This window comes from Mesoplodon mirus (genome assembly GCF_964341445.2).
Source record: "Mesoplodon mirus genome assembly, chromosome: 16".
NCBI lineage: Eukaryota > Metazoa > Chordata > Mammalia > Artiodactyla > Ziphiidae > Mesoplodon > Mesoplodon mirus.
Window position 1 is genome coordinate 12499610 of NC_138992.1, and position 72089 is coordinate 12571698.

The following is a 72089-nucleotide window of genomic DNA, read 5'->3' on the forward strand; positions in this document are numbered from 1 at the left end:
ACTCATGACAGTGCTCTGGCACTCTTGTTTGCATGTCACCTTTCCTTCTAGACTGTGGATCATATCTTAACCTCACTTGTTTCTGAATCCCCGTTCACACAATACACTTTTTGGTTGAGCAAATGAATGAATAATCTCTGATATTTGCAAGGGATTTTACTCATTTCACATTTTTTCCCCCCAATTTTCTAACATCATTCTTCTCAACAAGCCTGGGGGGTGAGATTATTTCCTGCATTTTGGACATGAGAACACTAAAGGTCAGAGAAGTGATGCTCTAAAATGGCAGACTGGTGGCCAGCATACAGTTCCTAAGTCTTAATGAATTGAGATCGGAACAGAACTCTGCTGATTAAACATGCGATGACTCTTCTTATCGTAATACCACGCTGATTGAAGTGGTTGAGCTCTTTGGGTGACTTTGAATGATGCTTATGTAGAGCAGAGTTTTGTACTTTAGGTTATTTGGATACGTCTCCATTGCCTGTAGAAAAAAGTTCAAACTCCTCTGCAAGGTTTCAAGATTCTGGCTTCAATCAAGAATTTCACTTCTATCTTGAGCTACTCAAGTGACCAGAGCACAACGCTCCTTTACTGTAAACCAGAAGTTGGCAAAGCTTTTCTGTAAAAGGCTACATAATTAATATTTTAGGCTTTATGGGCCAGATGGTCTTTGTTGCCACATTTCTGCTACTGTAGGGTGAAAGCATCCATAGACTTGACTTAAATGAGTGGGCGTGGCTATGTTCTAATAAAACTTTATTTATAAAAACAGGCAGTGGTCTGGATTTCGCTTGTGGGCTATAGCTTGCTGATCCCTGTTATAAACCTTTTCTGAAAATGCCATATATTATTTCTTTTTCACCTTCTCTTCAGAGTCCTTCCCTGATTTATGTTCCTCACTCCTACCTCCTTTCCTTCCCTCATGAAGATAACTACAACCATTTCAGCTAACACTGAGTTTTGTCTTATTTCTAAGAAGTTAGTACACAAAGGCCTAGAGACTAGTACATTTATCTCTTGTCTATATTCTGTTGTGTGGGCTATTTCATTGAGTTAGATTCAGATAGACTTGGGTTTAAGGCCTTGCTCTCTAATTGTGTAGCTGTGTGGTCTCAGACAAGTTATTTAATTTCTCTAAGACTGTATTTCCTCACTGGTAAAATTAGACTAATAATTTTTCTATTACCTAACATAAAGTCTCCTTTCAGTTCTCACTCATTATCTGATGTGATTACTGTTTGTCTGTCTTTCTTTTAACATCAGTAGGCAATAGTTGATAAGAGACCAGTGAGTTTGCCTAGTATGTTCGCCGCTATACACCCGGTGCCTAGAAGATCTCATTGAGTATTTGGTGAATGAAAGATAGTAAATTGCTTATGGGTGGGTTGTGGGTTGAATGACTACCCAGTACTTGGCCACCAGTGAGCTTTCAATAAAGGTGAATTTCCATAGCACAATCTTTGCCACGGATTTCTACCACTACCATTGCTATTGCTAGTAAATAAAGCAGACATAACACTCTCCACTCTAAGGCAATAATGCTTGTTGGGAAAAGAAAACCCATCCACAGAGGAGCCAACCTTGGAGCTGAGAGAATGCACCATGTGCATCTTTGAGTGAATACAAATGTTAATAAACTAAAGTGAGCACCAACAAACGGTGTGGCTAAACAGCATCCAGAAGCATAAGGAGAGTCAGAGAGGTCATGATTTCATTCACTTGATTCCCTGCCTTCTTGTTTCTCTGGTCTTCATCATTCTGGAACCAAATGACCATTTGGATCTAAACCTGAATGTACTGCTCAGCTCAATGACTGAGAGATCCTCCTCTTATCCTGTCAGTTGATACCATCTTCTTTTCCTCTTGATTTATCACTTTGTAGCAATGGATTAGTGCAGCTAAAAGTACATGTTGGAAATTACTTTCATGTCCTTATTGGGTCACCACTGACACATTAACCAACTAATCCCCCCAACTTTTCATCATTTAAATTTGACTTGAGTTATATGAGATAGACAACATACTCCCACTGTCTAGATGGGTCCTGAATACTTCAAGCTTCAGATCTAGGCTTCTTTCACTTCCTCACAGTTTCTTTCCAGCCAGATTTTTGTCTGGGACTTACCATTTTCCACAAACATTTATTGAGTGTCTACAACACAGCAGGCAGTATGGTAAGTGTGAGGAGAAAACAGAGAAGAATTAGACATCATGCCTTCCCGTTTGACTTTCCAGACCAGTGAGGGAGACAGACAAGAACACATATTATTTCAATGGAATGTGATGTGTGCTATACCAATGAGGCATATAAAGTGCTGTGGTTGCAAAGTGGAGGGAGTGGCTTCCTGATGGCTGAAAGGACAAGTTGAAGAAATTATCATAGATGAACTGTGATTGAACATTGAGTATGGAAGATGGATAGGAGTTTGTCAGGTGGAGGAAGTGGGAGAGGCATACCAAAGAGTGGAAACTGGGATCATGTGCAAGCCCAGGTACATGGTGAGTGATGTGTTGAGAGGCTTCTATTGGTGGAACATGGAGAAGGAGGAAGAAGGTAAAGAAAGATTTCTCAGGTGGACAGGGACCAGGACAAAGAAAGCCTGTATGTCATGATGAGGGTGTGGACTTTATCCCTTAGGATCAAGGCAAACTAGACTTCATTCTGTTTCCCATTTCCACTGGTAGCCTCATCCAAAGAGGAATCTTGCCCAACTGGTCCTTGTGACTGCTGTAGTTCATCCTATGGAAATGCTTGGCCAAATTGGCCATAACAGGTCTTTATTCCACCATGGCATGGTGTTTCTCTGCACCACTGACCTCCTGGGAGAGCCCACTGCAGGCGTGGGCTGTGTACATACATATATGTCACATACTCAGATATCTTCTGCTGTTCAGGAGCTTAATGTCTTAGTTGTCTATGAGTCAAGATGACAAATAGAAGGGGCCCTGGGAGTCGGGGAACATAACCCCAGGTAGGAGCCAAAATACCTCCGAGCCATCCACAAAGGGCCGCTCTATTCTTGGTCATCTATTCTATGTCTAATTCATTTACTGAACCTGATGGAACTGACAGCCCTCACAGTTTCACTTCCTTTACTTGTTGGGATGGTGGTGTTTTAACTTCAAAGCTGCTTTCCACCTGAGAACTGAATGGAGCAATCCTTGGGGAAACCTTTCAGCCTGTGGCTTCCTTTCTCTTGCCCCTGGCTGGGTTATCCTTGAGCCAATAGAAATTTTACTGTCTTTGTGTGGAAACGTTTCTCCCGACTGCTGTTTGCTTTGGAGTGCATCATGAGTTCTCTGTGACTACCTCAGTGTAAGTCTTTCAAAGGACACTCTTTTTTTTATTTTTAATGGCAATGTGGTAGAGTTAAAAGAGCCCAGGATTAGAAATCAGGAAAAGAAAAAAAAGTAAAAGAAAAAGGAAAAAGATAAATCTAATCCTTGTTTCAGGCCTACTGTTCCCCTCACAAGCTGTGTATCACAGAGCAAGTCCCAACCACTTACTTGTTCTCGGTGAAAGTGAGTTAGTCCTGATGACACCGAATTCACAGGATTTTGATGAATATGAAAGGATATTACATAGTGAGAACGACTTCTCAGTTGTAAAGCATTTTTCAAATTTTATCAACTTTCACTCTTACTTTAATTTTTATGGAAATCACACAAATCATAATGGCTTTTTTTTCTTCTCCAGAAAGTGGATCTCAACCACCCCAGTCCTCATGGTATATTCTTTTTCTGGGCTGATGAAAAGATAAACCTCTACCCTTTTTGAACTTAGAAATAATGCTTCTTTTGTTATTTCTGTATTTGTGTCATGCTTAAGATGAGGTCCTGGCAGGTATCTGGTATGTCTTTATTTTCCTTTCTGCTTAGCACAGCACTGACCATAAAGTAGACATTCATATTATTGAGTTACACTGAATTTCCATTTATGCCCTTATTTGAACTAATAAAGAGTATATAGCTCTGAGAAAATTCATTAATTGGGGTCATGTTTATTCTACTATTATCAACTAACATAATACATTTGTTTAAACTGAGGGCTCAGTAGTTTATGTTGGTCATTAATGTGTCTCAGTGAGATATGGTTGTTTACAGCACTTTGCAAGAATATGTGGGTTTTCCATTCTAAGGGAACCACAGGATGATAATCAAGCAAGAGGAAGTTTTTCCAGAGCCATGGATCAATGGCATGGACTGGTAGTTCCCACTCTTAGCTGTGGACTTCTTCATATCTTCCAGCTTCCCTTGCATGGGAGGGCAGCCATGTAACAAGTTCTGGCCAAAAGGTGTATGGCCCCAGAAATGTTCTACACAATGTCTAGGCCTGGCTATAAAACCTCTTGGGTGATCTTTCTTACTTTCTCTTATCAGTCATTGGTTGATTGAAGGGAATTCAGTAGAAGATGCCAAGGAGAACTTTTTTTCTGTAAAAAGACAGTGAGTAAACATTTTAGGCTTTGCTGGCCATATGGTATCTGTAGCCATTACTCAACACTACCATTGTATGTGAAATCAGCCATGGATGCTATGTAAACAAATGAATGTGACTATGTTCCAATAAAACTTTATTTATAAAACAGGCAGTGGCTGGATTGGGTCCATAGGCTGTAGTTTGCTGACCTCTGACCTAGAGGATGATGGCATCACAGGATGCAAGGGCTTGGGATCCCCAAGTTACTACATCTAAGTCTTCTGGCCAAACACCTGATTGGACTATGATGTGAGTGAGACATAACCTTGACTTTGTTAAGCTGCTGAGATATCTGGAATGTTTGTTAAAGCTGCTGTTGTGAACTATCGCGACTAATGTTGGATCATTCTAGGATTCTCCATTCTTTTTTCTTTTTTGTCCTAGTTTAATCAATCACCAATCCTGACAATTTTGTCTTCAAACTCTTTTCCATATCTTCATCTATATCCCTACCCTCAGTGGTCAAGTGCAGAGCCATGTCACTTATCACCAACATGACTGCAGTAGCCTCTGGACTGCTGTGTCCCCTCTCCAGCTCATCTTCGATAGCACAGAGAGAGGAAGGCTAGAGAGATGTTCCCACAGACGTTAAGACCAGTCCTCTCTCTCAGTCTCAGCTCAATCATCCTATCCTTTGAAACGTCCTCTCCTTGAGGCGTGATGTCAGACAGGTTAAAACACAGCTTTGGGTGACAAAAGCTTGATGTACATACTGATGCTGCCGTATCCAACTGTAACTTGGCTTTGCTCCTGTTTCTTTATCTGTTCATTCAGGATAATTGTTTTTTCCTGACCCAGCTGCTGTGGGGATGGGGGTTGTGGGTGTGTGGGGGGTGCTGTTCTCTTGGGTTGTTCTTTGCTATTGTGACATCTTGCACTTCTTTCTCAGGTGGTGGGAGCGGGGGCCTATTTTGCCCCCCAGGGTACATTTGGCAATGTCTGGGGACAATTTTGATTGTCGCAGTTATGGGGGTGTTTATGGCATTTGGTGCATAAAGGCCAGGAATGTTGCTAAACGTCCTACAAGAAACAGCCTCTTGTAACAAAGAATTATCTGGCCCCAAATGACAGCAGGGCCCAGGCTGAGAAACGCTGTTCTAAGGAGATCTGTGTGAGGCTATGAAAATTCACCACCCAAATGGTGTTTATTTGCCAGTCATGAATTTTTAAATATTTCTGACATTGAGGACCTTTAAAAAGGTGTTCACTCTCTGGTTTTTCATAGGTCCTCCCAACTTCTTAGTTACAATTTATATTATTGTAACTGGAGACCCTGAAGGCATTTGAATTTGTTACTCCTTCTGGACTTTCATTCCCCCAGTAGACTGTAACTTACTTAAGGGCGGAGACTTTTTTTTTTTTAATTTTTTTGCAAAATTAGTGTTGGTTTAACTGAAGCGACTGTGACTCCTTAAGAGGTCATTTCCTACCCATGAATGTCAATGTGTTGGCTCAGAGTCTGCTGCCTTCCCAGTGTTCTCAGTGGAACTCAACCTTCTCTGACTTTCTTTGGGTTTAACTTCTGAATATCTCCACTCTGTCCAGTTATACACAGGAGAACTCAGACTTGCAAACACTTGGCTTAAGAGCATCCTCATCTACGGATGGTGTTGAGCTGTATTGGGAGTCCTAGAGTGGGTAATGCAGCTTTTAAGGTATCTGGTTTCATTCTTGATGCATCTTAGGACTTTGCTGATCCTAAGGGTCCATGGCTGTCATTCTTTTGGGTTCCTAGGATCTCTGTGTTTCTTTATCAACTGCCTGATGCTTGGTGAGCCTATATGAGGATGATTAGGAGGACAAAATGTTCCCCTAAAGACCTTTTGGTCTCTCCAACACTGAAATCTAAAATTTCCCTAAAGATCTGGAATTAGCTCACTCTTCCAAGTCTTCACCCCTTGAGCTGCATCCAATAGCAATCCTAACCCCATCATGGGCCTCCTGGCACCTAATCATGGGTTCAGTAAGCCAGCACCTTGACTAAGAATCCCAAGAGAGGCAGGGAATACAGGTAAAAACCCAATTAGGTTGGCATTATTATTTTAGTTTTTCAAGTTAGGTAAGTGAAGCTTAAAGAAGTAGTGTCATTGCCCAAGGTCTTAAATCTAGCAAGCGAAGTTGCTATAACTAGAGCTTCCATCTGTCTGACTCCAATCCCAGCTTTCAGTCCACTGCAGTCCATGTCCTGAAAGGGACAATCTGAAAGTTCAAGTCCATGGAACCAAGTCAGGAATGAGCCTGGGAATGCTTCAGATATTAGATACAGGCTGGCTACCATTTTGGGTGGACAGCTTTTGGGTAGGTGGGTTTGTCTTTTAATGGCTCTGGGTCATATCTTTCCAGAAGAGTTAAAGGACTCCCAATCAAGGCAGAACAAGTGGATGAAGAACAGGAAATGCATCAGAAGGAAGGGGAAAAATATCAAAGAAAAATCTCTTTCAGATAAGGGTAGAAGACAAGTCAATGTATTCATTTTGGGTGTGTGGGCTAATGTAGGCTAGTTTCAAACAAGTGTTCTGCACACGGAATTTTATCTCCCAGCCTGCTGTACTGAAAATTACTATGGACAATCTTATTTCTAACCAATGCTTAGCGCTTTTACAACCTGACGATTTCCAGCATAACTGCAAAACTGAAAAAGATCCCAGGAAACAAAATCGATTGTCACTTCTCATGAACTTGGGAAAGTTACTTCCCACCTCTGTTCTTCTCTCTTCACCTCTCAGCTTTTATTTATACATTGGGTGATTATATTTTATTGTGCAAGCCTAGACACTTTTGACAGTAAGATAGGGAACTCTTAATGATTATTCCAGGACATTTCGTCTGCCTTTGATAAACAATTCTCATAAACACCCCTATCTAGTGTCTAAGCACTATCAGATTAGAAGCGAAGCAGCACAGTTGGAGGTAAGGAACCAGTTTTGAGAGGCAGGTGCATGGAGCCTTGGGAGAAGTGACAGTGGACAGACTAATAGTGTGAAAAATGACAGAAACGCTGAAACAGCAGATGTAAGCACACAGCCAGTGCGGGCCTTTGAGAGAGGATAATCTTGCACCGTATTTAAATATAGTGAAAAATTAATGTTTTTAATGATGCATCACTAAGATAAAGTAAAATCATGACCACATCTTCTCCTTAAGACGGCAAGGATGGGACTTCCCTGGCGGTCCAGTGGTTAAGACTTCTCCTTCCAGTTCAGGGGGTGTGGGTTCCATCCCTGGTTGGGGAGCTGGGATCCCACATGCCTCCCAGCCAAAAAACCAAAACATAAAACAAGCAATATTGTAACAAATTCAAAAGAGGCTTTAAAAATGGTTCACATTAAAAAAATCTTTAAAAAAAAGATGGCAAGGAAGTGTTTTGTACAATTGAGAAGGATTTTTAAATGTTTAAGAATACAATTAACTTTACACCTTAAAGATTTGGTAAAAGAACAAAATCCAAGCCAGGGAAGTTACTTACTCCAAGTGTATAACTAGCTTTCAGCATAATGCAGGGAACTGAATTAATGGCTGTTCACTAATGAATCAATTAATATAACCAGGGCTATAATTTATGATTTAGTCTTTTCAGTAGCCAAGATTAGCGAGATTTGTTTTGTCATCCACCCTGACAAGTTTAGTCTTTTAACATTGTAAACTAGCTTCTGCTGACAAAAACAGACACTTTAGGAGACTAAGCTAGATCTGAGATAGATGGGGCTTAGAGCAAGAGGACGCATGTGGTGTTTGCCTAAGTAAAATTGTCCTTTTAGAACCTGATTCTTCTCTTTGTAATTTTGGCATCCTCACCAATGTTCTGGGACATGCTGTAAGGGTTTGATGAAAAGGTTGCAGCTGTCACTTTTTCTGCCATGCTCCATCAGACCTTACATGACTGAAGGGATCAGACCCCATTCTGTGAATCACAGCCCTTTGTTCCTATCTCCAGGATAACACTCATCACTTCTCATTTTTTGTCTCTCTTGGTTTTCCCTGTTGGAACCCGAGTTCCGCAAGGAATCCTTCCTACTGATGACCAGGTTCGAACCCTTGTCTTTGACTCCTCCAATATCTGAAACACCCAATCCTTATGAATTCTACTTCCGCATTGCCCTGTTGATCCATCAGCTTATTTCCATTCACAATGGCCCTCCCCTGGTCCAGCCTCGTTACCACACAGCTGTGGGAGTCATTAGTCTCTTTATTGGTCTCCGTGTGCTCAGATTGCTCCTCGTAGTATATCCTGCTATTTCCAGTGGCAGAACTAAGAGCTTTTTCTATTCTGCAATGCCGTCAACATGGTTAGAATATAACTACAGTGATGATAACACTGACCACCACCTCTATAAAACTTCTTATGTACCAGGTACTGTTCAAAGCATTTATCGCATCAGCATCAAACTCTATAAGGTAGGCATTTCTATTTCTTCTACTTCCTCTATTTTAGAAGCGATGATCGAGGCACAGAGAACTTAAGAGACTTGTCCAGAATTGTAGAATCAGTGGCGAGACTGGGATTCAGAATCACTTCTTTAAGAAGTTTTTCTTCACTATTTGATGATCTGGGATAAGGAGGACGTTACACTCAGTAATAGATTAAAGCACAGTAGCTATGGGATGTTGACTTTCATGTAAGCTTGAGCTTTGTCCTTTCATTCATTCACTTAGGAATACATTAAATAAATACGGATTGACATTGCCAAGCAATGTAGTAGGTTCTGGGGATAGAGCTTTAAATGACGATGTCAAGGTTTTTGATCTCTTATGAGTTTTGTTTTCTTATGGAGGGAGACAGGCAATATAAAATGATACATTTAAAAGCTAGTAATAAATATCATACAGAGAATGGAACTGGCTGATGTGATAGAGAGTGACTGGATGGTCAGGGAAAACCTATTTGTAGCAGAAAGCTTAGTAAGAGCCAAATAAGAGAAGATCGAGGGATGGGAGGTAGGGTGGGGAGCCTTTTTGGCACTGGAGTCATCAGTGCAAAGTCCCTGAGGTAGAAAGGAACTGGGTATGTTTGCAACCAATGTGGCTGAAGCACAGCAAACGAGGTGAGTGGCTCAAGAGGACGTCAGGGAGGCAGGGCAAGTCATGTAGTCCTTGGAAGAGAGTTTCGATTTTGTTCCCAGGAAGCCATTGAGATATTTTAACATAGAAGAGTGACGTGATTATCTCCTGCCTGTTTCTGTAAGTGCACTCTGACTGCTGGTGGATGATGGACTATAGGGACAAGGGTGAGAGCCGAAGTGCAGGAGAAAGGTGGGGAACACTGGCACCTTAGACCCGAATACTAAGCATGGATATGGAGAAAAGCAGGACTATACATTTGAGGTGCGAGGGCCAACATTTACTGAAAAGAAGCCAAAGAAGATTCATAGATTTTCATTAGGGCAAAGTGGCAAAAGGGGTGGTCCAGAGAAATCATGCTCCTTTTCTGTACATTGTCATTTCTGTGGATGCTAACCCAGTCCTAAGAATGGCTGTTTTCAGTTACAGAAGTTCAGACTGTAAAGTGCTGGCACAAAGTCATGTTAATAAACCAGAGCAAGGCATGTGGAAGAGATGGGAGTAGGAGGCTCCAGACCATTATTTCAAAGGCAAGCATTGTTCCGTGCACTGATGGAGTCTACAACATTCCATCACTTTTAAAATCTCTGCAAGTCACTATGAAATAATCACCCTGAGTATATCTGCATGTCTCTATCTTCTCATTCATCCACGCTCAGCCCCATCTTCCTATCCTCTTTGGCCCCATGGAAGACGTATTGGGGATTTCAGATATGTGTTTATTTATATAATATGGTAGCAAATTGAAGAGGCTGGTGATGGAGACACAAAGTGACTGTACGAGGAGCTTCTAGGTCTTTGCTTTCCTTTAGATTCTGGTTACACGTAATACATAATCATGGCTGTGGGGTTTTGTGGGCATGCAGCTCTTGTCATATTCCTGACAGTGCCCTCCCTCCGGACATGGGTCTCTGGAATGATCTGCACTGAAGAGGCAAATGGAGCTTTCAGCAAGTGTGTTGTGCCTCTTGGGGAGCAGGGGGATGGAGAAGGCAAGCACATGTTCATAACATGGCTGGAAAGTAGGTGCTAGGACTAAGCATCTACTCTAAAGGCAGGAAGTGGGGCAGCTCACGGCTCAGATCCATCTCTCTGCTACTCATGTGCTTTACGTCTGTTTTGAACTTGATTCTTGGGTGGTTTGGTGAAGACTCTGAAACATTCAGCTGAAGACTCACAACCTGGCAGGGGAGACAGGCATGGAAAACAATCATACACTGGGTTCTTCCAGGATCTTATGGATGTTCCAAGAATTATGGGACCAGGAGCAGAGAATGACTGGGTTTACCTCGGTAACACCACACCATGAGTGCTGTGAAGCTATCACAGAAGAGACAGCATTTGAGTTGGGAGATGGGGAGGATTTTGTTGGGAAGAAAAGATTCTGTGACACAAAAGAGGAGTTTGGAAGGAATACTGGGGTATTTATTGTACTCCTGCTGGGTTCACTTCTATTATCCTATGGGTCTAATACATATACTTGCAGGTTTGTGCTGGAAGCAGCAGACCTGACGTTGACATCATTTCTTATTCCATTATTTAGGAGAGACCACTCTACAGGTAGGGACCTGGGGCTGGGGAAGGTGAAATACAGAGTGGGGGCAGAGCTGGCTGCAAGTTTCTGATTTTGTGCTCCTGCCCTCAAATGTAGCTGCCTCTTGTTGCCTGTATTCTCTTGCCAGATGTAGTCTTGGAGTTTCCTGCAGGCGCAGAGAGGATTTCCTTTTGGATGATGTTCCAGTGGGTCAGGCATGTTGCTTCCTTATCTACTGCTGTTGCTGAAAAGAAGCCAGCTGGGCCCTTGGGTTTCCAAGACACATCTGAACAGCAAGAGAAGACCTAGGAGACCTAGTCTCTCCTAATAATAATCTCTCTGTTTCTCTCTCTCTGGTTTACGTTAAGATTAGACAATCCTAGACTGAGACCAGAGCCTTAGTATATGGTCAAAGAGATAGGAAATGAGGAGGTTCAGGATGGCTATAACAGGGAACTGTGCCTTCTGATCAGCTGTTTATCAGGGTCACGTTTGTCCTCTCCCCAAATACACACCTTGCATCACACACTCATGTGCATAGGCACAAACGTATGCTGCATCTGGGTTTGGTCCAGGGCTGTTCTTGGGGAGTTAATATGCAAATTAAAATGCAAATTGAACTGTGCAAACAGATATGAAAATAAGACAGTAAGAAATAATTTAGCCTAGCACACCTCACCTCCCTGACTTTGCAGAGGTGTCATATTACACAAAGTAGACTGAGCAAAGTCCTTTGATTCTTATCAGACTCCAAAAGAGAATCTTATTTTTGACTCTTTCCTTATAACATCGCTGCCCTCTCCCCTCCTCTAGGAATAGGGCAATGAGAGAAAGCCTTCATTAGCTGAGCACTTGCTAATTGTCAGTTCCTATTCTAGGCGTTTGACAATTCTTGTCTAATTGAGCACTCACTGCAACACTATGAGGAGTATATAACTACCTCTGTTGTACAGACAAGGAAACAAAAGCTCAGAGAAATTAATGGCCATTTCCAAGCTCACTCAGCCATTAAAATGCAGATAGGGAATTTGTATTTGACTTGATTTTAGGCTAAACTGATATGATCAATATCCCATTTCTCTTTCCATTTTTTGGTTTTGCCTCCATGGCACGTGGGCTCTTCTCCTCTCCTCCACTCGCTATTTCCAAGACCTCTGTTAGCTCTGGAGGTTCCAGCTGTCCATCCTCACATCCAGTAGGAAGCAGAAAATTTGCCAGGGAAGGTGAAGGTCACTTCTGTTCCCCAGAAGCTCTGACAAATATCTCATTCATTCTAATCGGCTCATACAATTATTAGCTAAAGCCTGTAATTAAAAAATTAGAAAGGGTGATGGTCCCACTTGGAAATCAGGATCCTGTTAAAATGAGGAAGGGAGGAATGCCTGCTGGGTAGGCAACCACAGGTGTCTGATACGGAGTTTTTGAAAGATACCAACAGTGGGGATACATTTGGGGAAATAAATTGAAAAGCAGAGGCTGATAGAGTATTTAACTTTCTATAGTGACACCATATTTAAACTAATGTGAACAAATTAACCTCTTTTTACTAATGTATCAATATTAGGTTTTTCAGGTTACAAAATATTTTTATAATGCTTACTTTGAGTCTCACAGTATCACTTTGATGCAGGTTTTGTTATCTCCACTTCATATGATATGGAAAAAAGACCTTAATAGGTAAAGTCAGGAAGCAAGGTGGTAGAAACTCAAATTGAGATTTTGACTCCTTCTTACCTGGTCTTTACGCTAACACACTTGACTCCCAAGTTTAAATACTACAACTGTTTCCAGTCAGTCCAGAGCCATGATGACTGGCTGATCATAAAACAATCCAGTTTAAAAGCAGTCTGCACCTCCTCTTCCTGAGAATGTTCAGGATATATTGGAAGTCATGTGCCAGTCAAAGCACAGACTCTGGATTCAAAGCACCCTGGGTCCTGACTCCAACACATGTTGTCTGTGTGACTTGGGACATGTGATTTTGATCACTCCGAACTGGGTTTCCTCATCTTGTGAAGTGGAAATAATCATACCTACCCCACAGATTTTTTGGAATGAATAAGAAGAATATAAGAACTCAGCAAAGTGTCTGGCACAATATAGCCATTCAGTGAAATGTGGAGATTAGGGTGACTAACTGTCTCAGTTTGCTTGGGGCTGAAAAGCTTCCTGGGAACTTTCAGGGTTAAAAGATGGAAAGTCTTAGACAAACTGTAACTAGTTGGTCACTTGAGTGATAACAGTAACTGTAATTCTGAGAATGAGATGCTGGGGAAAAGAAATACTCCAATTCTTTGGTTAAATGATTTGGTTTAAAGTAAAAAAACATAAGCCTGGACACTCCGAGGTTAGCCATCTAGACTGCTGGGCTTGAGGAGATTGGCCCCGAAGACTTGAATTTGACATCTTAGATGAGCATAGTTCCATTGGAGGGGGTTTGCATAATTGGAAGTTTCTTTGCACACTTTTGTGTGAAAGATTCCTGACCTGGGAGCAGACCTCTAGATGGTAGTCAGGCTGCTGACTTGAAGAGTCCTTTCCCCTCCTCTGGGTCCCTCTTCCTTTTTAGAAAGAAAGGGGTGAAACTGGGTACCAATAACAAGATCCATTTCTGTAGTTCTTTACAGTTCACAGCTACCTTTTTTGCATCTCATGCGATCTCCAATATAATTCAGTGAGGAAAGTAGCATATTACCCTTAACTTTTGCTGTCCCCAATTTACAGATGTGGAAAATGAGGCTCAAAGGAGACAGAGCATCTTGCCCAAAGCCACACAGCCAGGCAGTGATCATGATAGAACTCAAGCCTAGAACTGCTGACTCCAGAGCCCATCTCTTTTTCATGATACCTCTCTGCCTAGATGAACACAACATTCTCTTCTTGCTTCACAATCTGATGACATTGAGACTCAAATGCTGTGGTTTTAATCAGAGGAATGAAGAACCACAAAGTCAACCTCTTGAGCTTAGGTTCCTTGGCTAAACATCTTTTATTTGAGCGCTCTCTTTCTTCTGTCTGTTCTTTCCAGGCACAAGAGAAAATTGACAAACGTTCCTTCTGCCATCAGAATAAAAAAAAAAAAAACCTTCTCTGTGGAATAAGAAAGCAAGATGGTTTTATGGTCAGCGGTGGCTTTGAGCATACGTTAGCAGAATGGAAACAGATTGTCTAAGTGCAGATTGTAACTTCAGCAAACTTTTAATTTAGCAGAAATCCAATTTCTCATGTATGCATGGTACACTTTCTCTTTCTTCCTCAGCATGTGCATTTGTGTGTATGTGAGTGTGTGTGTCTGTGTGTGTACACACACAGAACAGAAGCAGAGGAAGCTAACTATGATGCAAAGAATCCTCTGGAAAGGATAGTTAATTCATTCTAAAAATACCTCCATCAACAAAAGCCGTGACACACTTGTCCAAGTTTCTGAGAAGTCAGCAGGAAGCCTTGCCCATGAATTCTCATTTGCAAAGTAAACCTTTCTTTCAGTACAACATGCTTTATAGTGCCATAAAAGAGAGTCAATAGCTCTATCTAATATCAGTGGACCCGAGAAAATACTGATTCTATATTGTTTGAAGGGCAAGAGAATATATTCATATATCCATACTTACCCTTGATAAGGTACTTGAAAATCTTAGTGCTTTTACTCAAGAAAATTGAGGTGGCTATACTGAAGCATATAATGACTGATTACTTCCTCCAGTAACGCCTGATTACTACCCTGGGAACCAAGACAAAATTCTTTGTTGAGTTTTGAAGTGACTTGTTTCTCCAATTCTTCTCAACTACCAAATCTTTGAGCTTCATTAATTAAACAAGTATTTATTTGTTCAAGAATGTTTCCAAACTCTAGTGATTTGGTGTGAATAGGGAAAGGAGACCAAGCTCAGATAGTATTTCTGTCAACAGGACTCCAAGCTTGACATGTGGGAACCACCTAGATATATTTCCAATACATCAGATATATTGCCACTATCATGGCCCCAACTAAAACATCATCATTGCTTCCTGAGTCAGCTTCCTGCCTTCAGATCTGTCTTTCATTCTCCCTATACAGGTAGAGTGATCTTTCCAAAATGAACATGCAATCATGACTCTCCTTGTGGATTGAGACTTTTCCTGGTTCCTCAATGTCCTTAGAATAAAGCACAGAATCCCATCCAAGCCTTAGCCAGTGCAACTTAGCCAGTCCCTATCTTTCCTGCTTCCTGCCTTTCCCCTCACTTCTCTTCTCTCTCCATTGCAACCCTGTTGATCTCCTTTTAATACCCAAAACACATTGTTCCCTCCAGGTCTTTGCTTCCGAATCTTTGCAGGTGCATCTTCTAAGAAATGTTCTAAGTGTGTCTATGCAGGTTATGCATAGATGGAGGGTCAACCAGAAAGACTTTGCCATTGTGGTCGTGGACGAGTGGTGAGGAACAATGACACTCTTTGCTTATCAAACTATTTTAAGCCAATCTTCTTCTCCTTCAGAAAAGTATTTATTGGTTCCTGTAACTAGGGAGGCAGCTGACTTCATGCATAGTTAAATCCAGGGCCCTCATTAGGTTGACTATGTCATTTACTACTTTTGAGAATGAAAGAAAATCCCATCAATTATCACATCAGAATAACAGGTAAAGACTGAGATAGACCCAATGAAAGGGAAAGTATGTCATCAGAATGCTCTCTTGGTCAACACCCCCGACTCTGCCCTCTCTCTCTCTCTCCTCTCTCTCTCCCCTCCATTGTGTTGCTCTTTGACTACTTTCTCAGTTAGGCTGCTCCCACAAGGTAAAAACAGTTCTCTGACAGCTTCTTGATTGCTGAAGCCATAGTGAGGGGTACTCTGATTAGCCAGGCCTGGGTCACCCCACCAGGATGACAAGGTGGTTCCTCATAGTGGAAGTCAGCTGCTTGTACCCCATTAGAAGAAGGTGCTGGGTAGTCATAACAATCTACTGTGTACACACCTTTGGTAGTTATTGTCATGGATTGGTGGTAAGAACACAAAAAAGCATGATAGCAGTACAAAATAAACTTTGCACATTTTGTTGACTTCTATAAATTGAGAAAGTCTTCTGTTTCAAATAAAATGTTGCAATATTACATCAGAAAGCCAGAAAATGGCAACGATAGGGGGAACATGGTGTGGGGTATGGGGGAACTCTTTACTATCCTCATGATTTTTCTGTAAATCTGAGACTGTTATAAAATAAAAACCTGTCTTCAAAAACTAGCCACCAATAGGAAAGTGTGTCTATTACAGCAACTCAAAGGCATATCACACAGCTGTCAGAGAAACAAGGTAAACATATGCCTCATATAAGGGAGTGGAAGAGAGAGAGACTCCATCCTTGTTGATGGTAAGAAATGTATAGCAAATGTTCTGATAGAGGGTAGTGGATATTGAAAGAACGTTTAAAATTTGGTTCAGGTTGCTGGAGTTTAAGGAAGGCTCTCTTCTTATTCTGTACTTCTGTGCTTGTCAGAGAAGGCAAGGTAGAGATTTGGGACTTAATTCTGTACTTGGTTGTGTTTGTGCATACATTTGTTTATGTCAGCTGTACTATTTATTGTTATTATATCAGTTAGTTATTACAAAAACTGATGAAATACGAGTGTAAAAAGAGAGTTGATGTGTCTGTGAAACTTAAGCTAAATGTTCTGGAAAGTCAAGATTTGCTGATAAAATTGCCATTGAATTAGGTGTAATTGAGAGAACAGTAAATAATTAATTAAATAATCCATACAAATCTATAAAGGAACCTACAAGAAGTCTGTACTCAAATTGATTCCCAAGTATTTTAACGTATCCTCCAATCCAGGGAAAGATTAAGACTAGTAGACAAAGCATAATGGGTATATTTTACATAAGAAACATAATTCAATCTCCAATCGCTAGACCCATAGAGGGAAAACTTGGCCCTTAAATGAAAAGATTGGTGACTGCTTGAACATTTATGTATTTTCAACTGAAATAAAACATATACAAGATGTTTACCCATTTTGACAAATTTTTCAATTAACCGATCAACTTTTGGAGGCATTCATATTGAATAAAAGGGTTCTGTTGTGTGGGTTAATTGCAATAAATAAGGAAAACTTAGTTGCTGAATTTTTCTAGTTTCCAAACCTCTTCTAGGTGTGGTGCATTTTCTCTGACTGCAATTAACCTAAGGATCAGTGTGTTGTTCTTGATGGCATGAAGTAGAAATTTAGAGAGATATAGAAATTGTTGGTTTGTAAGCAATAAATGTCCACCGATGTTTATTCTTCCTCTATCCTTATTATCTGGAAAGTGTATTGTTTCTCCCCAATGAGTTCACTGAAATGAGAAACATAGATTATCTGAGCTGATGTGTATGACATAGGGGTATGGAAATTCACAGAAATCCCACTGCTTTTATATTTTTTGGAACTTCCTGCCATTGGCTTGGTTCTGGACTGGAGCCACCTTGTCCAAAATTTGTTTTGTGACTCATTCACTCTGCAGATCACCCATTATGGACCCCTTTTATACTACCTCCTCACCTTCCTGATTGATAGTTGTGTTGACTCTCTCACCCTCTGTCTCTTGCCACCAATGAGAGGTGCTTAGATAACATACACTTCTTTGAAGATAGGTCTGTATTTGCTGCTGTTGAAATAGTAGCACATTATCAAGACTATTTCTACGTATATATACTGTTTGGTTTACAAGTGCTTGCACACACATTATCTCATTTGAGCCACATAACATTACTCCCTTTTTATAGTCAAGAAAACTGAAATTCAAAGACTGGAAGTAATTTGCTTGAAATTCCTTAATTAGTCATCAGTAGACCTGATGTTTGGATTAGGAACTTCTGATTTCAAATGCAAAGCTCCCCCTGAAACACCAATACAAACAAAAAATATTTCAGGTTTATTTGTTTCTTTTGGATTACTCACATCACACAAGTCTTTTATTAACTTTTATTAGTTCATTTAACAGAGTTTATTGAGCATCAACTGTGTCCTAGGCAATTGGTTAAAAATAGACGTACATTATTAAAAAGGAGAAGCTGCCTTCTGGGAATATTTGGGGACTGGGATGTGACCACAAAAAGTGCTCACACACACACTTGAGGTTCACCCTTGAAACTCCCCATATGTGCTTTTCACATGCATCCCACATAGCTTGTGAAGCTCAGAGAAGAATAAATACCCATTTTAGCATGCTGCCATTTGTTAATTGCACAATTATCAGTAAGCAATATGATGGTGTGAACATGTGTTCTTGATAATTGCCACCATTTCCCACGGAGTGAGCAGATATTTATTTGCCACATTATTATTGCAAAAAATGTGTGTGGTTTTGCTGGTAACTATGTAATTAACTTGTACCTCACTGTGTTATTTTAGCTTGAACTGCATCTGGTAACTTCTATAGAGCTATTAGGAACGATGCAGAGCACGCCTTGTGATTCTGTCAGGGAGAATGCTTGTGTATTGAACGTACTTGTAGTTGATTATTTCTGAGCCAACTGTTGGTGTCAATTTCAATTTATTGTGGGTTTGTGCCAGAGAATACATGCTTGTTTCTCTGCTGATTCTGTTCAAGTGCTTTCCACTGACCATATTACTCTCCTCATTCAAATACCTGCTGATTTGTTCAACATAAAGCAACCTGCCATACCTGTCTTTATGTAGCTTTATGCCATGCATAAAGCAACCTAAAGCCATACCTGTCTTTTATATACTTCATAAAGGGTGAGGTTTACAATGGAGTTTCATAAATGTGTAACACAGTCACCCTGGAAAGGAGCTCTGTGCAGGTCCCATTTTAAAAGAGCATCTGCTTTACATGTCTGGGTGACTGAATCATTTTTGTTATTCTTTTAACTTATATGTTTAATGTCATATTGCTATCCTATAGAACATTGGAAAATAGAGGAGAAAAGCTTCTCTTTCATTCCCTTTCACTAACTCATTATCCATAGACATTTGGTATATTTCCTTTCAGTCTTTTTTCTTGAACATGTAATTTAAAAAAATAGTAACCACAGTAGGCAGAAAATCTGGTATCTTTTTTCTTCTCTTGATGTTACGTCTTTGTTTTCTTGTGTTCCAACATGGTCTTATAAGAAAAAAACTTTTGAAATGAAATGTGTAGACACTTTCCCCTAATTCTCTGGGTAAGTACAGATAAAAACTCTGGACATTATATATAAGACAAACATAAGAGGACTCTAAAAGGTGGAGAAAAGAAGAGACTGGCAGGAACCTCAAGACTCAGTGAAAGGACTCACTGGCAGTGAGTTCTCTGGATTTTCTTTTTGCTTCATGTATCCTAGGGAGCTGGAGAAGCTAACATTCTGGAAATGCCAGTGGTTCACTCCAAAAAACAGCCCCAACTAAAGAGTGTGCTCTCTAGCCAGAGGACCAGAAAAGGGCAGCACAGCAAGAAAGAAAACTTTTAGACATTGATCACCATATACCACAAGGAAAAATAAAAAGCCCCATAACAACTTTTTAAACAAAGCTATGTGGGGAGCTGAACTTCCACTCTCACCAATCCCCTAGCTGGTGTGGGGTTAGAGAAGGCAAAGTAGGGACCCAGAATTTTCATCCTTGCTGGGCTGGGTGGTAATTAGGCCTTTCCCCACTGCCAGCCAGAGTGGTATCAGTAGAGGCCTGGAGGGAGCCTGAACTGAACTCTCACCCCCAGCTGGCAGTAACAAGGGGGGCTCCCCCTTCCTGAGTGTCAGCAGAGGCCAAGTGGGGCACTTAGATTTCCACCTCCATCTGTCAGTAATGAGGTGGTGTCTGTCTTCTCTCTGGCCTGGTATCAGAGGAGGCCTGCTAAAAGAGAAAATTTAAATAAGACCCAGAATTTCAGAACCCTAAATGTCTGGGATTCAATAAGAAAAAAATAACTTATCATTCAAAGGACCAGGAAAATCTTGAATGAGAAAGACAATCACGAGACGTCAGCACCCCTAGAGCACAAAGATGTTAGGTTATCTGGCAAAGAGTGTAACATAGTCATTATAAAAGTGTTTCAATGAACGATCATGAGTATGTTTGGAAAAAGTTAAAAACTGGAAGGTCTCAGCAAAGAAATCAAAGATGTAGAGAATGGTTAGAACAGAAAAATATATCTAAAATAATAATAAAAATACCCTCAACAGTAGAATAGAGGGATAGACAAAAAATTAGTGAAACTTTAAGATAAAATGATAGAAATGGCCCTATCTGAACAACAGAAAGAAAATAGAATGAAAAAAAAAATGAGCAGAACCTCAGAGATCTGTGAGACTCACATAAAAGGCCTAATATTTATGTCAAAAGAGTCCCAGAAGGAAAGGAGAAAGAGAGTGAAGCTGAGGAAGCCTTTGAGGAAATAATGGCTAAATTTCCCAAATTTGACAAAAGAAAAACCTACAGATTTAAGAGACTGAACAAATCTTGAACAGGACAACCCCAGAGAAACCCATACCAAAATACATCATAATACAACTTCTGAAAACTAAACAAAGAAAAAATCTTGAAATCAGTGAGAGAGATATGACATTTTCCTATAGGGGAAAAAAGCTGTATGAATGACAACACGTATCTCATCAGAAACCGCCTCCATGGCCAGAAGGAAGTAATAGAATATTTTTTAAGTGCTGAAAGACAAGAACTCTTAATCCAGAATTCTATATCCAGAAAGAATGTCTCCGTAGAATGAAGTTGAAATAAGATATTCTAAGGTGAAAGACCACTAAGGAAATTTGTTACCAGCAAAAGAAATTCTCTAAAGGAATTCCTCTAAACAGAAAGTAAAAGACAAAAATAAATAAAGGAATCTTGGAAAATTAAAAAGGAAGAAAAAATAATGGAAAAAGTAAAAATATGTCTAACTATGAGAAGACTTTCCTTTTTCTCCTGAGATTACTAGATTATGTTTGGTGGTTGAAACAAAAATGGTAACACTGCCTGATGCGGTTATCAAGGATGTCAAAGCAGGAAATAGTTAAAAAGTATTGTTTTATCGATAAGAGAGGGCAAAAGGAAGTAAAGGTGGCGATGTGTGACTATGAAGGGGAAACAGAAGGGAGGTCATGGTGGTGATGGAATAGTTCTGTATCTTGATTGCAGTGGTCTTACAGGGATCTACACGTGTGATAACATGGCACACACATTGTCAGAACGCTGTACACATGCATTGCACTGCTGCTACTTTCCTGGTTTTGATGTAGTTTGATATAATTATGTAAGGTGTAACCATGGGGGAAATCTGGGGGAAGGGTACAGGAGACCTTTTCAGACCTTAATGTATTGATAGATAATTAATAATTATAGATTGTGAATCTGCAATTATTTCAAAATTTTTAAAAGTTAAAAAAATGAAATGGATAGTGAATGAATACACACATTTCAGTGCATTCATATAATGAATTGCTACTTAGCAACAACTTGGATGAATCTCAAATACATGATGCTAAGTGAAAGAAAGCATACACAAAAGTTTATGCACTCTCTGGTTCTGTTTACATAATGATCTGGAAAAAGCAAAATTATAGGGAAAGAATCATATCAGTGGATCACGGGGGTTGGTATTGGCTACTCAAGGGACATTTTAAGGTGATGGAAATGTTCTATATCTGGAGAGTGGTGATGATTGCACAACTGTATACATTTTTCAAAACTTATAAAACAGCATGTAAATTCTACCTCCATAAACTCTGTTCAATAAAAACAAAAAAGAAGCATCATACACCACTTAACTATACCCATAATAATTAAATGTTTATGTTGTTTTTCATTTTTTACTATGCAAAACAGTGTGGTTACAAATACCTGTGAGCAAATAACTTTCATTTCTCCGGGGACCTATATTATTTCTGTAGACTGTATTCCCAGAAGTTATATTGCGAGAGTAGATAGAGAGGAGTCAAGGGATAAATGTTATGAACAATTTTACAGCTTTTGAGAAATAATTGCAAAATTACTTCCCAGAAGTGTGCTTTCTTTTACCCGGTTTATAATGCCACTAAGAGGGTATGAAAATACCCTTGCCCTTGTGGGTAACAGGAGTTTGGCTGCTCTGGCTGGATGTTTCCATTTGGTTCAGATACCTCTTCCTGATAATCGAAAGGCTTATATTTACTTGAGGCTTTATAATTACATCATATAGGATTAGCTGAGTAGAACAGAACCCGCACTATTTACAGCTCACTAAACACCTCTGAAACATTCACACTCATGTATGACAAGCTATAAATGCTATTTATTTATAACTAGAGTATGTGGTTATGGTAATTACCACCAATTTTCTTCACCAGAACTTTGGTGACATTCATAGACAGGAGAATTAGGGAGGTTATCTCTGCTGGTTCTGGGGTGGCCCCCTCTTTTTTTGGGGGGTGGCCCCCTCTTAATAATCTTTATTCTCTGTCCTCTGCCTCTGTTATTCTCTGTTGAATGTCCCATTCAATTGCATATACCTTTCTATTCCACATTTTAATGATGCCTTGATTTTGCTTTGGGTTTGAGGTACTGGATTAATTGTCACTCTGTCACAAATAGGATGCAATCTTTCATAAACTGCTGAAAACACACATTTTAGGATCTAACATCTTCATCTAGTCTTATTCTACAGTTGCAGTGATAACTTCTTCTATTTGCTGCTGTTGGGTACGTGCAACACTTTACCCCAAGGAGAGGTGGCTTTTCCTAATACTTTTATTGCAAAATATATCTGCTGCAGTAGTTGCATTTTAAAGTGCCGGTCTCCGCACTTCAGTGATGGGCCATGTTTTATAGCCTCTCCTGGCTCTTGGCTGAATATTGAACAATTTATGGATGGGCATTACCCTAAAAGATAATCCCCTACTTAATGAGAAATCTGCTCTTTTTTAATTCCTCCTCTGCTCTGATATATGGGTACATTTTCATTTACTTTACCCCATTTAATTTTCAGATCACTCTTGGAAAGAGATGTTACCACTCCCATTTTGCATGTACATGATATGATGACAAAACCCTTCTACACCGGCAGTACAGCCAGAAGTTGTCCCCTAAACAAGGTGTGATCCAGCTCTATGGAGAGTCAGCCAGGTGGTCTCCACCTGCGCTCAGGGGAGATCTCTGCTGCTGTTCTGCTCTGGCCTTGCCTCTTTCCCATGCTGGATTTGAACTTATTCCTTCCTTTTTCCACTGGAACACCTATGAAGTGCTAGCTCCATTCCAGGCTTTCAGGTCCTTTAGTGAACAAAACAGATTTCTGCTCTTATGGTTTTACATTCTAGTGCAGAGAGACAAAGATAGACCCTAACTCATAAACATTAAAAATTAGTAAATGAAGGAATTCCCAGGAAGTCCAGCGGTTAGGACTCTGTGCTTTCACTGCCATTGCCTGGGTTCAATCCCTGGTCGTGGAACTAAGATCCCACATGCCCTGTGGTGTGGCCAAAAAAAAAAAAAAAAAAAGTAAATGATATTGTATGTGAGAGATGGGGGGCTGTAGGAAAAATGAAAGTAGAGGCGCATATAGGCCATTAGGGGTGTTGGAGCTTTTGGTGCCTGCGATTTAAATGCGCTGGTAAGGATAAGCCTCGTGGAGAGAGTGATGGGCCAGCAAAGTCTTGATGTCTGTGCAGAGAGCATTCCAGGCACAGGGGTCAGCTGGTGGTGAGGACCTCAGGTGGAATATGGGTTGTTTGTGGCTGAGTGATGAGCTGCAAAGAGATAACAGAGGCCAATTCACAAGGGGCTCTGGAGGCCACTGGGGGATGTAAATCCAGTGCCATTTCTCCAAGCCGGAACCAGCAAATCAATTTTCACCAGCAGCTTCATTCAATATACTTTATAAGAATACCATCACTTAACCAGTCAGTGTGGATTCCACTGGCCAAATCTTGTTGTACAAATGTGCTAGAAACATTCAATCTTGTTTCTAATAAGACTTGGCATAATTTTGAAACTGTTCAATCAACCCAGTAAATATGCATTAAACATTTATAGTTGTATTAAATATTCGAAAGATAGGAACCAAAACAGTCTATCAAGTAATTGTACATATTTGTGCATTTACAAAATGCATATTCATGAGAGCTATGTAAATATATATTTAGTCATTTCCTCTTCCATGTGAAGAGTCACGGCTGAACTACAGATGGTAACTTTCTTGCATATCATTACGAGAATTGAACCATAAACCATTTTGAAATTGATCTTAGGAAAAGATCATTGTCTCTTTGGCCATTCCATGAGCTCAGTGTTCTTAGAAGCAGGGAGAAGAAAGTTCTAGAACATGCCTGTCCTTGTGGCAGGCATCTGAGAAGGAAGTGGCACTCATCCTGCAGCTAAGTACCCTCCTGCACCATCTTGTTCCCCACAGAAGTCGCTCTCACACTATTTTCCACCAAGAGTCACAAGAGGGAGCACGTTTGTGTGTGGCACACACCTGGGGTTAAGTGCAGCTCTGCTAGTCCAGCCATAGCCCCACCATTTTTCTCTCATTCAAAAAAGCATACTGGAATTCTAGGGAGTGAGGATAATGATATTTGGGGGTTAATATTTAATTCATTCTAATTTATTCAAAAATGTGTCCAACTTCAGAATGGCATCTATTCATAGTAACACGACTGGCACCCCTCACAACTGCTTGTGACAACACTTGTGGGTCCTTCTGCCACATCTGAGGACTCTCTGGATAAGGAGATTGCTGAGAGTATACATGTTCTAATTTTGTCTTTGTGTGAGGATCTGATGTGAAAATCTTTCTGAATATCAGAACTTTCCAAAGGGAGCTCCATTTCCTAAGGTCCTGATGTGCTCGCTAGCACCTGCCAACTCATTCCCTCAGCAAAGGTTCTGTGAGACCCAATGTTTGCCAGGCATGGGCACTTTCTTTCAGAAACGAAGTCTTTTTCCATATGCTCCATTGTTCCTCAAGTATTCTGAGGAGGTGGAGGAGAGGAAAGATAGAAGTAGAATGAGAGGAGAGTCAGAGAGAGAGAGACTGATGAAGAGCTATAGCTGGGTCTCCATATCCCCATGTGGAGTTACATATCCCCAAACTCTGACTAGAGGATCCCATTGTTCTGCATTCTGGAGAGGAATAGGCAGAAATGACGCACCCATATACAGACACTGGCTATCCCCAGATGGGGCTTTAATGGGACTGATATTTGGGTAAGGCTTGAGAACTCAGGATGACTCTGGATGCAGACTGGACGTGAGCCATTGTCTCTTGGAGTCTCTCTTTTGAAGACAAAGAGATTTTGATTCTGTAATAAGTTATCAGTAAGAAACAACCACTGCGGGCTTCCCTGGTGGCACAGTGGTTGAGAGTCCACCTGCTGATGCAGGGGACATGGGTTCGTGCCCCGGTCTGGGAAGATCCCACATGCCACGGAGCGGCTGGGCCCGTGAGCCATGGCCGCTGAGCCTGCGCGTCTGGAGCCTGTGCTCCGCAATGAGAGAGGCCACAACAGTGAGAGGCCCGCGTACCGCAAAAAAAAAAAAAAAAAGAAATGACCCCTGGATCGGGTGGGCCATGGAGTAATGCAGCTTGAGTTAGCCTTTCTGGATTTTCCCATCTCACTCAAGGTAAAAGTCGAAGTCCTCACTCTAACTTACAAGGCCTTTTGCGATCTGTCCCCCAGACCTCTCGCTTCATCTCTCACTAGTCCTTCTCTACTCATTGGTCCCCTACTCCATGAGACTTCTTGCTGCTCGTTGAACAACCTCAGGCCATTTGCATCTGTGGTTTCCTCTGCCCAGTGTGTTCTGCTTGTCATTTGTGGGGCTACTTCCCTTCCTTCCTTCAAGTCTTTATTAAAACATGACCTTGTCTGTGGGTTTCTCCTGTGACCATCCTATTTAAGACTTCAACTGCCTTCCCAGGCTTTCATTTCCCATCTCGATCTTCTAAGCACTTACTGCTTTCTAACACACTGGAGTTATTTATCTTGTTTGGAGTCTGGCTCCCCACTGCAATCTACATTCCACAAGGGCAGGGATTTTTGTCTATTGTTTTCATTGTTATATCCCCAGCATCCTGAACAGTGCCGGCCACATGGTAGGATTCAATATTTACTGAATGAATCAATGACATCATGCTTAAAAGCAAGAAGACTTCATAGGGAAGCAATGCACAGACAAGAGACCATGTAATGAGACAGAGAGAGACAGAGAGAGAGAGGAGATGCTGATGAGTTTCTGAAAGCTTTCCAGTTCCCACTTCCCATCTCTAATGAACTTCCTGTCCATGGTGTATCCTTGTAAAATCCCTTTCCTTAAGTGATCTTAAGTGTGTTTGTCTTTAATGCTACCAAAAAAATCTCTAAGCAAAAAACATAAGAGTCAAACTAGGAAGCTCTAACTGTTTTCTCAGCATGCAGTGTGCCTTGGAGGATGGGGTTCCCGTGCAGTGAACGGTTTCGTGAATTCCCTTCCCTGCTTCCTCTCCCAGATAACTAGGTCACAGACAACTGGTGTTTCCCCATGTGGCCAAAGGGAGTGGGCACAGAGATCACCGCCTCCTCTCCCTTTGCTTTTCAAGCACTGCTGAATGCCTCCTAATGATTTCCTCCGCTTGGAGGTCTGCTGGCTTTTCCCCTCTCCTAGAAGGTGACGGTGCTGGGGACTGAAGCATGTTCTGACTACCGACTTGAAACATGCTTTGATGAATTAGTTCAACCCGGCCATCCATTTACTTTAAATTTTACCCTTGATTCTTTCTCTAGCAAACAATTAAGGAGCAGCAGTGGCTTCCTGCAGCAGAGACCGATGCCTTCTGTCCTCTGCTGAAACAGCTTGGCATCTTTCTAAATGATGAATGGCGTGGACCAGGAGCGCCAGTTTTCCTCAGCTTTCAAGCATCCGAATAAGTAAATATATAACTGCATCCAATACAGTAATATGAGTTCAAATCACCAATGGTGAAACCAACTGAGGTTACGGGCAAGTCCTGTGACTCAACTAGGGGGCTGGGAGATGCATCCTTGAACTTGGCAATACAGCAAGCCAAAGAGCAATGAGAAGCCACAGGAATAACTGGGCCCACTGACAAGGCACCACTGCCTCTTCCTCCCTGGGTGAGTCGCCCAGTCCAACCTCAAAAGCTCCTGAGTAAGAGGAAAATGTCTCTTTAACAGTATTAAGGGACAATTTATTATGTGTATCCTCCCAGGGAAGCACAGTGTCAGTGCAGGCCCATTGCATTTGCATTATTTCCAGACAACAGCAGCAGCAGAAAGGGACACTGATTTATTTCAGAGCAAGCACAGGTGAATTTAATGTCTGTTGGGACCAAGCCAGGAAGACTTAACCCACTCTGGGCTCCTGAGTGCTTGAGGGGCATCTGCAGGCTTTGGGAGTGGTCCTACTTGCTTCTTTGGTTAAATTCAGCCTCCCTGAGCCTATGCTTCTCAGTCTCTTGGTCAAAAATTGTTCTTGGAGGGTGGAGGGGATGGAAACATTTATGTTTAGAAATAGAAAATCTGGTTTTATGCTCTGGTCCAGCTAATTTCTTTCTCAGCGACCTGGGCAAATAATTTTGTCCTTTTAAGGCTCAATTATTTCTCTCGTAAATGGGTTTAAGGATATTATCGTGCAGGGTGGAAGTGAGGGTCCAGTAAGCAAATGCATTAGACAGTGCTTTGTGGATTGTATAAATGCCATTGTTTTCGGGGTATCATCAGTTTGGGATTCCTAGCAGAGAGCTTTACCTCAGAAGAACCTTCCAAAGGAGGTAATCACAGTTACACTTTGAACCCTGGCACTAGAGAATGAGATGAGAAAGGTCACAGTAGAAAGTATCTTGGAGACTGCTCCTCCAAGCTTCTTATTTGGCACACGGAGAAAGCAGGCATAGGGGAGGAAGTAGACTGAGCATCACAGGAGATGAGATGCATCTTAATTATCTTTGCTCTCTGTTCCTTATCAATAGGCTTCTGAATGCCCCATACACAGTAAATGCTCAATGTTGGTGGAAGTGACAGAATTCACTTATTGTCAAACACAACCAGTGTTGCTGTAGACAGTGGTATGCTTCAGTTTTTCTCTTTGATCCACATTCCAAGCATCTCTGATTTAAATATCACACCTTGCAGGGAAAGAATGTACTGGTCACCTAGGTTGTTTTGAAAAGAAACATCGTGCATCTAAGCCAGAAACATCCTGGTAAAGCCTCCGGTTTTAACTTCTGACAGCAATTCCTTGAAGTCTTGAAGAGGATTTCATTCTTACCAGACCATCTTTCAATAACAATTTTAACTTATATAGTTGGACAATTTTACAAAACGTCATCTAACGCATCTTATTTAATTCTCCAAACAACCTGATGAAACAAGTGCTATTATTTCCATTTCTCAGAATAAAACATTGAGGCTCTTAGAGTGTGAGTGACCTGCTCTGTGAGGTACAGGTACTGTCAAAACTTGAACCCAGAACTCTTGAGTGCGTTCCATTAATACTACCTCGTAAAATATCAAATAGATACCCTTTGTTTCTGTTTCTCCTTCCCTCCTTTTCTTCTCTCCCTCCCTCCCTTGTTTCCCACAAACTCTTATCAGCATGGTGCTAGGTGCCATGCTGGGCACTGATGCAGGTGAAAAATTAACAGAGCAGTCTGTTTTTGAAGAGTTGGCATCTACCGAAGAAGAGGATTTACAGGTGAAAAGTGCAGGTGATCTTTGTTCAGCACTAATACTGACTGAGTACAGCCTGAAAGGGTTAATTGACAAGCACCTAACCGTCTGGAAGATAGGAGAGAGAAAGAAATCCCTGTGCAGGGCACTGCTGCTGCCTGGACAAAACATGGTCCTGGAAAAAACATTCACTGGAATCCCAGATCACCCCCTTCACAATTTCTAGACTTTCAAAGTCTATGCCTTCACTTTTCCCTGCTCTCTTTGGTGTGATGAATGAAAGATGGGTGTGACGCATCCAAATGGAATCTGCAAATCGCTGATCCTTTAAAACCTACTTGTGTAAATACCAATAAAACAAGTCTCGACACTCTTTCCTCAGTTCAGGGAATTCATTCAACCAGGAGACCCGGAGGAGGGAAGCTACTCCCTAAGAACTATCCTCTTTTCAGAGCTCTCACCTGAAACTGAAACTTGCCCCCCCACTCTTCCCCTTTTCCTGCCTTGCTTTGATTCTGAGTCAATTCGTCTGTAATCCCTTCTGTTTTCCCTCTTTAGTCTGCCTTCATTTTGTCTAAATGCAGAATTGGTATGTTTGCCAAATGAATGATTCCACCCCAAAGTGTCAAAGTCTGGAAGAAATACCTCATAGGTACTCAATAAATACTTGTTCAGTGAATGAATGAATGAATGAATGAATGAACCATGGCCAGGTTCAAATACTGGCTCTATTATTTACCACTTGCTTGACTTTGAGAAAGGTATTTAACCTGTTTGTGCCTCAGTTGCTTGTCTTTCCAAATTGTGCGTGGGAGATGACAGAAATGCGTATATTTACATACTATGTAAAGTACCTGTGATTCATACTCAGAACTTGTAGCCATGATGATTATCTTTATCACTGTCAAAGAGACCTGTATGTGACCTGGGAGGAATGTTCCTGAAGGGTGAGGAGGGTCAGGGGGATAGTTTCTGTTAGCTGTGAGGAGTATAGGATTTAAAGGAGCAGAGGAAAGGGTTCAGGGGAAGACATTTCAGCCAGTAATACTAAAGTAAGAGAGTAAGGTCTGGAATCATCTGAAGGTAAGAAACATAAGGTGAAGGGTGAGGACTCAGGCAAAGATGTAGAAAGAGGTGAGGGAATGTAAGAAAAGTAGATGAACAAATGGGTGCCTAAAATCAAGTTGTTAATGATTATGTATTGGATGGTTATTATGTGTTGCTGATACAGAAATATGGCACAGACTGTCGCCAAGAAGGGAGGCTGGCACCCAATGCCATGTAGGGTGATAAGGTGACAGCAGAGGGGTATTTGACGTGGAAGCACAGGGGAGCAATTGTGGCACTACCCCTAGAGATCCAGGAGTGGCTCCTAGTGAAGGTATTGGCTCTTCAAGGATTCCTTCCTTCTCTCTTGCTCCCTCACTCATTCAACATATATTCCTGAACCCCTGTTTACTTGCTAGATACAGAGTTGGTCCCTGGGGACACAGCCAGAACAAGACAGCCACAGTCATGGAGCTTTGTGTTCAGTAGATCTCCCGGTATTGATGGAAAGGATACCATTCCGGGCAGAGAGAATGGCATGGATAAAAGCATGGCGAACTTAAACTAGGCATGGGCTTGCCACCAGCAGCCCCCTGGGAATTGTGCATAGCCCAAGTGTCACTGGCAGTTGAAGCTGTACAGCATGCCAAGCAAAGGATGCAGATGGAAGATGGTAGACAGGGGAGACTCACAATTTAGAATGAGGCCTCCGGTGGCAGATGGGTTGAAGAGATGTGAGATAGCTCTCTTAGAGAAATAATGATGGGGGAGAGTGGAGGGCTTCTGTGGGGAGGCAAGGAGCAAGGCAGAGTCAGATGGCAAGATGAAGGATGCTTCTGGATGCAGAGCTCTCTCCACAGTCAGGGGTTAAGGAGAAAGCACCAGGAACTTACTGGAGGCTGCAGAAGGGCCTGAGTGTGAGACGGAGGCAAATTTTTGTTTCACAATATTTGGGGTCAACACTGAGTAGCAGGACTGATGGTCCACTTCCTTGAGGTGCCAACCCTAATACTCCCCTCCCACGGGCACTCACCCTAGCCCTCTGGGAATAAGGTGTGGGTTTCTTGGTGTCAGTTCCATTCTTTTGCAGTGAGGTAACTTTAGAATATCTGAGGAAGAGTCAATTGGTCTACCCAGGGCTGAATTTGAGATGGAAAGTGACTTTGGGTGGAAAAAGGTAGGGACAAAGAGCTCATCATTCAAAATTCCACGCATAAAAATAAACACTTCTTGACCACTTTTGTGAAATCTCTTCTGTCCAGTTCTTGTCTTCCTGTGCCAGGGAAGAAGCATGAGGGAAAGTCAATGCAAAGAATTCTGCAAAGTTTCTGCCGTTCACTTGAATTTCTTTCCCACTCAGATTCTCTTTTGGGGTCTCCAGGCCCCCTTCTGAAGAACACAGACAGAAATTCCCCAAAGATTTCTTTCTCTCAAACTCTCCCTCTCTCCCATAGCGCCTCTTACATATCTCCCCAATCGTAATGCCATCATTATTATTTTATTTTACTTGGAGCAGGCACTGTAACTCTTTTTAAAAGTAGCTCCATCATCTAAAACAGGGTCTGGCATGCATCTGAATAAATGAATGTTTACTGAATAAACTGAATTATGAGTAGCAGGTTATATCTGTTTGTCATCCCGTGGTTCCTGCCTTTGTGAAGGATACTAATGGAGGCCGGGGAAGAGAGAGTTTTAGGCAAGGCCAGTCTCTCCTGCACACTGCTCATGCCATTGCCCACCCCATGTGCTTGCAATGAAGAACTTGTTTCAGAAAACCTGCATGTGTTGCCCTGTGGTGGCTCGTAAATTCCAGTTGGCAGAAGCAGCTGGGATAGCTGCCTAAGACTCTCTAGAGGTTCTGATTCAGTAGTTTCGGGGTGGGCCTCCAGAATAAAAAATATTTATCTCTCTATTTCTATCTATCTATTAATCTATCGATCTATCGATTGATCAATTGAGCCATCCAGAAGTCTGGTCAACGTCATTGAGAAAGGAACCCTAGAACTGGAGTATGGAGGCTTGGGTTGGAATCACAGAGACTCTGCCACTGATTAGTAACTGGGATAGTAACTTTCTTTAAGCCTCAGGGGACCCGTCTGTAAAATGACAACAATAATCTACCTCCTGGGGCTACCTGGGGATACAATTAAATAATATTTGAAAACATGAGAGACATATAGTCGGTTCTCAATAAATGTTCGTTGAATATGAATATACATGTTGGTAGAAAATGCAGGGAGACTGAGGTTTTGGGGCCAGTTTATAACCAGGAAGAAAAAAAAAAAAAAGGATTTGGATGTAGATAGAATGTGATGATTCATTCGCTGTGTTTTCAATTGCTCTGGCTATGGCAATGTAGAAAGAGGCCCTAGCCAGTGGATCTGTTTCCCAGGGGCATGAGGAAATCCTTTTTCGGCAGCTCTTGGTCCAACCCAGGATGTAATAGGATTAACAACCAGAGAAGTCAAGAGCAGATAAATCTATCAATCACAGTGTGAAAAAAGTTCTTTGCTTGAGCAGGAGGGAGATGGCTCCTGTACTGTGCTGCCAAAGGGCGTGTCCATGATGTGCAGGTGGGAGGGGCAGATGGCAGACTGGGCTGCCTTGCAGAGGAGCAATTAGTCAGACACCTGGGTCCAGAGAACAGACCTCCCATGCCTGTGTCTTTACATTGAGCTGCAAGGTTAGCTGTAATCGTGTCCTTTGCAAGAAAAAAATATTCTACAAGCTTATGGCAAAATTGACGTGAACCTATCAGTGAAAAACATTTGTTGTGTCCTTATAGTGTGCAAATATGAAAGGAACCCAGAACTTATTAACCTGGGCTGGGTATCCACTCTTTTTCTTCCCTTGGTCCCCTGTGGTGATTTTGGGCATGGCTCTTACCTCAATGGATATAAATCATTTGAGTTTGTCTTCTCCATGATACCATGCTTTGTTTTTGTTTCTCCAGTGCTTAGCACGTAATAAGGTACTGAGGACACTCAATCAAAGTAGCCTCGATGGAAATGAACTGTGACTATGGATCAGGCATTTAAAATTGGGCTTATATCCTGTGATATAGTTTGGTGTGCTAGGAGTTATTCATCTCAAAGTCTCAACTGTTCTGAGAAATTGGTGAAAAAAAGGCAAGGGACTTAATTGTTGAATTATAGGGAAATATACAGCAATCTTAAAATGGGCCTCAATATGTTATAGGGTAGGATGACAAATTTGCATGAATTTTGAGGTAAAACACATGAAGTCAAAGTCCTCCTCTTTCTCCTGTGACTGCCCTGAATTGTTGGATGTGTCGTGTTTCTAGGCTTATGTTGGCAATCATGTGTGCCCAGCTATGTGAAGGCAAGGACTATATTTTTGCTTCTTGATGAATCACTAGCATCAAACCCAGTGCCTGGCACATAGGAAACACTCAGGACAAAGTTGCTGAATAAATGAAAGAGTGTTTTCTGAATTATTTTTTGCGTGCTTCTCTTCTCTCTTTAAGTAGAGTGTAAGCTTCTGTAGGGTGTCGTAGTTCTCTTTTGGTCCCCGGTGCCTGGCACATAATATGTTCTAGCTACATGTTCATCCCATGCTTCATTGTATATCCCCTGTGTCTAGAACAGTGCTCCATAAATATCAGATACTGTGTGGATTTTCATAAATTATGCCAGCTTTGAGGTCATGGAAAGCTGTGATGAAATCATGTCTCTGCAACTTACCACTTTGAGCAACTTCTCACTTAATCTTCCTTCAACCTCAGTTTCCCTGTCTGCAGAATGAAAACAACAATTCTTATTTCACAGGATGGATGCCAAGTATCAATGCTACTTTATACGTAAGATACTTGACACATAGCAAGTCTGCAACAAACGTTAGTCCTGCTGCTTCTGTCTCATTTCTAAATAATTGTTTATGTGCATTAGGATGGGATTTGAAAAGGCTATGCTTTGGCGTTAGTTTTAAGATTTGACTCTTGTTTTGCAGAATGAGGTTCTTACGTTGCCTAGTTCTGAGAAAATCCCTTACTGCCTTTGAGGTTTAGTTTTTCTAAAATTCAGCAAAATGGGTACGATGCTTGCAAACATTCTCTGTTGGTGTTCTGGAAAGAAGAATGAGCTAATGTCTGGAAGGAGCCTTGAGCTTCAGAGATGAAAGGTGCTGTATAAATTCAAAGCATAGAAGCTCACTGTTATTACTCTTCAGTGGCTTGTTGGATTCTTTTAGAGCAGGAGGTCGCCTGACCCACAGACAGAGTCGTTAGCTCTCTCCTTCCTAACAGCCCTTTGAAATGATTTGAAGGCACCTCTGAGTGTGGTGTTGCTTTGCTTCCTCTTGCTTCCTGCCCCTCCTCTACTTCAGTTCCTTGCTCTAAGGTTGAAAGTAATTGCTTTTGGGGTGGCAGGAAGAGTGAAGCAATCCCAGGGATAATTGCCTGATGGTGAGAAGATCTGGGTTCAAGTCTTGACTCTGACTCTCATTAGCAATGGTCACAGCAATGACTGTCTCTGGATCTGATCTGAAAACAAGGAGGTTGGACTAGATAATCCCCAAATTCCTAAGCAGCCTTAAGAATGTGAACCAAATGCCTGCCAAGAGCATATTAGGTGTGGAAGAAGAACTAATGATAGTGGCAGATCAGAAACAGGAGAGAATCTCTTCACTAGGAAGGAGGTCATTGGTGAAGACTGGAGAAATTAGAGGGTGGAAAGGGCCATGAACAATCAGCATTCAGGGTCTTGAAATCCAGGGAGAGGAATTGAGAACTGGTGCCACATATAGGTTTTTGTTCTTCTGAAAGGCAACGTGGTGACTCAAAAAGAGCAGCACCATGGCTTTGGAGACAGGCTGACCTGAGTTTAAATCGTGGCTTTACCGCTAATTAGTTATGTCTTTGGGCATGTTATTTCACCTTCAGAATCTCAATTTTTATTTTTTATAAAATGGCAATAAAGATACCTGCCTTATGGAGTTGTTATGAGAATTAGGTGATGAAACACATACCAGTACAGTGGATCTTCATTATTCATGGATTTCGTTTTTGTGAACTTGCCTCCTTACTAAAATTGACTTGTAACTCCCAGGTCAATACCGGCTATGCTTTCACGGTCATTTATGGACAGGCACAGAGTGTTGAAAACTTTGTCACCTGACTGAGGTTAAACAAGAAGACCCTCTGCCTTCTTGTTTTAACTCTCACATTATGAACAAGTGTCCCTTTGACAGTCTATTTAGTGTCATGGTTTTTGCATTTTTATGCTTGCTGGTGATTTTGCTGTTTAAAAACACACAGGGCAGAAGTGCTGTCTAGTGTTCCTAAGTGCAAGAAGGCTGTAAAGTGCCTTATGGAGAAAACACACGTTAGATAAACTTCATTCAGGCGTGAGTTACCCTGCAGTTATCTGTGAATTCACTGTTAATGAATCAACAACATATATTAAATAAGGTGTCTTTAAACAGAAACACACATAAAGCAAGCTTATATATTATTTTGTTGATGAAAACGCCTTGACCAGAATCTCGAAGGAACCCAACCTAGTATTTACCCTAAGAGCAATTGTCTAGTATTTGCTAATTCAGTGTTCATAGCAACTTTACAGAACACAACTACTGTGAATGATGAGGATTGACTGTATCTGAAATATAATTCCTTTATCAGGCAGGCTTCGACAGGTTATGCTACAGTAACAAACAACTCTTAAATTTCAGTGGCTTACCATCTAAAAGTTTTATTTCTTATTCATGCTATATGTCAACTGCAGGTCAGCTGTAGCTTTGCCTCAGGTGCCTTCTCACTATGGGGTCAAGTCTGATGTTCTATCCAGAACATGCCGGCTCCCTGTCAGAGATAGATCTAAACTAGGCAGTTATTTTATGGCTTCTGCTCAAACATGCACACAAAATTATGCTCACTCACATTCTATTGGTCAAAGCAAGACATGTGACCAATCCATTATTCTCCCAGGGAAGCAACACAAGCCCATGTCAGTGGGTGGGGGTGGATAATCCTCTTATGTATACAAAGGAAAGAGAGACTAAATACTTGGGAAAAAATACAAATGCAATTTGCCACAGTTCCCTTTTCTTGGCTCTCTTAGCTCTTCCCTATTGCCTTATGATTAGGCAAAGGAGATGATGAACATTTGTCTACAGACAGAATGTTTGTACCAGTTTTTCAGAAGGAGAAAGTTTTTATACATTGAGCTAATGGATAAAACCATTAGGTAAAGCTAGTGTGTATGCACATGTGTGTTTCTTTGGGTGTGTGTTGGGGGAGTATATCAACACAATTAGTAAAAAGCATTTTATCAGACAAATAAACTTTAAATAAGCTATCTGAAGGGACCCTTCAAGACTTTTGTTCCAATACCCTTGTTTTACTGATGAGGAAATTAAAGCCTAGGAAACTGGAGTATACAAAGTACATATGTATTTGGTTGTGTTTGGTGCCAGGGCCAAGACAAGAAACTGGATCTCAGTTGACAAGCCCATACTGATCTTTCATTGTAGTCTTGTCATTTGTAGTCACTGCTGAGGTGATGGAGAGATGATTGTCTAGATTCTTTGACTGAAAGTGTGATGCTTTCATTTAGTGGGTGAGGAGAGGATTTGGTAGATGAAGTTGGGAGGAAGAGAGATGAATCATGATATAGCAAAAGAATAATTGGCTGTGAATTCAGACAAACTCTACTAAGATATTGCTGTGGGATCTTAGGCAAATCATGTATCCTCCTAGAGCCCCAGTTTCCTCACCTATAAAATGGTGCTGCTATACCTTATCGGGTTACCATTGGAGATTAGAGAAAATGCAAGGAAAGTATCAGGTGCATATGAGGCATAAGATAAGTGGTTGCCATTGCTTTGTGTATAACTGTGATTTTAGACCCTATTGCTTGGGTGATTGGAGTGTTGCTGTGAAACTAACTGCTCAGATCCACAACCTCTGTGATTATCCTAGTTCTGCATGGACTATGACCAGAATTCTACTCCCATTCTCTCTTCTAGCAAAAGATGAACAGGTGAGCAGAAGATGAGCTGGAGATTGATATGTCAGCCCTCCCCCAAAGTAGCAAAGACAAATGAAAGTGGTGCATCTTCCATGGGTTGGCTCTCCTCCTTTCCTGTGGTAGGGCAGCTTCTCAGCGAGCTGGGGGTTATAAGCCACTTGAACTAAACGTCAAGGTAGTTCAAAGACAGTCTGGCTTTAAAATCTTTATGGAGGTTTTCTTTTTCCACTCACTCTTTCATTATCTTTCCCTCCCTCCTTTCTAAATTTGGTATGAAAGGTTGCATAGATCATTAACAATTCCTACTTCTTGTGCTTGCAAAGTAGAGACATAAACACGTAGGCTGTATTTAGGGAAGATTCCTGGCTGGATGGAGCTGTGGGCTACTTTATAGAGCTGAGAACAAGGTTTCTTCTTTTGCTGTTGATGAAGTTATTAAATCTCTGCTGTGGTATTCCCCCCACCCCATGCAATGCACAATAGGATGTTTTACTGTGTTCGCAGTCAAGGTGATTCTCACCTCAAAATAAAATGAATGGGTGAGCCTGTGAATGAGATCTAAGTGAATGCAAGAATATCCCTTTTGGATCACATATTGACCATGAACATTTTTCTGTTCACTATTATCAGACAGTGAAAATAGATAACAGAATCATTTTAGTGGAGCTAGGGGAAAAAACTGAACTTACTAAACTATATTCGATAGTCTTCTGGCCCTCTGAGAGGCTAAACTCACACTTGGAGGCTCTATGGACAAAGGTCACTTCCAAACCATTATCATGAGAATGTACCAGCCAAGACCACATCACTGCCATTGAGTGCAGAGACTACAGCTCACCTCCCAGGCTCAGAATGCCAGGAATCTCACTTCTGCTGCTCTTGAAAGTCAGACATTTCTTGCCAAAAATGGTTTCCACCCAGGATCTGCTTTCTCATCTCTTGGTTCTCAGTGAAGACCTTAGGGGCATGCGATTGGTGGGGCTGAGGTTGAACATTGCAAGGGAGGATGGGACAGATGTGGGACATTCTCAATCATGGGAAACTCCAAGTGTTTACTATAGATTTTTAATGCTGGATAACATTGAAAAAAAAATTAGGAAATTAGAAATGCTGCTTGGATCTGCTATTAGACCTAGACTGTAGACCAGGGATTCTTTGTTTTTTTTTTTTTTTTTTTTTAACATCTTTATTAGAGTATAATTGCTTTACAATGGTGTGTTAGTTTCTGCTTTATAACAAAGTGAATCAGTTATACATATACATATGTTCCCATATCTCTTCCCTCTTGCATCTCCCTCCCTCCCACCCTCCCTATCCCACCCCTCTAGGTGGTCACAAAGCACCGAGCTGATCTCCCTGTGCTATGTGGCTGCTTCCCACTAGCTATCTATTTTATGTTTGGTAGTGTATATATTAGACCAGGGCTTCTTAACCTCAGCACTCTTGAAATTTGAGGCCAGATAATTCTTTGTTGTTAAGAGCTGTCCTGTGTGCTATAGACTGTTTAGCCGTTTCCCTGACCTCTACCTAACAGCACCACTCCCCTGTTGTGATTCCCAAAATATCTCTGGGCTCTACCAAATGTCCCCTGGAGGGCAAAATCAATCAGCTGGTTAAGAACCACAGCTGTAGGCCATAAGATGTTTTGTGCACTGTGTGTATATAAGTATGTATGTGTGTACAATTTTTATGCTGAAAGTATTGGGGGGAAGTTGATTAAACCAGATATGAGGGGCTGTAGGGAATGGCACCGGGGGAGGGGGAGTTCTATTAAGTCTTCCTCTTGAATATAAACATCACAAGTGTAAGGATTTGTCTCTCTTGTTCACAGCTCAGTTCCCAGCGCCTGGTGCATAGTTATGCTCAATAAATATTTGTTGAATGAACAAAAAAAAAAAAAAGAAATCCAAGATTTTTTTAAAGACAGTCTCAATTTAGATATTCTTTCATTAAGCTAGGATTTTACTTCCAAAAGTATAGCCACTCTACCCCTAAGGTTTGTACTAGCTGAGGGGAGCAGCAATCAGATGGAAGAAGCCCAGGTATCAAAACATCCTGGATGTTATACACTCAGTACCCACGAGTGTAAAAATGGGTACACCCTCACTCTTCTTGTTTCTCCATAAAATATGCATAACGTGTGTCCTGATGCATCCTTTAGCTGAATTTTGGCAAGCTTGTTGAAGGAGGATGCTTGGCAGCCCTAGTACAGTCAAGAGCCACAAGCTGCCTTTTAAGGTTTATATTCAGGCTGAATTGAAATTTCCTGAGGACCACTGGGGTCCCTTTACTAGTTGATTACATATGTATTGAGTCAAATGCTGAGGGTTCAGCCATGAGCAAGATAGACCAAATCGTCGTCCTCATGGTACTTACACGCAGGTAGTAGACAGAGATAGTACATAAGTAAATGCATAAATAGGGTGATTTCAGATATCTGTGAACAAGAGCACTGGAATAAATTTACAGGGGGTAAGGGGTGATGATGAGTGGGCATCGAGGAAGAAAGGCCGGGAGACACGGCCTCTCTGAGGAGGCTTCCCAAGAACAGTGACGTCAAATTTGTAGCCCTCAACCTTGGCCTCTTCCTCCTTCCCTGAATTGTTGAGCGTAGGAAGAGGATGTGTGTGTGGAGGGTGAAGAGGACAGAGAAGAAGCAGCTGACATGCTCCCGTGGTGCCCCAGGTGTGGGTATCCCTAGGGGTGCACATGTCCTTCTATTAAGAGTTTTCTGGAACTTTCCCCAGTTGGTATAATTTTGAGCCACAGTGGTTCTTAACATTTTTGAGTCCCAGATCCATTAGAGCATCTGAAATATGTTAAGGAAACTCTCTCCAGAAAAATGCATATTAAATTTAAAATTTACATACAGTTTTAGATGTCCTTGAGCCTGCTGAAGCCTATCTACAGGGGGGCTCTTTTGTCCCAAAGTTAAGGTATTCTGGGGGTAAAAATAATAGTAATATAGCCATTTATTGGAGCAGAGTATGTGCCAGGTAAGGTGCTAACTTACTTAAGTACTTTACATATACTATCCCAATCAAACTCCACAGTGACCCTATGACGTTGATACCATAGTCAGTCCCATTGTACAGATAAGAAAATGGAGGCACAGAGCAGGTGAACATTTTTCCCAAAGTCTCACAGGGATTAAGTGTCTGCCTGATTTACCCTCTTTAGTTGGCTTTATAATCTACCAGAAAATGGTTTTCTTGAGGACTTAGTCCACCTAAAGACTTGGATAGCTCTTGATGCACTATTCAGGAAAATTCGGTGGTGAATCTCCAGGGTGAAGATGGCATCTTCTACCATTGTATTTGCTTCAGCACCTATCCTAGTTGTTGGTGCCTTCTGAGTGCCCAGGGCATTCATGGCCCTGATTGACAGGCCATCCTGTGTACACTACCACACACATTACACCACACATATTTCCCATAATATGTTACCCATAATCAAGTGCAGCAGTGGAAGAGTTTGATGATGTCATTGTTCCGCTTGATAGTAAATGATTTTAGTGCTGTAGGTTGCAGATTGTATTTATGGCCACATGTGATGGTTTCAAAGTTAGAGAGGAACAATTTCACAGTGGTTGAGACACTCAAGAGCAGGGAACCACAAACTCTTTCTATAAAGGGCCAAATAGTACATATTTTAAATTTCGAGGGCTAAGAGGCAACACTGAGAAGTTTTGGTAAATACTTACTTGGCTATTTAATATACATTCATTTAAAGATGTGAAAAATATTTTAAACTCATAAGCCACACAAAATCCAGAAGGCGGGATTTGCCTCATAGACCAATTTGTAGTTGGCTGACTCTGCTCTAGAGCCAGGTTATCTGAGCTCAATTCTAGCCCTGACATTGGCTGGTCTTTTTGGTCTCATTTGTGCCTCAGTTTCCTCATATGCAAAGTGAAGATAATCATGGCACTTACTTTACAGAATTCCTGGGAGGATTAGAAGAGTTAATATACGTAAAAACCTGAGAATAGTTTCGAGTCCTTCATAAAGATTCTATCCGCTTGTTATTATGATTTTTTGATTGTTTGATAAAGTGTGTATCTTTAGACACACCAGTGCTTTGGAATCCTTGCTGGAACGCTGAGTGTGAGAATTGATGTAATAATGACACTGGATGGTTTCTTTTAAAAATAGTCTCTAACTTCAGAAAATGATACACTAACACAGTTTGGTCCCAAGAGTTTTTCCTTATTTTTCATCTGTCTGTGTACAAAAGGAAAAATACATTCAAGTATAGGTGGAGAAGCTTGGTGGGGAGGTTATTCCATGAGAAAATGACCTTTTCAGTCAGTTCCCCATCTCAGTCTCCTTCCCCTCCAATGTTTTGAGAGCTTTGGGGCAGAGACAGGAGAGGTGTGGAGGGCAGGCACTGTAAGTAGGGGTGGAAAGGGGGATAACCTTCTCTAGGTTACCATTACTATTACTTCTTGCAGTTCTATTACTTCTTGCAGTTCTGCTAGGTGCTTTAAGTATGCAATCTTATTTCTCCATTACTGTGCATGGCTGCTGGGTGAGATGGGCTCAGTTACCTCTATATTACTGATGGAGAAGCAGAGGAAAAAACATAAAGTAACTTGACTAGGGTCATCCAGCCAGTAAGGGACAGAACTGAGATTCAAATCCAGACTTGCCTAACTCCAAAGCACCCAAGTCTATTCTTTCTCCAGGACATTCTGCTGCCTTCCTGGGCAGCAGCCACAGGAGTGTGCTCTGGGAAGGCAGTTATCTCTGAGTGTCTGACCTCCCAACTCCAACCACAGCCCTTTAATCAAATTAGAACAGAGTCAAATCCTTCTGCTGCCTTGTGCTGTACAGAGGCTGCTGAGATTTCCTCCCTGGGGAGGATGTGTTGTAGTAGAGGAGCAAGTATGAGAAGAATTACAGCAGCCTGAGAATCCCTAGAGCCTTTGGGGAAGTGTTAGGCTAGGGCAAGAGGAAGAGAACAACGGCAACAAGTTGGTGAAGCTAGACTGAGAGGCTGGGATGGTCAGAGGGTTTCTCTGCCTTCCCCAGTCCAGGGTCTCCTTGTAGCTGGGCTAGATGCTATGAAAATACAGACTGTCTAAGTAAACACTGTTCTTAAGTAACAAATTCTCTGTAAATACGGCATATACACAAAGTTCTGTGCAGAGGCCTCTTGATTATATGTAAAGTAGGTTGGCATCACTACTTTTATTGTAATTTGCTGTTCTACCAATGCAATTTTTAAAATGTCTGCTATAAAACTGCCTATGGCAAAATGTCCTCCAGTGAATAAGACCAAAGCCATGGTAAGGGGGATTCACTGGCTGTCTCTCCCCACATCTCCACACTGTATACCCAGAAGGCCCTCTCTCTCTGCTTCCTTTGCCTCCTTATCAAACTTCCTGCTACTAACATAATATTGTAAAGCAATTATATTCCAAAAAAGATGTTAAAAAAGAAAAAAAGAAAAAAAAACAACATCCTCTAGCTTCAGTTGCAAAGGACAACTCTATGCTCATTGGAAGTTTTTTTTTCCCTAATAATATATTTTTTCTCACTATATACATAATGATACACAGTATAGGAAGTTTGAGGGGAAAAAAATCAGGAAAAAGATAATGAACAAAATATGAATTAATTCTAGCCCCATTGCAGAGAAATAACCATGGTTAGGATTTTCATGACTATCCTTTCTGATTATCTGTTTCTACCTCTATAGACCTAATATAATCCAGGGCTTCATGTGGTCCAGTCTCAATTCATGTCATACTCAAAGAATCACCATTCCATTAGCTACAGATAATTATTAGGGAAAATACAGGATTTACCTCTGGTTCTCAAATAGTGTTAAACTGGTTTCAACTCAAAACCCACAGTGAAACTTCCTTAACCTTCATTTCTATTATTCTCCTATTTTTCCATACCCCAAATCTACATAGTAACTTAGAGATTCTCCCACATCCCTGTCCACTTCTCTTTGCAGCTGGTTTTTATATAGTCTGATGCAGCTTCTCGGGCATCCTTCTTACTTTTCTCTTTTCTTTGCTCATTACCTGGAACCTCAACAAGAGAAGTACCTGCAACCATATCCAGAAAGAATGAAATATATCTAACGTTTCCCTACATTTTCATCCCAGTCGTTCTCTATACTTTCTCCTGATGTTGTCTCACAAAAATGCCAGAAATCATGCCTGGGAAGAATGGGATTCCCCTCAGAGGGCAATGGAGGGAATAGTAGGACAGGAGATAGAAAGGTGGGGGGGGGGAGGGTGAGAAGAGAGTAAGAAAAGACAAAATTTACTTTACAAGGTATAAGCACATAAAAACAAGCCTCAGTTTATATGCTCTACTTTGAATACATTCATTTACCAAGGTATCAGGAGCATTTTCCTTAAATCTTTGAGAATGACTTTTATTGGGTATATAATATTGTATCATGTCAGTATAACAAAATGTACTTAAACAATTCTTTTTTGTTGGCCACTTTGACCAGATCCAATTTTATGTTAATATGAATACCGCATGATAAATATCCTTGACTGTATTTTGTGTATTTTGTTATAGGTATGTATCTCAAAAATGGCAAAGTGAGGATTTTGCTTTGTTGACCCATTTTGATAGTCTTTGCCTTTTGCTAGATGTGTTTCAGCTGTTTTTTCTGTTTAAGGGATGCATGTTCTCATTTACATTTTGCATTCAAGAATAAACAAAAATTCCCCAAGTTGTTTTTCTCCAAGATACCCTTAAAAAACGGATGATCTTTTATTCTCTGTTTTCTGTGAGGATATGGGGATTTAGTTCACTCCATTGCCTCAAGCTACAGACTAAATGTGAGTAGGAAGGAAGAAAACAGAGCCTTTCAGAAGGTGCATAACAAGGTTTTACAACTTGGCAATTTACTCTGAGCCTAGAACTTTCTCCCTAATTTGTAAAACCACATGAATTTCGGGAAAGACTAATCTGTTTTTGAGTCATTGGCACTTAAACTAACATAAATGTGGTGTGGTAAGAGTTCAATAAGCTTTACAACCTTTTAAACATTCTTTGCTTAAAAGGGAGAGATTGTTGAAACTGGTTGGTGAGTTATGGAGGAGAAAAGAGAGAGGGGAAGCCAGAAGGAAGAGATGTGGGTTTTTGCCACCCTAAAATTCAGCTGAAATCTGCAGGAAACTCAAGTAGGGAAATTAAAGTGGTGGGGTGATTTTTTGAAAGAAACAAACAATGCTGGGATCCTTCAAAATTTAAATGTCTTGAGCAGACAGATGGGATGAATCGTGAGAACAAATGCTGGCCGGTTGGCCAAGAGCTTTAAAATATCATGTTTTAGTGCTTCTTCATTCCCTCCATCTTTCTTTCACAACTCCTCTTCCTTGATCATTCATTCATTCATTCATTCATTGAACACATACTTATTGATTGGGCATTAAGTGTCAGGCTCTGTTTTAGGAGCTGGGTTTCAGCTATGGAACATATCAGAGGGAGGTCCCTCTTCTCATGGAGTTTTTATTATGATGGGGAAAACAGACATACCAGTAAATAAATAAAATTTTACAGCTAGTTGACAGTGGATAAATATAATAAAATCGAGTAATGGGCTAAGTATTGGGACAGCCAGGGAAAGAATTCTGAAAAGGCGTCATCTGAGCTGAAAGTCTGAACAATGAAGCCAGGATTGGAAGATCTGGGTGAAAAGAGAATTCCTAGCTGATGGAACAGCAAAAGCAAATGCTCTGAGTTGGTGTCTTAGTTATTTATTGCCGTGTAACACATTGCTCCATAACTTCATGGTTAAAGCAATAAACATTTATTATCTCACAGTTTTTATGGGTCTGGAATCTGGGCCTGGTTTATCTGGATCCTGTGGCTCAGGGCCCCTTACCAAGCTACAATTAAGGTGTTGGCCAGGGCTGTAGTCATCGTATGGTTGAACTGGGAACTGATCTGCTTCCAAGCTCACTTGCATGGTCGTTGGCACAATCCGCATTCTCCTGGGCTGTTGGACTGAGGGCCTCGGTTCCTTGTTGGCTGTTGGCTCTGGATGAAGGGTGGCCTTCATCCAGAGCCACATGGACTCTCCATGGGGCAACTCACAACGTGGCAGTTTGCTTCTTGAGAGTCACTAAGTGAGGAGAGAGAGAGAGCTAGCTAGATGGAAGTTACAGTCTTTTGTAACCCAGTCCTGGTTGTGGCATCTCATCACCTTTGCCTTGTTCTGTTCTTTAGAAGAAAGTCACCAGGTCCAGACTACACACAAAGGGAGAGGATTATACAAGGGCATGAATATGAGGGTACGGGGGGATCACTGGGGACATCTTAGAAGCCTGACTACAACAGGGAAGAGGAAGCCTGGCATATTAACGACACAGATAGAAGCCCAGAGAGGCTAGAGCTTAGTGAGTGAGGGAGACAACAGTGCAAGAACTGGTCAGAGAGGGAGGTGGGGGACGGATCATGCAGGGCTTGACAGGACCAGGTAAGGCATAATAGGAAATCATTGGTGGGAAGTAAATGTATCTGGTTCAAACTGTAAATAAATCATGCAAGCTGTCACATGCATATGGGTAGTAGGAGGTCTAGAAGTGACAGTGAAGAAACCACTTAGAAACAACTGTAGCTGTTCCCTGAGAGATGGTGATGGCTTGTACTGAGATGATAGCTTAGCCCTGGAAAGAGCAGGACAGAAAGGGACATATTTTGGCAGTAAAGTCAGCAAAATTTGCTGGTAGCTTAGACGTGGGTGATGAGGGAAAGAAGAATCAAAATGACTCTTGAGTTTTTGGTTATTATTATAATTGCCTTTCATCGTATCCTGCATTTGCCAAGGAACTCAAAGCATGAGTTGGGAGGAACCTTAGAAATTACTTCGTGCAATTCTCTCATCTTACAGATGAGAAAGCTGCAAGTCATGTCACCTTTCTAGTCCTCAGCGTCCTCTTGTAATGTGAGGAGGCTGGGCTAGATTTTCTTCAAGCACTAAGGGATGTCCTCTGAAAAAAACCAAAGCCCGAGTCTGCTCTGACTTCCAACTCTTGCCTTTGTTCACATCCCATGTCTTTGCCTTGATGGAGAAGATGGGAGGAAAGAAGATGGGAGTGAAGAGAGAGCAGCACATGCAAAGATGCACTGGTGGCGAGCTTAGTGCATACCTGACGGGTCAAAGGGGCTTTGGGTGGCCAATGGGCTTTGAAAACCACTGTGCTACCAAGATTCTGTAGTTCACTGGTTGAACATAGCCTGGCCATGTATTTTCTGAGAATGCTTAGATGTAGGGCAAAAGTCGGCCGAAATATTTAACCAGTTGGGGCAGATTCAAGACTGTTAATAATATCTAACTGCTATGGAACACATGTTCTGTGCCAGACACTGTGCCTGGAGAAAATGTACATTCATTTCTCAAGTCATCCTTACTCTCCAGAGCTGCTCTTCCCTTCTCAGTGAAAGGCAGCCCTTTCCTTCTAATGACTCAGACCAGGAAATGGTGACATTCCATTCTTGACTCCTTCTTTCATACCCCGCATACAATCTATCAGCAAATCCTGTTGGCTCTATTTCAAAATAAATATGTATTTTTGCCATTTTTTTCCACCTCCATCATCACCACTCTGGTCCAAGCCACCATGCTCTCTTTTCAGCTACCCATAGTAGCCTCCTCACTGTCTGTCCTGTTTCTACTCCTGGCCCCTCCACTCTAGTCTGATCACAGTAGCTAGAATGATCCTGGTCAACTGAAGTCAGATTATAGTACTTCTCTGGTGAAAGCCCCCAGTGGCTCCCAATTACTTTTAGATGAAAAACATCTAAGTCTTTATAATGACCCCATAAAACATGACATAATTTATGTCCTGCCCTCTGGATCTCCAGTTACATCTCTGATCTTGTCTCCTACTTTTTTTCTCCCTTGCTCACCCCAGTGCAGCCACGTGGACTCCTTGTCCCTGGATCATGAAGGCACTCTTCCATCCTCTTGCCTCAGGCCTTTTTGCACCTGCTGTTCCCTCTGCCTGGAGAGCTCTTCTTCCAGTTATTTACAAGGTTTGCTCCATTGTCCTTTTGAGATCTTCACTAAATCTCATTTTCTCAGTGACGTGTTCTATGGCTATCTTGTCTTGAACTGAATCTCTTACCCCAATACTTCCTACTCTCTTTCCCTATTTTACCCTCCTTAGCACTTATTACCTTCATACACAACATATTTTATTTTATGCACTCCCCTCCGCCACTAGAACATAACCCCACTAGGGCAGGGATCTTGTTTTATTACTGTATCCCCAGAGCTTGGAACATAGTAGATGCTGAAAGAGAATGAATAAACTTCCCTATGAGGCAGGTACTCTTTTCCTCTAATTATCAGATGTAAAAACTGAGATGTAGAGAAAATATGCATCTTTCCTGAGGTCACAACATTGGAAAGTGACAGTTAGGACTTGAAACCAACTTTGCTTGACCCCAGAGCAGCCCTAGGGCTGTGGGTTCTTGGCCATCTGACATGTTACATGAAATGTAAGCCTCGATTTTTTATTAATAAAGAGGGGATGACTCTTTACCCCACAAGATTATTGTGAGAATCAAGTGGGAAGATAAGTGTGGATGTGTTTGTAGGGTATCTAACAGTTTCCTCATATGCACAATGTTATTATTTCTATTATGAATGCTATATAGATTATATGGTTACCTTGAACTTGGTATATTCCCAATCAGAAAGCAGTCCTGCATCATAAAGAGAGAAGAACTAGGTGGAAAAAAATAAGAAAATCTCGCTCTGGTCAGTTTCAGGCTTGGTGGCTTGGGCTAATAGTCAGCCTCTTTCCTCAGCTCCAAAATGAGCTTGCCAGTTTGCAAGGCAGAGATAGAGACACAGATGTAGAGAACAAATGTATGGACACCAAGGAGGGAAGGTGGGCGGGTGGTGGTGGTGGGATGAATTGGGGGATTGGGATTGACATGTATACACCAATATGTATAAAATAGATGACTAATAAGAACCTGCTGTATAAAAAAATAAGAATTTTGATATCCTAATCATTTATATGTAAAAATAAACACTTTAATCAGAAAAATAAATAAATAAAATAAAATGAGGTTGCCTACCCTTTCCTGGAGAACAATTGTGAGGCTCATTTGGGACAATGCATGGGAGGTGTGCAGTAGGCCTTTTGTCTCTGTCATTATGATCTACACTGCCCTGTCCCGAGACACATTCAGAAGTGATTTCATGTTTTTCCTCAGCTTTCATTGGAGAGCTTATGTGTCTTAAGGAACAAGGCTGGTGGCCCTGGGGAAGTCTTCTATGCACCTGTGTCCTTCCTAGAGCCCAATCTGAATGACCAGCATGATATTATTTCTTGTCTCTTTCTTCTGAGGGAGTTTTCTCATTTGTAATCATTTCTCCATCAAGTCATTCTAGGGATACATTCTATTTTTTCTAGAATATAAGCCCATCTTGGAATAGATTTGAATCTTTGAAATTTTTATTTTTCTGCAATCTCTATCTACCCTCTTAGTGAGAAAATTCCCCCAATTCCAGCTGCATAAATAAAGTTTTTTTTTAAAAAAAAACCTGCATAAAATGAATACAATAAAAAATTTGCAGCAATAATAAAAATCAATGCCTGGCAAATTCTCTAGTGTAAGGCAGGGTTGTTTCTCCTGAAAATGGAAATGATATTTTCCTGAACACTAGGAGAGATGAGAAACTCATGGTAATGAGTGAAGCAGAAAGCCAGTAATGGGATTTGGGTCATTGACATTCAGGCTGGGCCCTGGGAATAAGGATATTGGTGCAAAGCAGGCTGCCTGGCCACCCGTGTGACTGCTTCTTAAGATGCATGAGGTCCCACTGAAGGTTGAGGGGATACTTGAGATTACTTCTGATTGTGCTTCCAGACCAGGCAGGCAGAAACAGACTAGAAGACAAATCCTTTCCACAGAGACCAGAGCCTAGATTATGCTCAGATTAACCAGGAAAACAATAGACAGCTGGCTTCTGACTGACTTGTTAGGGGAGCATCTTTGCTGTCCTTTGAGATCTGAGTGGGGATCAGTAGTGAGGTGGGTGGAAGATGCTGCTCTGAGCCTAAACCTGTGGGCTTACATGCTAGGATTGCTTCATTTTGCCACTTTCTAAAGCCTCATGCAATAGTATTTATTGTGGTGAGGAATTTTCATCTTGGCCTCATAAAATAGCTGCCGCTGCTTCTTCCTCCTCCTCCTCCTCTTCTTCTTCTCCTTATCTTTTTATTCCACAAACCCTTAGGCTATAATTATCAAATGTTAATTTGGAAAGGACACCAAAGTCTATCCTGTGCAATTTTTCACAGGAGAAACAGACCAAGAGGGGAGAGGTGACTGGATGTCCTAATTTTTGTCTGATCCTGGCTCTAACATTGGGCCCAGCTAGGAGGGAATTTTACCCTGATGGATAGAACTGGGAACCCCCAGACGGTGCATACATGTTATTCCTTAGAAAGAAGGGAGAAGAGATCTATTGTTAAGGTACAGAGGATACCTGAGGATGTAGGCAGGCCCAGGATCATATCTGGGCTTAGTTCAAATGAACCAAGGAGTTAGAGCCAGGACAAAGGAAAACAAACGATTCATATTTATCATTCCAAATCTAATAAGGCTCCATCATTTCAACAGCCACCACCCTGAACTTTGGCACCATTATTAGTCTTTTTGTTTTCCTGGGCCACCGTAGTAGCCTAACTGATCACCTTGATTCTCCTCTGAAATCCTAAAGCCTATTCTCCACACAGCAACCAAAGTAGTCCACCTAAAATTACATATAACATCATGTTACTTCCTGCTTAAAGCTCTACTACTGACTTTCCTGTACACCTAGAATAAAATCCCGAGACCACTGACCTAGTTTCCTAGGGCTGCAGTAACAAAGTACCACAAACTGGATGTCTTAAAACAACAAAAGTTTATTCCCAATTCTAGAGGTTAGAAGTCTGAAATCAAGGTATTGACAGGCTATGCTGTTTCTGAAGGCACTAGTGGAGAACTCTTCTTCACCTCCTCTTAGCTTTCAGTGGTTTTTCACAATCCTTAGCATTCTTTGGCTTATAGATGTATTACTTCAGTCTCTACCTTGGTCTTCACATAGACTTCTTCTTGTGTGCCTACGTCTCTGTGTCCCAATTTCCTTTTTCTTATAAGAATACCAGTCACTTCCAGAAAAGATGAAAACTGTATACAAGTTATATATTTATTTGCATATTCTTTTAATGTCTCCCCTATTATGTGTGAGCTTCATTATGACTGAGATTTTTTCTTTTTCAATGGTAGAACCCAGAGCCTAGTAACATGCTTGACACTTTTAAAGAGCTGAATAGACATTTGTTGAAGGACTGAATGGATGGGTGAATCTCCCAGATTTAAAGGCCCTGGATTAGGATGCATATCTCATGGAGAAGGCTTCTCAGCACACCAAATCCATACTCTACAACCTGGCAGTCTCATTGGTTTTAACTTCAATTCTGCATCATCTACTTGATTCCTTTTCCATTACCCCCTGGTTTGCCCATGGCAGAGCAAGAGGCCCAAACCAGAGGATTAGGGAAACAGTACCCTTGCTGAGTTAGAAAGTCAGGGTGGCAGTGGGGTAAAAAGCTAGTAGGCCTGAAATCAAGAGTCACAGATGTCACAAAGCTGAGCAAATTAGGGTTTCTAAAGTCACTGAAGAACCATTACTGGTATTTCCTCGGCAAATGGATGAGTAGATCAAGGGTAATAACCACGAATATTAACAATAATAATGATAGCAAGCATTTTTATGTTTCCTTAAAGTCTTGCAAGCTACCAAGATTTTGGCATCTAATACTCATTTGGACCACATATGATCTCACCCAATTCAGCAGTTATAATGTGCAATGCCCCTGCTAGGCACTGCAGCATAGGAAAAGAACTTGCCTTCAAAATCTCAACCAAAGGAGGGATTCAGGTACGGTAAGAGATAATTATTTGAAGAGAGGTAATTGCAGTGTTAGACGCATGCCCAGTTACTATGGGATCACAGAAGGTGTGACCCTAGCCCAGCTCTGGAGGAAAAAGAGGATCAGGAGAGACTTTCTGGAGGAGGCAACAACAGAAATGAAGGAAAGGAAGTCGCTAGAACTGCACTGTCCAATTTGGTAGCCACTAGTCACATGTAGCTAGTGGCTATTGGGTAACACAGATATAGAACATTTTCATCACTGCAGAATGTTCCATTGGAGAGTGCTGCTACAGAGTTTTGCTTTTCCAAGGTCATTGTCCAGTTAGGAAGCTCTCTCTTGCAATTGACAGAATATTCTAACTCAAACTGGATTAAATACAAATCAGCATGCATTTGTGCATATAACAGAAGGGTCCAGAGGTAGCGGGTCCTTTAGGTGAGATTTGATGGAGATTCTGGCATCCTTCCTATTATTATTTCGCCTTTGCCCTTCTATATGTGACAGCTTCATTCTCATGCTGGATGTCCTCACAGTAATAAAATGGTTGCAGCCGTTCCAGGCTTTTCATTTTTATTCCATACCCTCTGGAGGAAACTGTTTCTCTATCCATGGATCAAAATGCATGGGTTTCACTCTGGCCACGTGCGTACTCTGGAGCTAACCACTGTGGCCAGGGGCAGGCCATCTGTTGACTGGCTTAGGTCTGAGTTAAGTACCTAATCACTGAGGCTAGAGATATGGAATTACACTGATTTGCTTAATCGAGTCGGGACAGGACCTGATCCTGGAGCTGGAAGTGAGGCTCAACGTTTTGGCTGTAACCCAGTGGGGGATGGATGCAAAGATGCTGGAGTGGCCTCTGTAGTCACTCAGATAAGTAGATTTTTGCCTCCCTATGTCTTTCTGGGATTCAGTTTCTTCTAGGCCAGATTAAGAGGCCAGACAAGCTCTGTTTTTTGTTGATGCCTTGATATGAGGTTTCTAGCAGAGCTAGGACTAGAGAGAGGCAAGTGAGGCTACAGGGATGCCAAATTTAAGGAAACACTCACTCCCTGGGTCATACAAGTACAATGTCAGCACCTACAAGTGAGAGCTTCCTTAAATCTGGTGCCCTAAGTACCACATTTGCCTCACCTTAGTTCCTGCCCTGTTTCTTAGGAAATGAATTTATCAGAAAAGGTGGATTCTATCCTTCTCTTTGAATTCAAAGAAGAGTTTCCTCTTATCTAAAATAGCAATGATTTTCAGATTCAAAAATGCATACATCTTGTTAAAAAAAAAGGCATTTCTGTTTGCACCAGGCCAATCTGTCTTGCAAATGGTTGTTCTGATGAGTTGGATGATATTATGACACAATAGAAAAACATATTACCCATTACAAATGGCATTGCATTATAAACTATAAATAATTGATAGGCAATGATATAGAATAATAACTTTCCCCCAGAGCTATTTGTCTGAGGTCTTAACAATGTCAGTCTGTTGAGTCATAGACTGACCCTGGAGTGACAGGTAAAATAGTAATGTTAGGCTGAGCAGATGGGGAGAAAGAGGGATGGTGGGGACTCAGGGGCTAGGTGAGGAGGTATTCGGTTGGTCAGGTAGGCCACATTTAGCAAATAAAAGTACAAGACACACAAATATTGCATAGAACACATTTATACTAAAAAAATCATTTGTTGTTTTTCTGAAATTCAAATCTAACTGGGCACCCTGTATTTTTTGTGGTAACCCTAGTATATTAGTTTCCTGCTGCTGCTAGAAATTGAGTAGCTTAAAACTATACAAATTTATTATTTTTAAAGTTCTAGAGGTCAGATATCCCAAATCAGCTTCACTGAGATAAAATTAATTTGTCTGCAAGACTGTGTTCCTTCTGGAGGATCGAGAAGAGAATCTGTCTCCTTGCCTTTGCCAGCTTCTAGATGCCACTTGCATCCCGTGGCTCCTGGCCAAGTAAATGGGAATGGGTGGAGTGGGCATCTAACAGTCATTCTAGACTATGTTATGCTGAGTAACAAACATCTCCTAGATCTTGGAAGATTTCAGTTTTATTAAAGATAGACTATTGTTTCTTTCTTTCTTGTGGTAAGTCTACAATTGGTCAGTTGACGATTTTACTTCAAGTCTCTTTACTCCAGAACCCAGGCCAATGGAGAATGTACCATCTGGAAAGTGGCAAGAAGAAGAGAGAGAGTGAGACAAAAATAAACATTGGGTCTCATGGCTTCTGCATGAAGGAAGAAACATTGCTCTCACTTATATATCATTGACCAAATCAAATTCCATGGCCATAACTGAGTTCAAGTGGATATGCCTGAAAGAAAGGGAAAGAGAAAACTGGTGAAGAGCCCTAATGACCATGTCCAAAATAGGAAAAGGAGGAGCGCATTCTGGACCAGAGATCTACATGTGGAAAAACTGGAGGCCAAGTATGTCTTGTTTTTGGAACTGCAGTGTCTCAAAAAGGCTTCACCCAAATATGTTTCCCATTTTAATTATTCTTAGCATCCTCATATATAACTCATCATCTCTCTCTCACCAATACCTAGCACAGGGTTTGGCACAAAATCACTGAAACAGACTTGAGCGTCTAAGTCAGAGTTGGTTATGTCTGAGCCCAAGCATGGAGGTCCTGCCTTTGGCAGTGAGGCCCACATTTCTTATACAGGCCTCTTTCCTATCCCCATGCTTAACTATGTCAGGGCAAAAGACATTGAATTTTTGGCCAGACAGGATGGTGGAATATAATTATTATTTATTTTAAACCTATTACCTGCAAGCCTTTTGCATGGAACCAATTAAGAAAGCTCTTAAAGAAACATAAAAATATTATACGTGGTGTAGCACAGTTTGGGGGGCCCTCCTAATGTGTTAGAAATCCCCATAGGTACTGATCATTTTTTCATCTCTCCCTTTTAATAGCAAGGCTGCTGCCAGGGACTTAGTTCCTGGCGATAAGTACTGGTTGTGGTCCCCCCTCCCAAATAAAATTGTGGACACGTTGAAGGTGGGGTGAGGCAGGGAGTGGGAATTGAGAGGGAGTGTCGGGCACTTATGTCGGTTCAGGTGTCAAATTTTACATGTCTGGGTTCTGTTTCCACCAGGCCCTGCTCTCTGCCATCACGGCTCTGTTATGTCTGCTTACTGGAAGGGCTGTCTCTATTTCCAAGAAATCTCTCTGAATTGGAAACATCAGAATGTAAAAGCAATGGTGGGAGGAAGGGCCAGTTTTAGATGGAGCCAGTGAAGGTGCTATGGTTTGTAAGGACAGCGTGAGAATCTTGCTTCTTGAGATTTAGCAGCCTGGAGCTGGAGGCCCAGAGACAAGGCTGAGTATTTGCTCGACCACCTGGCCACCGTGTTATATAGAGATCTGTCTCTGAGCTTCAGTTTCCTGGTAATGGGTTAGACTCTATGACCTGTAGGGCTGAAAGGTCACTTTTGCCTATAACAGACTGTTCTAAGACTAAGAAAACCCTTGTAGATGTACCAAAATGTCAGCATTCCTTCACATGAGACTCATTTGTGTGGATTAAGACCTCTCTTCCATATAGAGACGTGGATGGACCTAGAGACTGTCATAGAGAGTGAAGTGAGTCAGAAAGAGAAAAACAAATATCATATATTAATGCATACATGTGGAATCTAGAAAAATGGTATAGATGAACTTATTTACAAGGCAGAAATAGAGACACAGACATTGAGGACAAACGTATGGATACCAAGGGAGGAAGGAGAGGTAGGATGGATTGGGAGATTGGGATTGATATATATACACTACTATGTATAAAATAGATAACTAATGAGAACAGGCTGTATAGCATAGGGAATTCTACTCAGCGCTCTCTGGTGACCTAAATGGGAAGGAAATCTAAAAAAGAGGGAATATGTGTATACATGTGGCTTATTCACTTTGCTGTACGGCAGAAACTAACACAACATTGTAAAGCAACTATACGCCCATAAAAAAAAAAGACCTCGTTTCCATAAAGAGTTGCATTTATTAGCAGCCTTTAGCAGCAGAGTGTAAACCATAGCACGCTATTCCTTAGCAGAGCTCTGTGGAAACACTTTTAAGCTTTGACTGGAGAAGAAATGTTGTCAAGGAAATGTGCACACACAGGCCCATGACTGGTGAAGTGCTCCTCTGTGTTTCCAGAATTTTTTAAATGTCTGCCACAATACAGGTGCTACTCCTTTTTCCCATCTTTCTAGCTCTTTCGGGCTTATCTTCTAACATGAGCTGGACTCTGTACAAATGGCAGGGGGTACAATGTGACTTGTTTCTACCTTTTCAGAAACCTACAGCCAGAACGAGAGATAGGTCTGTGTATTACGAGTTACTGTCACAGGGTTTGGGTTGTATTGGGAAGCAATATTACATAGTGTTTCCAAGTTCTGGAACCTGCTTGAGTTCAGTTCCACCGTTTGCTGGCTGTAAGGTCTGGGTCAAGGTGCTATGACTCAGTTTTATCATCTGTAAAATGGAGAAACTAATAGCAACTATCTCAAAAGTGGTGGTGAATATTAAATGAGAATGCATATGCCTTGCATACATACCAGTTAACTTTTATTAATTTCTTATTAACATTAAGCCAGGGTCTGAATTAAGCATTTTATATGTTAATTCATTTGGTTCTTCCAACAATCTCTGAGTTGGTACTAGGACAATCATTCCCCATTCTACAGCTAATGACACAAAAGCACAGAGAGCTAACTAACTCTAAGCTGACACAGTCACTGAGAGGAAGCTCTGGGATGAATCTAGACAGTCTGGCTGCAGAAGTTGTGCCCTTAACTTCTAGCTCTGACAAATGTTGGCTATTAATGTTAATATATGTGTTATCTTATTTGGACCTCATTATAGTCTTAAAGAGCGGTTACTATAAGCCACTTTTATTGAAGGGGGCACTGAGGCTCGGAGAGTTTAGGTGTCTAGATTCAAGTCTCTCTGTGCATGGCAAGATCAGTGAGATTGCCATTGACCCCGATTTCATGCACTGCCTATCAAATGAAGCAGAGTATGCTAACCACCCAAAGTGTTATTCTCTTGAATTGGGCCAGATATGCACCCTTGGGCCGTGAGACAGAGTATTTCGTACCTGTTACCTCGTGACACTTCATATGAAGACAGGAACTTGGAGTACCCACAGCTACCCGATGCTGACACTGGGACTGGTCTGGGCTGGAAGCAAAAGTCCAGACCCTGGGGCCCATGCCCCACCCATGGGATCAGAACCTCTGAGGTGAGGCTTAGAAATCTGTGTCTGAGAAGCTTCTAAAGTGATTCTGATGTGCAGCCAGTTTGGAAACCACAGCCCCAGCAGAGATAAACTCAGATCTCTGAGTGGCTTTCCCCACTAAGTGGTGCAGAGTGGTGGGGCTGTGGGAGAAGCCTGGTCATCGGGGCCTGAACTCTGATGTCAACTGTTGACTCTGTCCCTTTGGACTTGTTGACAATAAGCAACGCAGCCAACTTCACTGCTGGTTTCTTCATCGGTAACAGGAAGCTCCTACTGCACAGGGTCATGGCAAGGAGTATATGTGTTAATACATTAAAAGCCTAAATGTGAAACCTGGCTCCTGAATGCGAGTTTTCTTCTCCTGCCAAATCTTTGTGAAAGCACTTTCTCAATTGTGAAGGACTATGCAGAAAAGAGGGATTGACTGTGAACAGTTCTAGATGCTCAATACAGACTTTTGGGGTTGAAACTTCGCTTTCTTGTGGCCTGTCTGAAATCACCATGGTTTCTAAATGCTTCTAATGTTTCTTGATGTTGCTGATGATAAAGGTATTTCCACTCGTTTCTGAAACTAGGTATCTGAAACATCGTTATCTATAGATAAAGTTTGTTTTTTTCCCCACTCTTTTTTAGTTTTTATTTATTTATTATTTTTTTAAACATCTTTATTGGAGTATAATTGCTTTACAGTGGTGTGTTAGTTTCTGCTTTATAACAACGTGAATCAGCTATACATATACATATATCCCCATATCTCCTCCCTCTTGCGTCTCCCTTCTTATATAGGACAGGAATAAAGACTGTTTTTAGAATACACAGGTCCTCCGTTTCTCCTTCTTGAGTCAGAAATCAATATAGTGGTAGATTTCCTCCCTAAATCTGCCTAAAAGAAAAGGGAAACCTAAATTAGCCCCTTTAGGTTATACATAGTGCAGGGAGAGCCTCATTGTCTGTTCAACATTGGTTACTGAGCATCTTTTTCAGCTTAAAGAGACTAATCTGATAAGCTCTAGGGGGTCATAAATCAATTCCAATTAGCAGAAATCTGGATTCCGTAAAATACATGGGAAATGTCAAAGGTTACCCAGGTTGGAGAAATAAGTCCATTAGTTATAAATGGCAATTTATGTTGCCATGATTCCTCTTACAGAAACTATACTATATTGTAAGGAGTTAAGTTATTTCCTGGTTCCTGCAAAAAATGACTTTTCATAACAATAAAATAAAATAATAGAATAGAATAAAATAATAGATAAGATAAAATGGTTTCCGATCATGGCTTAACTGCCCTGTGATTTGGCTCCAGGGAAGGAATCATACCAACTCAGAATGACCAACCTGAACATTTTGGTCTATTTATTTTTCCCATTGGAAATGAATAAACTGACTTTCTAGTATGCCTCTAGGGTTCATGGGCACAACGATTATAGACTGAGTCAGGCTGAACTCTGGGTACTGATATGACTTTGTTTCCAAACATCATCCTTTAGATGATGTCAAGCAAGGTCTTCAGTTCACAGTCTCTCAAATGATCTCAATGTCAAGCACTGTGCTGTGTCTTTCTGGGGATACAACAAGCAGAACAAGGGATCATCCTTGTCTTGAAGGAGTTTGCAGTCTTGGTGGGAAATAAGCACTAATATGCTAATGAGCTAAATCAGTGCTAATAAGTACTAGTACACTAAATAAGCATTAATAAAACATATTTCAGAATTGTACGAGGTGAGCCATGATCAGATGCTGAATGGAATACATCCAAATGGGGTTGGAGAGGTAAATTGGAGACTGGAAATAAGGTTTTTGCAGAAGTGTGGTGGTCAGGGGATGAGGTCCTTACAGTCTAAAGTTGAGATATTTCCTATTGGATAGGCCCATTGGGATAGGGAGTCAGGGAGGAGAGAGGATGGCTGGTCGTGCCAGGAAATGGCCCCTAGCAGAGGTATGAGAGTGGATCTGAGCCTGGAATGCTTGGACTCGGGGCTCCTCTTCCAAGGGTAGTGAGTAGGTAATGGGCCTGCAGCATAATGGGTGGCCTCAAATCTGAGTCTTGCCATGATGGCCAGTCCTTGAAAATAGCTGTCCTCTGCTCCAGCCCAGTATAACCTTCCCTAAGAAGCTTGAGGGGCAGTTCTCTGAGATTACATCTAGGGAGATGCCCTGTACTCCTCCACTGGTAATTAAGTAAGTAGTTGAGTAATTATTTGTTTAATGGCTGTCTCCCCCACCAGACAGTAAGGTTCATTAAATGAAAAATACTTAGCATGGTGCCTGACTCTTGGTAAGAACTCAGTAAATGTTGTCTGTTTTTCGCTCCTTGAGTTTCATGAGTACGAAGACTATTTTTGTCTAGTCATCACTGTATTCCCAGTGCTTAGCATGATGCCTGGAACAAGAGAGAGCCTCCATAACAGATATAGTGGGTGAGTGAACTCTTGATTTCTCCCCCCAAACTACTTCTCCTGCAGTCTTTCCAATCTCAGTAAACAATAGTTCCATTCTAGGAGTTTCTCAGTTCAAAATCCTCACGGCCATCCTTGACTTCTTTCTCTCCCAGTCGTGCCTGTCCCAATGGCAACGTCTGTCAGCTCTGACTTCAACAGTTATCATCAATCAATGCCCTCTCAAGACTTCTTTCATGACCACTTTAGTGCAGGCAACTACCATTTCCCAGCTGCACTGTGGGTGGGGCCTTACTAACTTTTCCTCTCGCTCCTGTACTTGACCCTTTAGTCTCTTCTCCACAGAGCAGCCAGAGTGAGTCCTTAAAACATAATTCAGGGCTTCCCTGGTGGCGCAGTGGTTGAGGGTCTGCCTGCCGATGCACAGGACATGGGTTCGTGCCCCGGTCCGGGAAGATCCCACATGCCACAGAGCAGCTGGGCCCGTGAGCCATGGCCGCTGAGCCTGCGCGTCCAGAGCCTGTGCTCCGCAACGGGAGAGGCCATGGCGGTGAGAGGCCCCGCGTACTGCAAAAAAACAAAACAAAACAAAACAAAACAAAAAACCACCCATAATTCAGAGCATGACAGACCTCTGTCCACACATGTCCATCTGGCCTACAAAGTCCTGCGTGAGCTATCCTCACCTACCTCTCCGAACCTCTTTCACTGTCCCCCTTGCTCTCTCTTTTTTTGTGTATGCTTATTTATTTTTACTTGTTGACAGTTTGCTTTATTTATTTATTTATTTATTTTTGGCTGTGTTGGGTCTTCGTTTCTGTGGGAGGGCTTTCTCTAGTTGCGGCGAGCGGGTGCCACTCTTCATCGTGGTGCGCGGGCCTCTCACTATCGCGGCCTCTCTTGTTGTGGAGCACAGGCTCCAGACGCACAGGCTCAGTAATTGTGGCTCATGGGCCTAGTTGCTCCACGGCATGTGGGATCTTCCCGGACCGGGGCTCGAACCCGTGTCCCCTGCATTGGCAGGCAGATTCCCAACCACTGCACCACCAGGGAAGCCTGCCCTTGCTCTCTCTTGTCCTCCTTTACTGTACTTACTCTCCAGGCCAGGTGGCTCCCCTCCCCTCGGCCTCTGCACTGCTCGTCCCTCTGTCTGGAAGGCACCTCCCCCATAGCCGCAGGGCTCCCTCCCTCCTTTCTTTCAAGTCTCCATGCAAATGTCCCCTTCTCAGAGAAACCTCCTCTGGCCAATCTATCTAAATTAATACCTTAGCCCCTTCAGCACTTGTTACTGCCTTTCCACACTTTATTTTTCTTCACAGATCATATTGGCACCTGTCAACATATATGTTCATTTGTTTATTGTCTGTCTCCGCTCTAGAACAGGAGATTGAACTTTATCAATTTTATTCAATGTTTATATATCCAGTACCTCAGTTAAGTCTGGGCATTTAGCGGGCAGGATGTCCTTGTTGAATGTATATATGAATGAATGAGTGAGTGAATATATATGTCTATACACAGACACATGCACATAGTCTACACACATTTCTATGTAAGGCATTTTTAAATATTACTTACCATGTCCCAGGAACCCTTATAGGTGTAAGCCCTTCACTTACATATTTTCAAATCCTTACAACAATCCAATAATGTGGGAGTCGTCAACCCCATTTTGCAGAAGAGAACGAGAAGCTCATTGAATAACTTGGCCAATATCCCAGAGCTGGAAAATGGGCAGTCTAGCTTGATTTGAATGACTCTGGAGCCGTCGACTTTCACTGCCCCAGAATGTTCTGTCCAAGCTGATTAGAATACTGAAAACATGGATTGCTGCCTTGAGGTTTCAGAAGGGAGGTTCCAGAGAGTGATGTTGAAACAACACGTTGTATGTCAGTCACAGAGAGTGGGGCTGAAGCAGTATTTACTGTCAACAAGTCAAAACAGCTCACCCTGGGTGACTAAGCTGAACACCTACCTTAGATTTTCCCTTTAGGAAGAAAAGGGAAGCAGAGGAGAGCCAGAGGAAAAAAGTGAAAAGGTCCTCTGGCAGGTGACCACACTTTCGTGTCAGGACACTTCTGACTTGCCCCTGTGATGAGTCACAGGGCACAGACTCTTGGAAGAGCCCCAAGTGAGAAGCTGAGGGAGGAGGGGACAAAGTCTCCAATCGGAGGACCCAGAGTTGGCTTTGAGAAATTAGCTTTTTCATTAAAGCCATCCTGAGAGGTTGCTTGGCAAATGACAATTTGCTAGGAAGCCACAACATTGATGTACTCAGTCGGCTGTTCTTCATTTGGGGTTTGAAATTCTTTTCCTATTCTCCAGTTCTCAGAACTAGAAGGGGTGTGGACTGCGGTTTTGCGATGACCAGATTCTGTGGCTTGGCTGACGGCTGAACTAGAGAGCTGCTTGGGATAGAATTTAGTATCAGTGGTTGGTAGACTTCTGAGCCCTAGTAAATGGCAGAATTCCACGGCTTAGTGAGTCACAGAGTTTCAATATAGGCCACTGAGGACCCAGGCATGGGGGGGAGTGTGAAATCTGACAGAGCATGATGTTTGGAAGAAGTCACAGAGCGACTGAGCCAGCCTGGGACACTCACCTCTAGACATCTTGCTAAATACATAATATCTTGCCATTAGGTTTAAATTATTGTTCTGATTTCTTTTACTTTTAGCAAATTTTTTTCCTCAGAAGCATCCTCATCTTCCACGTGATGCTTATGTAAAACAGCTGTGAATGTGCCAGTTTCTGCTGGGAACTGGCACAGGTTAAGGGTTAGAAGATTTTCCAGATTGTGGATATTGAGTGGCTGGGTGTCAACTCTCTGAAGCCCAAGATGGGAAAGCACCATGCATTTACCTTCCCTCTCAAACTCAAGCTCAAACAAGGTTAGGGAACATTGCAACTGGTCACTTGATGGGCTCAGCAAAATCTGCTAGACAGTGAAATATTTGTGGGCAGGGACTGTGCTTTAATCATCTCTGTATCCACTGGCCCTGGATCATTAATACGTGCTCAGTAAATATTCGCTAAGAGGCACTGGGTTGGGTATTGGAAGTTTTAAGTTTTAGTCCCAGCTTTATCATTAACTTCCTCCATGACCTCGGGCAAGGCATTTGACTCTTCTGGGCTTTACTTAGCTTCTCTAAGGTAAAAAGAGAGTCTTGGTTTAGATTGTCTCTGTAATTCCATGACTACAGCTAATAGGGAATGGGGATGGGACAGGTGGTCATCTACCCTAGACTCTTACTCTCCAAGCCATGTAGAATAAGTGGATTAGAAGTCAAATTGAGCAAAAACGAACCAATGCATTGTAAGGTACAACATGAAGATCTAAGAGTATAATGAATCTTCTTGAGACGGTGACCCTTGCTCAAGAGATTACAGGTTAAAGTGAGACAAATAACATATTTGGCAAATGAGGAAACAGGCATGATCAACCAGCTTGCCCAGGGGCCACACAACTAGCAAGAAGAGCCGAGATTCCACTGTTTGACCCTAGTGCCCACACACTGTACTGCAATTAATATTACACGGTATGGTTTATTCCTATTTTCTTTGGCTCAGAAGTTGCTGAAAATTTCTTCTTTTATTGTTTGTTTTGGTAAACTCATGTGTGTGTGTGTGTGTGTGTGTGCACGTGTGGTGGGCCTGTATGGTGTATGTACGCTGGGTACACACATATGTATGTGGTGGCATTAATCTTTGTCTAAGCAGCAAAAGAAAAGAGTTTTTACAGATCTTTTAAAATATCAATAATTAAAACAAACTTGTTTTCAATTTTTTGATAAGTTCTAGTTTTTATGACAATAAGCATGATGGAATTACCCAAATAGATAGTACAGAATGCATATGTCACCCTCCACTTTTGCCTTTATAGTTTGTCCTGGTGAAATGCATGTGCTTTGCGGGCCTGCTGTTCCAACCCTCTGCTTTTGCTCATGGTGTCTGTTGTGTGTGATTGCCCTTCCCAACCTCTTTGGCTTTTATTTATCTTTCAAGTCTTATCTAGGTGTCATCTCCTCCAAAAAGCCCTTTTGAGTCTACACTCTGAGTTCATTGTCTCTCCCTTTATTCCCAGAACACCCGTGGGCTCTCTCTCTAAGCATGATGGTCTGTTTGTGCATCAGTTTCTCCTTGCAGCCTAAGACTCTTTGATAGTAGGGCCCACGTTTTCTTTGAAGAGACACTCATCAAATGTCTGGTGACTAGAACCAGAGAAGCCCTTTGAAAGTAATGAGCTGGGCAGTGGTGGATTTCCCACTGCTAGTGTGGAACCGCCCTCCCAGTGTCCTCCATGTCAGCTACTGGCACCCCTTTTGCTAATTGCCAAAGCTCCAAACCTAAGAGTTATCCCTGAGTCTTCAATTTCCTTTTCAGCCCATGTCATATCCATCAGCAGATCCTGAAATGTATCCTCAATCCCACCACTTTCACCACCTCCAAGTCTACCTGTATAGTCCAAGTCATTGTTTCTTATCTCCTAATTGGTTTCTCTGCTTCTACTTTTGTCAATTCCCCCAAAGTTTATTCTGCATAGAAAGAATGGGATGATTCTTACAACAAAGTAAAATAAAAACCCCCAGATCATAACTCTCCTCCACTCACTCTCCTCCCCCAACAGTTTTCTATTACACTTAGAACAAAATTTAACTCTTAAAGTCCTGACTTATAGGCTCTAGAGGCAGTGGAAACACCCCAGCCACCTTTCCACCTCATGTTCAATGTTTTCATTGCAACCCCACAGGCTCAGGTTATTCCCTGAGTTTCCCCAAACCATCCTGATCTCAAGGTCATTGCCTGGAATACTGTTCCCTAACTCCTCACCTGGCCCAATCCTTCTCATGATTTGGGACTGTTTCTTTTCTTTTCTTGTTTTCAAGTGAAGTATAGTTGATTTACAACATTATATTAGTTTCAGAGGTACAACATAGTGATTCAATATTTTTATAGAATATACTCCATTTAAAGTTATTATAAAATATGGCTATATTTCACTGTGCTGTACAATATATCCTTGTTGCTTATTTATTTTATGCATAGTAGCTTGTATCTCTTAAGCCCTTACCCCCCTCTTGCCCCTCACCCCTTTCCTCTTCCCACTGGTCACTGTCGGGGCCTTTTCTGACCACCTATCTAAAGAGCCATGTCCCTCTCCCACATCAGGACACTTTCCAACATGCCACCTGGATTTGATGTCCTTTACACCCCTTTTGCCTTCAGTATCTATCTTGTTTTTTGTTTGATAATGCATGCATTGTCTGTCGACCTTGAAGCCATCCTTGAGGGCAGGCACAGCGACTTCCTCACTGCTATGGCCACAGTATCTCATACTTAGTGAATGATGAAAGATCAATAGAATCTTATGATGATAATCTAATAGTGCTTGGAACTCTTTTTCCTGCATATATTTTTTTTTCATCTGGGCAACATGTGATGAGAAAGAGTGCCATGGAGGTGATCAGTAAGCTGAGAGTTTGGAACTTTTTCTTTCTTTTCTTCTTTTTTAACTTTTTATTTTATATTGGAGTATAGTTGATTAACAATGTTTTGATAGTTTCAGGTATACACCAAAGTGATTCAGTTATATATTTTCCTACTTAGGTTGTTACATAATATTGAGCAGAGTTCCCTGTGCTATACAGTAAGTTCTTGAAACTTTTTACTTACTGAGGCAGGATTCAAACACATTGTTTTTCAATCTTGAAATAACATTTGTGTCAACCTATTTTTACATGAGTCCCTCAGGTTACTTGTGTAGGAAAAAGTTAACTTCAGGAGACACGTTCTTTCTCCAAATTCCTGGATCACTGGAAATGCCTCTAAGGTGGAAAAAAAGGCAATGTCAACAGGTCAATACTTATTGAGTAGTGAATCTGCAGATTTACAGAGCAATGCAAAAAGTTCCACCATCTGTATTCTCACAGGGTGTGTGTTGACACTATAAAACTCACATGCAGGAGAGAGAAATCCACAGAAATGCAAGTGGGGAGAAGGACCTGTAGTCTGGGTAGAGGTTCAGGAGACACGGGACAAGTGTCTAAATTCTAAATTCAGAGGATAAGGCAAACAGGGTACTTCATCAAAATTACCCTTGAAACTTCTAAAAGAGACTGTAAATCATAGAATGCATATTTTTGTTCATATCATCCCGTGACAGTAACATTTCTGATTAAAGGTATAAATATACGTGTGTATGTAATAAATAGGGACTGAGTGGTAGAAAAATGTGTATCCTTAAATGCTAGAATCATAGAATCATGTACAGTGAGACACTTAAATTATGAAGACAAGTGCTCACTGAGAGGGGCTGAGGCAGTTGTTCCCATTTTGTTCTTTCCCAAGCAGATGCTCCCTTGACCGAATCTACCAAATTATGCAAATTGTTCTCACTCGACCTCTTTTGTCCTCTGAACTCACAGAGTTGACTCTTGTTATTTGATGCACATCTTATATATACACAGTGTATACCATGAACTAGAAGACTTTTAAGTTTTGAATGGGAAAACTCTGTATTTGAGCCTGCGAGGTAGACACTGACCAGCTCTTCCCCAAACCCTTTCTTTTATCCACCTGGACATGCTTCTCTGGGCCTGTTGTCATTGGACCGTCATGTGACTGAGCTCTGACAGACAGAATATAGGTGGTAGAGATGGCTGCCACTTCCAGGCCGGGCACACTGCTTCCTTATTCAAGCCCCCATACTCTTTCCCTCTTTCCGTCTGATGCCAATGACCAGGGCCACCTTGGAAATCATACATTGCTTATGGTAGAGCCAGAAACTCAAAGGAGTTAGGTTCACTGAGTGACCACTTGGAGGAGAGCCATCTGCCACTCAGGGTCCCCCATACTGGACTTGGGTGAGTGAGAAATCAATGTATCTTGATTGAAGTCACTGAGATTTAGGGGTTTGTATGTTATAGCAACCAGCATTGCTTTAATTAACACCCTGCTGTGTTACTTTGTATCAGTTGCTTAACCTTTCTGTGTCTTGGATTCAGCGTCAGTCAGGGTCTGTCCCAAAGTAATCAGTGTGTACACTTAAAAGAGGCAACTGAGGAAGTTCAAACAGAAGACTATTTACAAAGATGCAGGCAGAGCTAAGGGAGCCACACAAGGGATGGTGAAGCATCTCAGAGCTAGTGACAGCACAACCATTATCACTGCAAGCCTGGGGTTGAGGGCAAGGAGAAGAAGCATTTAACAGAGCCTGGAGAGATGTTACTGCTGTAGAAAAGAGCTGCCTGGAGGGAGCTGTAACTTTCAATGGAAGATTGCAGCCAATCCAAGTTCCGGCAGGAAAGGAGTTGGAGCAATAAAAAGCCAGATGTCATTCTCCTATCTTCCAATCTTCCTGCCGATGGCTCCCATGGACTAAACCCTACTGGAATCCAGAAGGCAAGGAGCTCATTGATGTAGTCCATAAATGTCAGTTTCCTAGGGTAAGGGCCAGCTGGAGAAGGGAGGAGAAAAGATGTGGAAAGGCAAATGAAGACTTTGAAGATAAGTTTCCTTATCTAGAAATTGGGAATCCTAACCACCTACCTTACAGAGACAGTACTGGAATTTAGGGGTATAGATAATAAGTTATGAGTAAAATACAGCTCTTATTTGTCATCCGCTGCTGAACAATTATCCACTGATGTCTCTTTTTAAAAAAAGTTTTTCGTTGATTTTTTTTTTTTTGGATGTTGGTATTTGGTTTGTTTTAATCTCCCAGAAATGTCGACATGCTCCCTAATGCCAGGAGATTTTTCAGCATGAATTTAACTCTGGTGTTTCCTTGAGGCTGGCATCTTCACTTCTTCATGATTTGTTTTTGGTCATAGGTGAGGCTTGAGAAAATATCCAATTTCAGGGTCCTTGGAAGATTCTTCCTTCTCAGTTTCAGCCACTCATTGTTATTTTCAGGGTTATGTTGCCAGGAACTTTCCTGTTCCCCGCCACAGACAACAGCCATGTCTGAAGTACTCTGTTTGCTGCCGCCTGGGTTCCATCATTTCATATTTCATGTCTGCTTCTGGGTTTGTTAGATAAAGTTACCTTTTCATGAATGGGAGAAGAGCAGACCCTTCCAAATAAAGCAATGGGAGATTAGCATCCGTGTGAAGCAGTCTTGGTGTAATGAAGAGAATCCAGCAGTCTTAGGTTCTAATCCTTTTCCTGCCTCTTACTTGCAGTATAACCTTGAGAGATTCCTTCTCTTTCTCTGAGCCCTATTTCCCTCATTTGCAAAATGAGATTGCAATGCACCTGTCTCACTGGTTAGATGTGGAGAGATAATTAAATATGCATGCATAGAAGTCCAGACACATTGCTTGGTACATAGCAGGCACTCAGCAATTCTTGTAGAAAAATCAAAATCTCTAAGGTGCAATGGGGATCCTCAACTTCTGATTATACTGGAGCTTAAATGGAGCTGACAAGGTGCTCTGGGCCCACAGGTATTGAGTCCTCCCAGGTGAAAAGTGTGCTCTCTATTCTAACTGACAGCTTTTTGTCTGCTGTAAACATTACTAAAATTTTTGTCTTGGGCAAACTGAGTCCACAGATATCAAATCTGTTTCTTAAGATTCTGCAATGGTAAGATGGGAGGTGGAAAAAATGACATTAAAATTATACAAGAAATCTAAATAAATCATGTAAAATCATATTAAAATACTTTTGGCTGAATATTATTTTTTATTTTTATATTCTTCATGTGTGACATATGATACCACCCTTTCCCTGAGTATTTTTGGAATAACTTGGTAAGTCTGGGATCCAGAATCTCTTAGGTTAGAGCAGAACAAGACCTGAGTCCAAACTCCAGCCTTGCCTCTTTCTTTGGGGAGGTCACTCACCAAAACTTCTGCACTTATAAAATAAACATCATGATGACATTTATCTCAGGGTTTGTTTAAAGATTAGAAAAATAAGGTAAGGACTTCCCTGGCGGTCCAGTGGTTAAGGCTCTGCCTTTCAATGCAGGGGGTGGGGGTTTGATCTCTGGTCAGGAAGCTAAGATCCCACATGCCTCGCGGCCAAAAAACCAAAACATAAAACAGAAGCAATATTGTAACAAATTCAATAAAGACTTTAAAAACGGTCCACATCAAAAAAATCTTTAAAAAAGAAAAATAATGTAAATAAAGTTCAAAGCAGTGGGTAAGGAAGAGGGCTCAATAGTGATAGCAATTATTGTTGAAAAGGGACTATTATCATATCACTTTAGATCTAGGAAAAAGGCTTATGGAATCCATTGCCTTTATTTTATGTCTGGGGATATTGACGCTCAGAAAGGAGAAACATAACTCACCAAAGAGCAACCCATTAGTTCATAGAACCTGGGTTTCCTGGTGTCCACTGTAATTTCCTGGCCACAGCACCACCATTTCATATAAAAGTGTCACCAACTGACAAACAGCAGGAAGCCAAGCCATCAGGAGATGTAGAACAGTCATCTGATTTAGATACTATCAGTAGAACACTGCAAATTTGAGCAAGTCTCCTGATTGCCACCAGTACTTGTGTTTACTACTCCTCATAAGGTTTCAGAATAGCCCGAGGATTTTGTTGCCACTTGACTCATCCGTTGGAAAATGTCTCAGTTTTTCATGAAGCAATTTCAGAGCAAATCCGGAAAGAAATGTTTTTCACCCTCCTTCCCATGGCCTTCTGGGAAGCAGGTCTGGAGTGAAGTTGTGCACATCCCTGAATCAAGGATTGTGCATAGACCCATTATTACTGTGCAGACTTAAGTTCCTAATATTCACTATGAATAATGACTCTCATGTCAAATCTTAGTGAATTGGAAGATAAATATTATGTTCCCTTAAAAATAAAGTATCTGGATCAGGGAGAATAGTTAGTGCTCAAATTTTTGTGGAATATACCAGAAATTGGAGGGAGACTGTGACCATGGTTTCAGTGGTCAAATAAGATGTCTTGAAGAAAAACCACCACCATCAAGTGGGACTCTAGGAGAAGGTAAAAGAGAGGATAAACCAAATGTTTAGTGAGTACCCACAATGTGCAACACATTTTACCATACTTTAAAAAATTCTTACTTCATTATGTTTATTTTCCACTGAAAGCTCTGTGAGGATATGGCTATATCTTATTCTTACCAGTAATTAAGTGCCTAAAACACCATTAAATGTTTATTGAGTGAAAAAATGTGCTAGGAGCTCTCTATAAGTGATCTTTTCAAATAATTATAATCACTGTGTGAATTGGAAATTATCCCCACTTTGTGAATGAAAACATCAAGATTTAGAGAAGTTAACTGATACATCCATTGTGCCTGCAGCAGATCTGGAATTCAAATCCAGGTGCCATGATTCCTGAGTCCATCTGTCTCCACCATGACACGCTGCCAGATTCTTTATGGGAGACATCTCTACTTGTGTTTTATGCTATAGAATGGTGGGTGTTCTTTCCAATTGTGATTTCCTGTAGATTGAAGGGAAATGGCTCTACCATGGACAAGCACAAGGCAGAGTGGCTAGAGACAAAAGGAACTCCCTGGCCTGATTCTTTACTGTTGGTGGCCAGTGTGGAGTAGTGAGGGGAAAGAACCCTGCATGAAGATATAAGAGTGCTGGTTCCACCTCCTTTCTTGACTGTTGGATGGTATATTAGTTATCCATCATGCGTAATAGGTCATTCCAAACTTAGTGGCTTAAAAACAGCAAACATTTATTATCTCACCATTTCTTTGAATCAGGAATCATGGAGTAGCTTAACTGGGTGGTCCTGGCTCAAGGCTTCTCATGAGGTTGTGGTCAAGATGACCACTGGAGGTGTGGTCATCTGAAAGTTTGACAGGGGCTGGAGGATCCATTTTCCAAAATGGTTCACTCACAGGGCTGTTGGAAATGGCCTCAGCTCCTTGCTGGCAGTTGACAAGAGACCTCAGTTGTCACCACACAGACCTCTCCACAGAGGTGGTGAATTCACTAATTCACTTCCTCTTCACATGTTGTGAAGACACTCAGGACTCAGGCTGCTTGAGTGTCTTCACAATATGTCAGCTGTTTTACCCCACAGTGATCTAAGAAAAGGCAGGAAAGAAGCCACAGTGTTTTTCATTACATAGCCTCAGAAGTCAGACACTTTTATTTTGACATATTCTATTCATTAGAAGTGATTCACTAATCCAGCCTACATTCAAGGGGAGGAGAATTAGACTTCACCATTTGAAGGGAAGGATCTCACAGAATTGGTGGACATATCCTAAAGCTACCACAATGGGTTAGGTAGACCATGTGTTGTAGCTGACAGTAAAATACTCTATTTCCATTCCCCATGGGTGTTGCCAAAAGATATGGGGCTTTGAAAAGGCGGCAGTGTTGGAACCCTGGGTAAATGTTCAATGTCTCCAAGCCTTGTTTCTTAACCATACAATAAATTTCATATCAAATCAACTTCCCAGGCTTTCTGGGTGGATCAGAAGTCATAGAGGTAAAGCTGTTAGTATGATGTCTGGCACAAAGTAAGTGTTCAAGCAATGGGCTCATTGTGTTTTTTTTTTTTTTCTTTTATACATCTGTTCCCATATCCCTTCCCTCTTGCATCTCCCTTCCTCGCACCCTCCCTATCCCACCCCTCCAGGAGGTCACAAAACACTGATCTGACCTCCCTGTGCTATGTGGCTGCTTCCCACTAGCTGTCTACCTTACGTTTGGTAGTGTATATATGTCCATGCCTCTCTCTTGCTTTGTCACAGCTTACCCTTCCCCCTCCCCATATCCTCAAGTCCATTCTCAAGTAGGTGTGTGTCTTTATTCCTGTTTTACCCCTACGTTCTTCATGATATTTATTTTTTCTTTAAATTCCATGTATATGTGTTAGCATACGGTATTTGTCTTTTCTCTTTCTGACTTACTTCACTCTGTATGACAGACTCTAGGTCTATCCACCTCATTACAAATAGCTCAATTTCATTTCTTTTTATGGCTGAGTAATATTCCATTGTATATATGTGCCACATCTTCTTTATTCATTCATCTGTCAATGGACACTTAGGTTGTTTCCATCTCCGGGCTATTGTAAATAGAGCTGCAATGAACAATTTGGTTCATGACTCTTTTTGAATTATGGTTTTCTCTGGGTATATGCTCAATAGTGGGATTGCTGGGTCATATGGTAGTTCTATTTTTAGTTTTTTAAGGACCCTCCATACTGTTCTCCATAGTGGCTGTACCAATTCACATTCCCACCAACAGTGCCAGAGTGTTCCCTTTTATCCACACCCTCTCCAGCATTTATTGTTTCTCGATTTTTTGATGATGGCCATTCTGACTGGTGTGAGATGATATCTCATTGTAGTTTTGATTTTCATTTCTATAATGATTAATGATGTTGAGCATTCTTTCATGTGTTTGTTGGCAGTCTGTATATCTTCTTTGGAGAAATGTCTATTTAGGTCTTCTGCCCATTTTTGGATTGGGTTGTTTGTTTTTTTGTTATTGAGCTGCATGAGCTGCTTATAAATTTTGGAGATTAAGCCTTTGTCAGTTGCTTCATTTGCAAATATTCTCTCCCATTCTGAGGGTTGTCTTTTGGTCTTGTTTATGGTTTCCTTTGCTGTGGAAAAGCTTTGAAGTTTCATTAGGTCCCATTTGTTTATCTTTGTTTTTATTTCCATTTCTCTAGGAGGTGGGTCCAAAACGATCTTGCTGTGGAAAATTTTTTTTTTTTTTTTTTTTTTTTTTTTGCGGTACGCGGGGCTCTCACTGTTGTGGCCTCTCCCGTTGTGGAGCACAGGCTCTGGACACACAGGCTCAGCAACCATGGCTCACAGGCCTAGCCGCTCCACAGCATGTGGGATCTTCCCGGACCAGGGCACGAACCTGTGTCCCCTGCATCAGCAGGCGGACTCTCAACCACTGCGCCACCAGGGAAGCCCGCTGTGGAAGATTTTTAATCACAGTTTCAATTTCAGTGCTTGTGGTTGGTCTGTTCATATTTTCTGTTTCTTCCTGATTCAGTCTTGGCAGCTTGTGCATTTCTAAGAATTTGTCCATTTCTTCCAGGTTGTCTATTTTATTGGCATAGAGTTCCTTGTAGTAATCTCTCATGATCTTTTGTATTTCTGCAGTGTCAGTTGTTACTTCTCCTTTTTCATTTCTAATTCTATTGATTTGAGTCTTCTCCCTTTTTTTCTTGATGAGTCTGGCTAATGGCTTATCAATTTTGTTTATCTTCTCAAAGAACCAGCTTTTAGTTTTATTGATCTTTGCTATCGTTTCCTTCCATTTCTTTTTCATTTATTTCTGATCTGATTTTTATGATTTCTTTCCTTCTGCTAACTTTGGCGTTTTTTTGTTCTTCTTTCTCTAATTGCTTTAGGTGCAAGGTCAGGTTGTTTATTCGAGATGTTTCCTGTTTCTTAAGGTGGAATTGTATTGCTATAAACTTCCCTCTTAGAACTGCTTTTGCTGCATCCCATAGGTTTTGGGTCGTCGTGTCTCCATTGTCATTTGTTTCTAGGTATTTTTTAATTTCCTCTTTGATTTCTTCAGTGATCACTTCGTTATTGAGTAGTGTGTGGTTTAGCCTCCATGTGTTTGTATTTTTTACAGATCTTTTCCTGTAATTGATATCTAGTCTCATAGCGTTGTGGTCAGAAAAGATACTTGATACAATTTCCATTTTCTTTAATTTACCAAGGCTTGATTTGTGACCCAAGATATGATCTATCCTGGAGAATGTTCCATGAGCACTTGAGAAAAATGTGTATGCTGTTGTTTTTGGATGGAATGTCCTATAAATATCAATTAAGTCCATCTTGTTTAATGTATCATTTAAAGCTTGTGTTTCCTTATTTAT